General features: G+C 33.4%; 1 protein-coding gene and 8 non-coding genes across 9 annotated transcripts; 4 read left to right on the top strand and 5 right to left on the bottom strand.

Moving 5' to 3' along the window:
• The first annotated feature begins 36,557 nt into the window (after positions 1-36,557).
• LOC128678404 (uncharacterized) lies at positions 36,558-40,538 on the top strand. Its single transcript, XM_053759919.1, has 2 exons — positions 36,558-37,436; positions 38,534-40,538. The coding sequence occupies exons 1-2, from the start codon at positions 36,645-36,647 to the stop codon at positions 38,993-38,995; spliced, it is 1,254 nt and encodes a 417-aa protein (XP_053615894.1). The 5' UTR covers positions 36,558-36,644; the 3' UTR covers positions 38,996-40,538.
• Positions 40,539-44,704: 4,166 nt separating this feature from the next.
• Positions 44,705-44,823, bottom strand: LOC128678511 (5S ribosomal RNA). The gene has a single exon (XR_008405650.1). It is a non-coding gene; the product is annotated as a 5S ribosomal RNA (ribosomal RNA).
• Positions 44,824-48,273: 3,450 nt separating this feature from the next.
• Positions 48,274-48,345, bottom strand: TRNAH-GUG (transfer RNA histidin (anticodon GUG)). The gene has a single exon. It is a non-coding gene; the product is annotated as a tRNA-His (tRNA).
• A 1,990-nt stretch (positions 48,346-50,335) lies between these two features.
• Positions 50,336-50,454, top strand: LOC128678509 (5S ribosomal RNA). The gene has a single exon (XR_008405648.1). It is a non-coding gene; the product is annotated as a 5S ribosomal RNA (ribosomal RNA).
• A 4,757-nt stretch (positions 50,455-55,211) lies between these two features.
• On the top strand, positions 55,212-55,330 carry LOC128678512 (5S ribosomal RNA). Its single transcript, XR_008405651.1, has one exon. It is a non-coding gene; the product is annotated as a 5S ribosomal RNA (ribosomal RNA).
• Positions 55,331-56,105: 775 nt separating this feature from the next.
• Positions 56,106-56,224, bottom strand: LOC128678503 (5S ribosomal RNA). Its single transcript, XR_008405642.1, has one exon. It is a non-coding gene; the product is annotated as a 5S ribosomal RNA (ribosomal RNA).
• Positions 56,225-59,299: 3,075 nt separating this feature from the next.
• LOC128678510 (5S ribosomal RNA) lies at positions 59,300-59,418 on the bottom strand. Its single transcript, XR_008405649.1, has one exon. It is a non-coding gene; the product is annotated as a 5S ribosomal RNA (ribosomal RNA).
• A 2,309-nt stretch (positions 59,419-61,727) lies between these two features.
• On the bottom strand, positions 61,728-61,816 carry TRNAY-GUA (transfer RNA tyrosine (anticodon GUA)). Its single transcript is given in 2 exon segments — positions 61,728-61,763; positions 61,780-61,816. It is a non-coding gene; the product is annotated as a tRNA-Tyr (tRNA).
• A 2,612-nt stretch (positions 61,817-64,428) lies between these two features.
• On the top strand, positions 64,429-64,501 carry TRNAR-CCG (transfer RNA arginine (anticodon CCG)). The gene has a single exon. It is a non-coding gene; the product is annotated as a tRNA-Arg (tRNA).
• Positions 64,502-72,089: the final 7,588 nt, after the last annotated feature.

Here is a 72,089-nt window from a genome sequence, read left to right as displayed (position 1 = left end):
AGTAAATCGAAAAGTGAACCATAAATTTTAAACAGTTACAATCTTCAACTAAGCTCGCGTTATTCATTTCTTTCTTCATCCTAATCCTCTTACACGAAGCCGCGAAGCGTAACAATAACAAAATTCAAATCGTACGGGAATCGAATCCCGTCCCGCTCGGTCGGTCGCTTGACAAATTGCCTGTCACCAGGCAACCCTTCGTTCCAGGTATAATGATTTATGTGGTTTCCCATTGTCAAGACGAATCACGAATATTTTTGAAGATACGAGTATGTATATGTCATTATTAGCTTTTGTATAAAAAAAAACATATATACTATACATGTATATATTTTTTTTCAGGATAAAGGGTCAAGAGAAACTTAATAAAAATACACACCGCTAACTTTGACGATAAAGTTAATTAGTAAATTAGCTTTGTTGACTTTAAGCCATTGAAAATTGAGGTATCATTTTTATATTGTACTAGATGTAGCCCGGGGCTTCGCTCCCGTGGGAATTCTGAGATAAAAAGATAAAATATATAGTCTATAGCAAATGCGGATAATGTACCTTTCTATTGGTGAAAGAATTTTTGAAATCGGTTCGGTAGTTTCGGATATTACCCGCTTCAAACATACAATGTCATAAACGTTACCTCTTTATAATAATAGTATAGATGTATTTGTATGTACAACAAATCAGATTGTACATGCAAATATATACAATATAATAAATATATTATTCATTATTATATAATACTAATATAATAATGTATTTATTTCCAAAATTTAACTAACGTCTATGACGTCATATATGAAACATGAAATTCGATACGCATTGTACAAAAAATAGATATTCCGCACATCATTTAGCGCGTATTACCGCAAAAAACTGAAGTGAATCCTAATATTGGATTATCTCCATCCTTGTACATCTTGATTCGATTAAACCCCCTTTCTATTTAGCAAGAATAGTTGCATTTACCCGCTTTTAGGGGAAACTATGGATTTCAGTAATTTTGGGGTGAATATTTTTCCCGCAAATTTCATTATGGTAACACTGTGAGAGCTATATCATCTAATTTTGATCGAGATTTAAGACTGTTAGAGATTATGGATGTAGTTCGTTTCGAGAAATTGTTTTATGGTTAAGTTATTTGTCCCATAGTAGTGTCCCGTATTTAGATAGATAAATATTTTGTTTATTTAACTGTAGACTCAAAATAACAGTATTTCGGCTTCATCCGTTGTGACAACTCGTTTAAACTTCGCTGTTACAACTGACAGCCTAACTGCCTTACTGTTGATCTCAAAAATCTCGATACAGTTGAAATTAAATCAAAAACTCATTTCGCCCAACTTTACAAAACAAAGAATCAATGAAGCTAAACAAAACTCGGGAGCTGCAAGATTGAAAACAAATGTAATCTGCGCGAAACGAACCGTGACACGTGTCGTATGGAAATGAGACGGGGATATATCTAAAATGTCTGAGGATATTTTCTAAAGTTAAGCACTATAGTGTGTTTCATTTCATTTAATATATAATAACGATAAGGCCGCCTATTGTACGCTTATTTATTAATCTTGTTCAAATTTGTACTTTGTATCTTGTTTTCGGTGCGATGAAGTGTTTTTATTTACTTACTAATAGTTAAAAAAATATTATTGGATTGTGTATAAAATTTCTTTATTTTTTGATTTTGGTAACTTTATATTATTTTTCGTAACCTAGTATGATATTTATATAATTTAAATTAAGGACACTGTTAATAAGTTGAAAAGAAGATACATAATATATAATCTATTTTAGAGCACATTAAAAATAATAATTTGAACTATTATTATATCAACTTTCAAAACCGCACCATACGCTCAAATTTTTACAAAATCCAATCATCAATCAGTCCAAAGGACAGGCTATTACAAAATTTGTGATATACCCTCAAAAATCCCCAAAATTTGTAACAGATCAGTGACCCATTGTTGTTGCCCCTGGTTTATAAATATTCAATGATTGGTCAGCTCGGGAACGCTTGAGAACAAGTGGCTCGATTGAGACAGATGGCGTTTACATCTTGGGGGATCATATTTTGGGGATTATTTTCCTGTTTTTGCTAAGGTAGTCTAGAATTTATGGCATTATGTTTTATTTGAAGAATCAACTTCTACAATTTTTAGATTTCTTCTCAGTAGTGGTCGTCCGAAATGCCAGTAGTTTGTAGCTTTTTGAGATGGTATTATAGATATAATAATCTGAAAGGGTTTAGCAACATTTATTTTAATACTAACCTATGTAACTTTTGAGCTCTCCAACTCTTTAGAAAACAAAAAATACCAAAATCCAATATTCTGTTTTGATGTGAAAAATTTATGATCTGAAAATTTTATTGTACTCCTCTTTGAATTTATAAAAAATATTAGTTGTTTTCCCACTGCTGGACAAGAGTGTTTTTAATCACCTTGCAAACTAGCTCCCAAGTTTCCTTGGATAGAACATACAACGCTAAATCCAACCATTTCCATACCATCGTTCAAAAATCATCATTAAAGAATTTAATCTTCAAAAATTCTATTGATAGTCCCAAGTTTTATTCATAAATTTCTTAAATATTTACAAAATTCGTTGGCAATTCAGTGCGCGGAATTATTTTCTTTTTTTTTTTTGTAAACAAAACAAATAAATCATTATTATCACTTTGTAAATAATAAAATCATCAACAAAAAAGTATGATTGATAATGTGTTACAATGAAACAGGATTGAAATTAAATGTGATCCCCGTGAAGAGGCAGCCGGCACGTGCTATGCAAATAGTACGTGGGATCAATCTGGTAGACTTACAAAATGCTTTCACACTGATTATAGTATTCATTGGCCGATAAGGTAGGAATTTAAATAAAAATTAGATAACACAACTAAATTTCTTTTTGAATATGTTAAAATAATATTAAAAGGTAATGTGTGTTAACTTTTTCTCATCAATATTCTTCTCATAAGTTATTTTTTATTGTCAACGCCCCAACCTTTTTGGTTGGTTAGATAAATGTTATCGCATATTAAACTTTGTAAAAAAAATTTGCTAAATTTTATTACCATACCAACAACAACGTTGACGACCTCGGTGTCGCAGTGGTAAAGTGCTAGTGCTAGTTTGCCTCTGAACCGAGAGGTCCCGGGTTCGATCCCCGGTCGGGTCATGATGGAAAATGATATTTTTCTGATTGGCTCGGGTCTTGGATGTTTATCTATATATGTATATATTATAAAATATAGTAACGTTGAATTAGAATCCCATAACACAAGTCTAGAGCTTACTTCGGGGCTAGCTCAATCTGTGTTGTAATATATTTATTTATTAACAACTAAACAAATGCTCAAAAATTACGTGAACATTTGTTTTTTGCAAACAAATAAGTGTTGTGTTACAACCTACAATAAAATACAGATACTTATAAAAAATACGTCCAAAAAACACAACAACGCGTCTCAGATTTCAAAATATAAAAGGGAAGCCGACACCCAAAATAGCATTGAATTTTTTATAATTGCTAATTTGGTGTCTCCATTTCAGCGCTCCACCGAAACCAGCCATTGTTGAAATTTCGAGATTATCCACTTTTACCTGATGAATTATTATTGTTTTTTCCTTCCTCCCGTACTCGAATCTGCTCTAATTATTTCCCCTTGGGTAAACAAAGGACTTGAATTCGTTTGTGTCATTTTATAAAATGTTTTTGGATGTTTTTTGTCTTGTTTTGTTAAAAGCATAATGTTTTGATTACGGATAATTTTATTTAATGTACTAATTTAGCGGAGTCTGGGTTCCGACGCTTTACAGCTGAGGAAGTGAGGAAATAAAGTAAATAGTAAGTAGTTATATTCTACCAGTGTAACCAGTTTTATAACAATCTGTCCAGTAAATTTTGCGTGAAATATAAACATCAATTTATCAATGCAAGTGTCCAACTAATATTATAAATGCGAAAGTTTGTGAGGATGTATGTGTACATGTATGTTTGTTGCTCTTTCACGCAAAATCTACTGGACGGATTGTTATGAAATTTGGTACACGGTTAGAATATAACCTGGAATAACATACCAGGGTACCTTTTATCTCGAATTTCCCACGGGAGCGAAGCCCCGGGGCGAAGCTAGTAAAGTAAGTTTTTGCATTTATAACTTAATATTAGTATGGATAATATTATATCATTCTAGTTTTTAAATTAAACCTTATCAGCCCTACTTCATACATCAAAATTATCAAAAAAGCTCGCCCAGAATCCGGAGACACTGATGTATCACTTAGCTCGACCCTCGTGCGCCGACCCTGTCTCCACAATCACTTGCCCCAACATTCACACTCAATATTGCTTTGAACACAATAGATTTTGTTTCAATGGATTATGGTTACTGGATGGGGTACGTATTATTTATTATAATTTTTTTTTTTTTGTTTGAGCAATAAGTATTTAGATTTTTTTTTACTTCTTATTATTATAAGATTGTCATTATTTTCCAGCTAGTTGAAGGCGTTTATGTATTGTAATATAATGTATTAGGATTGAACTTAATATGCATAGAATTTCAAGAAGCTCTAAGAGTGATGATACGCAAATTCGAAAGTATTTGTAGTGCTAATAGTCATTAGGTTATTAGGTGCTTTTATAATATCGGTGATTTATTAAAAATATTATGATGTGAGATACTGAATTTTATATGTAAACAAAAACGATAATTTTGCTACCTGACGTTTCAATCCTACTAGTAATACAAAAGCGAATGTTTGTGAGGATGTATTGTATGTGTGTATCATTTTCACGTAAAATCTACTGGACGGATTATTATGAAATTTGATACACGGGTAGAGTATAACCTGGAATAACATAAAGGGTACTTTTATCCCGAAATTTCCACAGGAGCGAAGCTCCGGGGCGCAGCTAGTTATATTGTGTGTTTATTACGCTTTTTTAGTTTGAGAGCAAATTTTATTCCTAATTCAGGTATAATTATGATCAATGTATTTCAAATTTTAAACTGAAAAACCAGACGTTATTGCTAAAAATCAAAAGAAATAAAATTAATCAACTGTTCATATCTAGTATTACCTAATCCGTGTTTTGTGCTCTCTGCGGCCGATAGAATAGCCCCTCCAGTTCGACATATCGCGTGTTGATTCAATCATAGATTCCTTTTTAAACTCTCCGTGTTTGGATACCAATTTGGGATTATGACGAGTGACGCAATTTATTTAGTTTTTATTACCGAAAGAGCAGATAAAAATTTAATTTTAAAAAAAATCAAGATTTTGGTTTGTGACGTTTATTATTTCCTCTGGCGATTGGTTTTAGGATTGGGAATGAAAATTGATAACAGAAAATGGCCAATGCTATGTTCTTCATTCAAAACGAAAAAAATATTGATTGTGAATTTATTTAAAAGGAAATATTTGATACAAATATGTCATTGCTGGGCTAAAGTTGCTGCTCTCGCAATAGCTGTCCACGTCTCCATATTGCTTACATTCCTAGTTAACTGGATCATATAGAAGAATAGGTCACTGTTTTTATAGTGTCTGACCAGCGGTTCGGAGATTCGCCTTGAGATCGTTTGCCCTCAACTCGACCCTGTACTACTAGTAGCTCCATCGACGATCTTGTGTATTCGTAGCTCCACAATATTTTTTTAAAATAAATAAATATATTAGGACAAATCACACAGATTGAGCTAGCCCCAAAGTAAGTTCGAGACTTGTGTTATGGGATACTAACTCAACGATACTATATTTTATAACATATACATATATAGATAAACATCCAAGACCCAGGGCCAATCAGAAAAAGATCACTTTCCATCATGACGCGACCGGGGATCGAACTCGGGACCTCTCGGTTCAGAGGCAAGAACTTTATGACTGCGCCACCGAGGTCGTCAAAATTTGAATCACATTAGTGAAGAGAAAAAAGACACAACCGATATCTGAGACGTCATACAGATCCTTCAGGTGTTAGGACACGCAGGGCAAGACAACATGTATGCTATAGTTTAATAAACTAAACACTCATTTTGAGTCACTGACTCCGGATAGTAAGTAGGTAAGTACCTCCCTGATTGAGATTGTAATGTGAATATCTCTTAAGCGGAGCCCATCAACTCGAATAGTAAACTTACGCAAACCACTTAATAATGTATTGTTACATAACAATACTACTCAAAATAATTGATAGGAGACCCGGAGCTAAATTATCAAGGACTTTTGAAGCGATTACTGTGTCATCTTACCTTTAAACTTACATACCCTAAGGCCGGAGCCTGGTATATAACGTTTACTTCACAACTGCAGGCCTAGCCATCTTTCAAACGGTCAGAAGCGATTCAAATTTATGCTACGCTTTGTCGATAACGATAATATACTCTGAACTTATAATATACTATGACGACCTCGGTGGCGCAGTGGTAACGTTCTTGCCACTGAACCGAGAGGTCCCGAGTTCGATCCCCGGTCGGGTCATGATGGAAAATGATCTTTTTCTGATTGGCCGGGTCTTGGATGTTTATTTATATATGTATCTATTTATAAAATATAGTATCGTTGAGTTAGTATCCCATAACACAAGTCTCGAACTTACTTTGGGGCTAGCTCAATCTGTGTGATTTGTCCTTATATATTTATTTATTTATTTAACTTCAGTTTACAGAAGATTGTATTGTATCAACTCTTACCTTTTTTCAGTCCAATTGTTTTTTTTACAAATCGAGTCGTCTAATGAAACTGACGTATAAATAATTTATGACATTATTAAAGCCACTACTGGCGCCATCTTTGTCGTGCTTTGTTCATCTCAGTCGTGGGTAAAGAAATTACCTTTTTGAATTTCTGTGGCGCACACCTGCTTAGTATTAGTTTTAAGTTTTATTTTATTTTTGTTATTTATGCGTTAATAATGCTTGTGTGCGTTGAGTTGTTTAAATAAATCATTCATTCATTCATCTTGTCGAGCCATATTACACACTGGTTCAATCCAGTTGTTACTAGATTATAGTGACTATCCGAGACAGTACAAAAATCACATGATTATAAAAACCAGCTGAAGAAATAAGAAATATTAATTAAATCAATGTGTAACTTTATAATAAAACTTTCTATTGTGAAAAAAGACTATTTTCATAAATATGAATGTAGTATGATTTTAAAAATTTTTCTTTAGACATTATACGACCTCGGTGGCGCAGTGGTAAAGTGCTTGCCTCTGAACCGAGAGGTCCCAGGTTCGATCCCCGGTCGGGTCATGATGGAAAATGATTTTTTTCTGATTGATCTGGGTCTGACTGGTCTGGTTCTATCTATATATGTATATGTTATAGAATATAGTATCGTTGAGTTAGTTATCCCATAACACAAGTCTCGAACTTACTTTGGGGCTAGCTCGAGCTGTGTGATTTGTCCTAATATATTTATTTATATATTTATTACTATTTCAAGTTGTAAGTGGAACCTCAGCTTTAGCGCTATCCACAACTCGCCTATTAGAGAAATGAGAACTACGCTGGTCAAAGCGACAAATGTCTGATGGTAAATAATTAATTTGACTAATGGAACAGTTTGCCTGTAACGTACCGGCATTTGTCAGGTCGACGTCAATTGTTTTAGTCCTGGCTTTGAGAGCTTCTCGATTATTGAGAATTTCTATTACCATTTGTATTAATGTATCCAGCACTTTGAATATATATTTTGATTCCATTTGTGTTTCTACATCTGCATTAACTTCGGCTGTACTCACGACGAGTTTCTGGTTTATAAAGGAATAGGGTTTTATTAAAGATGCAATATCGTGAATTTTGATTTTCCTTGCTATACTTTATCTTACTGTAAGTTACCTATTGTGATGCGTACACAAAGTGCCTTAAGTCTTTCTCTTAGTTGAGCGTGTACCCGGTTCTTTCCTTAGCTGTTGAGCGTCGGAGCCCAGGGTCCACTTTCCTACTTTTTCGTCTCCACTTCGCACGTTCGTCGGTATCTCTAGTTGTCAGAACATCAGACACAAAAAAATCATAAGACTTATTAAAATTAACTGACCAATTTTCAAATATTATGTGTAAAAAGGCATATTACAAGTCTGACGATTATTTGAACGACAATAATGTCTGGCCCAAGCATGGTGCAGTATCCTCATAACGTATGTAATTGATTTATGACATTATTACGTACGTTTTGTACATTTAGCTTTTTATTTATATATATATATATGTATATTTTTTTGTGACAATTTTCAATAATTTTATAGGAAATACAATTTTTATTTTATTTATTCATTCAAATTTTGACATTTTTAAAAATGATGTAAATTCGTCCTCCTTATTTTTAATATATGTTTAAGACCTATATTTTGTTAATTGACGTCCTTGGAGAAAAGGCTGCGGTGAAGTTTGTTGCGCCGCTTCTTCTTCACCTGCGCTTTGGAAGCCGGCAGTAGACTTTTTTTGACGTTAATAAGTGATGTATATCATCTTAAATTGAATAAAGAAATTTGAATTTGAATTCGTCATGCCTTTCAAGGGTTGAAGGTTATTAGTGAAATTTTAGTCACTTAAAAAAAATTACCTTGTTTATCGTTTCGTTTTGCTTATGGTACTTATGATACTTAATTTACTTTAATCATTAAAATTAAACTGGAGCACTGTTGTGAAATGTGCCAATATTTTTGCCAATTTTCGCTATATTACAAGCGGAACATTGGATCTTAAATAACAGTGATGTCGTAAAAGCCTCAATAAAACCGTGAATTTACAGGAATTCGCTTTGAAGCCGGTCCGATAAATCGCGCCCTACTTGCTGACAAACAGACTGTTTTGAATTTCTGTTACATTTGCCTCCGATCCTCTGCACTTAGATACGGTTCGATGATTTGGGACACACTGTGTTGAAGAATGTCCAACAATTAGTGGCAGGCATAAACGTGAAAAAAGCAGATACAATACTGTTTATATTTTGTTCGTAAACAGTACAATAAAATTTATATGCTTCTATAAGCGTATCCTGTGAAAAGGTACTCGTTATGTTTCGTTTGTTATGTTTTTGCAACAATTGTGTTTTTTTCTGTTTTATATTCTTATATTTTTGTTACGTTTTATTAATTATGTTTAACTTCTTGTATAGACTCTTAATGATCACAATTTCTTTATATATAGGCAACCTTTCGAAATGAGTAGAAACTCATGTACATATTCACCCTCTTGTATTCTTGGTTATGATGTTCCGAAACCCGTGAAATATTTGGCTGTGTTGCCAAACGTCTCCTCTCATTAGGAATACTGTTGTTGTCCATCGATCGTCAATGCTTTTTATAATCACCTCCTATAATACTTTAGTGTCATTACTTATTTGCTTTAGTGTCATACTGTTATAATGTTATAAAGTTTTAATAAATAATAATAATAATAACCTAAACCTACACAACATCAAAATTCTCCAAAGGGCCTCTACGTGTTTGATCCATATCCCCACGCAAGCCTCTTAAAGGACCGGACTATGCGCCGTGAATCCCAAAAGGAGATACGTATAATAATATCATCCACCGGAGTCATACCTAAAACACTACATACCAGTCTAAAAATGCTAGAAAGACATCCACTTACCTTCACACTTATGCAAAAAGCTGTAATATTAAACACTTGTCGTATTCGTTCGTAAATTTCTCTCCTCTGTATCATAACTTTCTTCTTCTTCTTCACTTCCTTTTATGCTGATTACATTTGGCCACAAGCCCGCGTATACGGTAAAATTCCCCAAGATCGTGCTTGGGAGACTTAGAAACAAGATAAATATATAATAATAATAATAATATGCACGAAAGAATATGGAACACGGAACAACATGCCTCAAAAAACTTTATTCATATACTTCCATAATTTAAATACTACCGAGCGAAATGCTACCAGTTTTTCACAGCCGTGTGTCTCAAACGTCTTTTACTTTGTGTTCGGAGCGTCTTGCCATAACAATAATCCGAAGGGCCCCGTACATTAACATACGTTTTAAATGTTTGACAGTTTAGGAGAAACGCTCTATATTCTCTATTGTTGGGAGATGAATTGCGGATTGAAGTTGGGTTGTTAATTTAGCTGTAAGTAGTTTTGATAGGTGTATTAGGTGTGTTCATACGTAACAACGGTTACACAGGATTACACACGCCATAGATATAACACTATTATAATAGGTACCTACTATATAGATATTGCTTTTTGCCGTGGCTTTGGTCGTATTCAATTCTACGAAAATTATATCCATACTAATATTATAAAGAAAAAATATTTGTAATTTTATTTGTAATAAATTGAAAACTACTGGACCGATTTTGATGAAATTTGCCACAGAGACAGGCGAAACCCTCAGGAGTAACATAGGCCACTTTTTTATTACGGTTTTACCAGAGCGAAGCCGGTAGCATCTAGTATCGTATAACTTGACAAGACAGACATATAACTTCTAAATAAAATCTTAATCCTAGATACCTAATTATATAAACTAATTAATTATAATTATTGGTTGTGTCGATGCCACACTAATCCTATCTTAATCCTTACTAATATTTTAAATACAAAAGTAAGTTAGTTTGTATATTTCTCCTTTATCTCTTGACTGAACATTGTTCTTGAAATTTTACATACGTGGAGAAGAACTTATGCTACTTTCAAGAACGCACGGCACAACAAATAGTTGACGACCTCCGTGGCCTAACGGTCATCACGCCGGACTGCTGCACTGGAGGTCCCGGGTTCGATCCCCGGTCAGGTCAACATGGAAAATGATATTTTTCAGATTGATCTGGGTCTTAAATTATCTATATATGTATACGTTATCGAAAATAGTATCGTTGAGTTAGCATCCCATAACATAAGTTTCGAACTTACTTTGGGGCTAATTCAATCTGTGTGTATTGTCGCTATATGTATATTTATTTATAATTATCGATGGCAAAAAGTAGTAGAACTGCAACTGATCATTACATACGAGTACCATCCTATTTTCTTTCTTTTTAACCTACCATTGTCTAAAAATGACCTTCTTGTCGAAACAATATTTATGGCAAATAAATTATTTGTAATATTATCTATTGTGCAATGTGCTGTATCAAATTGAAGATCATATCATTCAACGAAGTAAACGCTGATCACGGGATCACTCACAGTTTCGGAAGTGAGACGGCGCGTGTCGGCGATCCATCAACAATTTCGTATTTGTGAATTGTCATTGCGTTTGTGAAATTAAATTATGTTATAGATACATTTTGGAAACGTCATAATGAAAGATAGTGTGTATTCCGCTCAACAGTAGCAACAAAAAAAAAAGGTCTGGAAAGATTATATATTTTAAAAAGTAAGGAAATGTAAAGAAATAAATCTATACTATTATTATAAGGAGGTAAGCGTTTACGAGATTGATTGTTTGAGGCGGCTAATCTCCGAAACTACCGAACCGATTTCAAAAATTCTTTCACCATTAGATAGGTACATTATCCAAGATTGGCTATAGGCTATGATAACTGCCACGGGAGCGAAGCCCCGGGCAACATCTAGTTGACAAATTGAGTGACAATTTGAGTTGAGCTAAGTCGATCGTCCACTACAACCTTAACTAAGTTCGTTTAGTTTAGATCGCATTGTTGAGCTAGTTTTTTATACATGTATGTCCACCACAGCTGAGCTACGTAAAATAAACTCGAATTAACTTAGGGTGACATGCGCAGTTAAATTTGACATTGATTTCAACCGGTTCATATAAGTTTCGTTACATGTACTTTGCGTTTTCCTGCGCACGTTAAAGTTAACGTCAAAGTTTACGGTGCAACCCACCCTTAGATATGTAGACCAAGCTATATGACCGTCATTAATATAGTTTTAGCTTATTTTTCGGTAGACGTATTTTACTTGTTTGCCAGTTTAGCTTAGTTTAGTGTACTGAGCTTAGTTCTTAATTGATTTAGCTAAGAGAGGACGTTCTGCTTAAGATTCCTCGCTAAAATTGTGTATTTTTTACTTCTTTATAAAATATAAATTGCTTGCATTCGTTGCAAACACATCTGTTTTGTTTTGAGGAACAACATAACAAATTTAAACAAACTGCTTTGAATGCAATAAGAAACAGATACAAGAATACATTGCTTGTATCTGCTATTGCTACAGTAATCCATTTCAAACTTGTACGGACAAGTTAAACCATTAAAAACATATTAGGGATATTCGTCCATGTCACAAGTGCACAAAGCTCATAATCCTTTGAAATCTCAATTTGATAAAGCAAATCTTGGATGTCACGGGCGAATGGAAGTGACATCTCAATTTGGCAAATTGCATAGGTCTTTAATCTTGTCGTGATTGCAAGTTTGTTGTAATTGTTATGACCATATAATTGCTTCTTGACTTGACATAATGGTTTTGTTTCATGGGAACCATGAAGCTATAGATAAAATTTTGCAAATAAAAGACGACCTCCGGCCTAATGTTCATCGTGCCGGACTGCTGCAATGGTGGTCGCGGGTTCAAAAAATATGTTATGTTATTCTTGATCATCGTCATTAACTCGGGTGCTAAGCATACAGGACTCAAGTGTAGTTGTATGTTTGCCGAATGCCGCCAGAGAGATGGACACAGATCACCACAACTTGGGTTCCAGAAGGGCACAGGCGTTAGGTCGAAACTGGTTTCGAACAAGCATAATTTTTTCCTCCTCAACTAACGAATCTTGTAATGACAGAATGCGTTTTAATAGTATTCACGGGTAAGTATACAAAAGTATATAGAGATATAGAACATGACATTGTCAGAACAAAATCATATCTAACCATCCTTAATTGTTTAAATATTAAAGTAAATTGAGCAAAATCTTGAAGACTTATAGAACGGCTTGAAAGAAGTTGGGCGAGATCCAGCAGTGGGACGGGATAAGATATTTTAAAAAATGAAAAATCTTGACATGCCCTTTTTATTGAAATCACACTATTAAATCATAAATATTTGAACGTTATACAATAGTTGGTCCCTAAAGGGTAAGTTATTTTATCAATCGTTACCATTTCATGTATATCTGGTGATAAATTTAGCAAAAACACATCCAGTGTAGCTAAAGTAATCCGTCGGCTTTGTCCGTCGCGGATAACACGGCTTAATGCGAATGTCACTGTATTGCACTAATTGCGATACGATTTGTTGCCATTTAAATGCGTTGGATAACGTGCTTGGTGCTGGATTTGGTGTGGAACAAATATATTTGAGAAAAGGATAAAACAAAAATACCTATTATGCCAGCACGACACTGTCGCTAACTCATTCACATGTCGACGCGAATGCGTAAACATTGCGTAATTTGTATGAGAGCTTTTTTAGTTAGCATAAGATTTTCGAGTAAGCCGACTTTGTCAATTATTTAATTTAATGTTTTTTTTTTATTAATCAGTCCAGTCCTATGAATACGTAGATTTTTAGAAATATTAGACCCTTTATTAACGTCATGATAATGGCTGTTTCTCACGAGATACACAAACAATTCAGATTTACAATCGTAATACAACTAAAGCGATGACAAATGACTAAAATCCACTCTAGTGTGAAGACACGCGTGCGAAAAATTAAAAAAAAAACTAGAATACCACCACACAGTACTCGTCCTTATTTAGAGAACTTTAGGGTGATATTGGTTTGTATTTTAACTTTAAATTTAAATAAACGAAGGGGCGTAGTGTCAAATATTTAGTAATGTTTAATGGTTTCTATAACACTCAATTGATTTCGCTTGAGAACACAACTATAGTGGATATTATAAAACACTGAAATATGAGAAGTGTCGTGCTTCATATAGTGATTTAAGGCGCGTTAGAGTGTTGTTTAGTATACTTAATTTGGCGTAAGCGTGGGATTATTTGTATTAAATTGATTCGTGGACTCTGTTCGTATAACTTTGTTTTTTAAATATTATATATATCAATATATTTAGGTAATAATTGAAAAATGTAACGAAAAAAATGTAATGAAACCAGTTTGGTTTATTAACAACGATAATCTGATTTAATTGTTATATAATATTAGTAGATACATAATACAAAAAAAAAAACAAAGATTTGCATAGCAATCCTACTAATATTATTTATGCGAAATTCCCAGGGAAGCGAAGCCTCGTTATAATAAAGCTTATAGTCTTATCAGCCAAAAAGAAAGTGAAAATTATGTTTTTTAAATTAATTTATAATTAAATTAAACAAAATATTTTATAAATTTCATTAAATCGGTTGAAGATCATATCTTCTTGCTAAATATTAGAATCACCTTCAAACATTAGTTGAAAAAATATATCTCAACCCTTTTTAATCTCACTTTTATGTAAAGACTTGAGAAATCATTGATTTACTGGTCATTTATACCCCCAATCCAACCTATACTAACATCTGACTTCTATTAGCTGGGAGTGAATCGTCTATCAATGTCAGTTCTTATTTCTGGAGGAAGCGGTTAATCGCTATTGTTTTTCCTACGAGTGGACAGACACTTTAGGGAGACTTATTCAATGACTTTCTAAAAGTACGACATGAATGATGGATTTTAGTCATACCAAAAAGATAATAGGTATATGGAATACCTACCTATTTTTTCCCTTCTATATATACAAAAATGGAGGATATTCTTTGTAATATTCTTTGTATACACAAATATGGAGTTATGTACAGTCAACAGCATATCAACATATCCAGATTTATTGCACATTTGTAACTATTACGATCACATAAGTCATTATTGACATGTTATTCAATCAACGCTTAGTACAGACAACTGTGTTGACTACGTTTTATTAGAAACAGCTAGTAGTTTGTAGCTTTGGTAAATATTATTTGATTTTGATTATTTGATAAAATAAATAATAATAAAATGCGTTTATTTCAGGCATAGCCCATAATGAGACTAATACAAAAAATTAAATTCTATGTTAGTAAAAGTAAATAAAACATGCAGCATTGGATACTCTCACTATTTTAATAGCTATATATACAGATTGTTTTGTATACTTATGATGTTGTTACAACGATTTTGTCACAATAAATCCTATAGCTTCCTAGTGCTTATATTAAAAATAGATTTGTGTACATTTGAAAAGGTTTAAAAAACATGAAATTTATCGAAAGAAAGTCGTGAATATACTTATATTTCTAAGTGATGATAGTAGCTCCTCTCGTAGTCTGCGCAGCACGGTTTCACTGAGACTTAGATTTCCTATCCACAATTCAAAAAATTTTCTCTAAATCTTTCTTTGTTCAAGCTGTTGGACTTTGGAATGCTCTACCCCTTGATATCCGTAATGCAAGAACTCTGTCCAAATTTAAACTACTTGTCAAGTCAAATTATCTTTCCACTATCTCCTAACTTGTACCTACTTTTTCTTATTTATTTGTATGTTTAGGTATTTTTTTTTACAAATTTGTATATATATTTATATATTATATGTATATGTGTGTATATTATGTGTTAGTTTATTTTATTTACTGCGCCAACGCCTCTCTCCATTATCGTTTCCTCCCACCCCAAGGTTGACTGGAAGAGATCGCTTTAGCGATAACTCCGCCTTTGTGCTTTTTTATTTTATTTTTATATTGTTCTTTTTTTCGCTTTTGGTGCAATAAAAAGTATTGTATTGTAAGAAAGAAGTATGCTTAATAACTGTAAATAAACTTGATCTCTTGACACTATATCTTGTGTACATAATATTCAACTATAACTGACGCGAACCATGACACCGTTCAAAGACTTACCATTTAGACGGACATCGGATATACCGCAGTCTTTGATGTGTCCGTCTGCATAGCTGGTCCACCCTTAATTGGATTATCTGGCAACGAATTAGTTCAATATACGATTGACAGGCTCCAGTCAAGGTGCATTGACCCTCGCCTTTGAGTCCATCTCGCTTAAGGCGCATTGTCTTTATGGGGGGTGAAATATATGGGCTGGGTTGCAAGGGAATTTGAAGTCTATTTCTAGATGGTTTCGGTATAAAATTGCTGTTATTATTGTTGAATGATGAGTGAATACTGGGTTGATATCGATATAATCCGTTTGATATGTTTGGATTATAGATTTTTATATCTGTCTTACAAATGTATGTTAATATTACATCTAAAACTGTATTCCTATTGAAGTATTTATGTTTACTAGTATTTAGTATTCTATGTATAGTTTTCATTTGGTATATTTGTCATTGTAGCTTAGTTAAATATGATATAGCTTTTTAGTTTCTTTCTATACGCTGGTCGATATGTAACGTCAATAAAGCTTCAAATTTTATGAAAATACTAAATCTATAAAAATATATTTATCATGAATAAATCAATATTCCATATAAAATATTTATAGACATTAATAAGACTTATAACCTCTTTCTCAATCGCAATAAAGAATACAAAATACAAAAGTCGATTAATCAAAATCAGTCATCGTAAGGTCGCAATAAAAATAACATTATGATTGATCCCCACGCCCTGAAACTTCGTCCATTACAACCCCTTGGCTACTGCGTGCTGGTCCATTAATCTCCGTGGATGTAGTAGCTATGCAAATTTGCTGATGAATTGCTGGTCAAGACATACCATTCGGACGGACATACTTGCTAAGAGTGGGTTGCATCAGTCAACTTTGACGTTAACCAGCACGCCGTTAATGTTTAGGCAAAATGGCGTACTATGCGTTGTTCTGCGTAGGTTAATGTTAACGTCAAATTTGACTGGTGTAATCCATCAACAGAGGGTTAGTATTTGCGTTTGGTTTTTTTTTTAGTTTTTCTTGTTCTTGCTCTCTTTGGTCTCTCTCTCTCTCTTACTCTCTCAGCTTAACGACAGCGACTCGGAGACAGATTAAAAAGTAAAACTTATTTTTTTTAAAAGACGTGATGGTATCAACCTGGGATTATTGTTTTATCGTGTAAAAAGTGTCATCTTTCTATTTAATATAACATCTGCAAAAATGGATAATATATATATTTAGTTACGATTGTTGCACTAGTTTGTTAATTGTATTTTACTGTTAAAAACTTAAATATAATAATAAAATACAGTCCTTGTATAAATCATCAGTCACAGCACTGAACATTCTTAAATTCACTGTTAAATTACCAATATATTTTTTAACAATAATAGTAATAAATTTTTATTCAGACTTTTGTCAATTTTTGTTAGTAGTACATTAACTTAATGTTAGTAACATATTTTAAAACAAATACAATACAAAATAATATTTAATCACTGCTGTACCATCCCATGTGAGATAGCACAACAGTGGTTAACATATATGCAGTCTAGTCTGCTGGCCACCATTCTCAGGATGCTGTCGGGGCTGCCCCGCACCCTTCGCACCGGGGACGCACACTTTTTACACATATTTTCATTTCAAAATTTATCGCATGGGTGTCGTATTTCAAAAAACAAAATATCATAACAAGCGCCACGGAAATATCTTTCGTACTCCAATTATGTAGAAATTACTTCCCTTTTTATTACGCTAATTACGCAGTCCATATATACAGAATTTTCAGCATTTTAATGAGAGTTTCCATCGGTTTTGTATTACATTCTAATTGGGAGATTAGGCTGTCTGTCACTTGGATCTTTTTAGCACGGTTTTAACACGACGCTGTTTTAAGACTGACGTTTGAAGATCTGCGATAAAGCGTAGCGTAATTGCTGTCGTTTTTTACATGCTTTATCTGATTTTTCAGAATCTGAACATGTTGAAACTTACAATGAATTTTGCGCTTTAAATTCGATAGTATAAGGTTTGAATTGTAATAAAGAACCAGACTCAATAGCATTCTACAACGTCAGTGGACATCTATCAGAGCTGGCGAGCATTTTGCAGAATGGAGAATTGGATGGTGGTCGGACTTTTAAAATCGAACGATTTATGAGAATGTAATGGCTATTGGTGATGGTGAGACGTTGTGTCCAATTTGAAATCGTTTGTCACTAGATGAATTGAAAAGCTTTATAGGTTTTGCAGCATTGAAATTTCAAGTCGTAGCAAACAAAAATATTTTGTGATGTTCGGTAAGGATTTTGCAGGGAAGCATAAAAAATATGTTGTTCAACAATTACCTAACGAATAGGTTTGTATTGTAACTTGTGAAATATAGTTATCTATATTTTTATCTTATAAGTACACAACATCGTTTGTCTGTTTGTAAAATCTTTATTGCACAAAGAAAACATATACAAAAAAGCAGTTTAAAAATAGACGTGTTGTATTAAACTTGAAATTTCATATAGCAAACAATAAATTACATAATTTAAATTTGTAATTTCAACAAAAATATTCCGATTCTGAAATATACACTTAAAAAAAACGAAATAAATTTCATTAATATTGTCTCATTTACAATTAAAATACCAAACATAAGAACAATTGCTTTCATAAAAAACCATTTCTCACAAGACAATAATTTCGAATTTACACGAAATCAAATCATAAATCAGATCCAACCATTCTCCCTAAATCTCAAAACTACAATTAAAAGTTTGTCCGAATGGACTTCACGCCTGGAATAAGTCAGATGAAGTCATTTACATCTCCAAACACTTATCCAAGCCATTATTGAAATTTTATGTGAGTTTGATTATTATTCAGTAGACCGCTATCAGGCTAGTGGACAAGGGATTGCTGCGGATAGGTTAGTGTGGAAATTAATTCTCGTTCTTCTTGTGACTCCAGTATCCTTTTTTTTTTTGTAAAACAAGATTTTATATTGCTTTAGCGTTTTAAGTTTCATGTGAACTTAAAAAAAAATCGAAATATGTTAATTTGTAGATTCCGGCACAGTTGTAAGTTGTATATTTGAGTCTTTTGGCTTTAGCAATCTCAACATCAAGAAAGTTTTGAACGTATTTTGTTAGATTTTTTGATTGGATAATTTTTAGTTGTTCAAATATGTTTGTCTATTAAATAGTGTAATTTTAAATTGTAATCTAACAAGAAAGTAAAGAAAACGGATTTTTTTAAGCTTCATAACAGATGCATTATAAGAAGCGAAAGTAATTTTGTTTGTTAGCTCTTCACGCTTTACCTGCATATGCAATCTCCTTGAAATTTTGCGTACATGTAGTTTGATGACATTTTATCTAGGAAAAACAATTGTTCCCGTAGGAAACTCACACGGGCGGATGCTGGTAACAAATAACAGCAAAGTCTCCCTCCATATCGGCCATCCCTGTTGAGTGAATAGACATCGATGAGTTATGTAATGGAAACCTGTTAATTGCTCCAGAAGCACATGAATAATTTACTCTGAGTTATGTAGCGAACTGATTGTGGGGATAGTGTATTGTATCATCAGTTTAAGTTGAGATAGCATTGGAATTTGATAGACATACCTTGTTAAACGTAAATAATCTATACTATTATTATAAAGAGGTAAGCGTTTGTGAGTTTATATGTTTGAAGCAGGTAATCTCCGAAACTGCTTAACCAATTTCAAAAATTATTTGACCATTATAATGGTACATTATCCAAGATTTCTGTAGGCTATATTTTATCTCAAAATTCCAACGGGAGCGAAGCCCCGGGCAACATCTAGTTTAGTATAAGTTAAGTAACGAGCTGATTGTAAGGATACTAATAATATACGATATATCATTTTAAAAAATTCTTTAATGTATAATTAAATTGTACTTCAACAGACTGTAATCACTCAAGTTTTCAGTCTGTTTACAGTTCAGATTACAGTCTGTTGAAGTACAATTTAAAAAATCTGAATTACTAAGATAAAACCATGTAACACTATTTAATAGACAGACGATATTTGGACGACAAAAAAAATCTAACAAAATACCAGATTGCCAGAGCCAAAAGCAAGACTCAAATATATTTCCTCCCTCTGTATATCAAAATCTACAAATTCCAATGGTATTAATATAAATAGAACCCGATAGAATAAAACTATTTCCTCCGAATAAAGTACATAAATACATAAACAACATAATTTTAGCCATAGACAAAACGATGTTTGACGTAATATTTGCTTAAGCAAGCAATTTAATCTTAAGATTAAATCGCAAATATTCGGACACTAGATTCAGCTATGCCGCAATACATATCACCGTAATTTATTAAATTTCCATGTGGTATACCACATTCATATTGCAGAGGACTGAAACAAAGGAGTATTTGGACTTTCCCAAAGCTATTGTTCAGCGCCCTAGGCATCTGTGCCGGCCAGAGGGACATTAATCCAGTCATTCCGGTTCAATCTAGTTTAATAGGCAGGACTAAGGTCAGATTAAACTGGTTTATACTGGTTCGAGATTGAGGTTAGGTATAGGGTGTTGAATTAAAATTGTTTATGCTTGTTGTTGAAAATTGAAATGTGTTTAGAATTATACGTTTACGAAATGATTGCCCTAGAATTTAACTATTTTTCCGCGATGAAAGGTATCCTATGTCCTTCTACATACTTTATGTGTACAAAATTTCAAGAAAATTGTTTAAGTAGATAGAGCGTAAAGAGGTAACAAACAAAAAATCTTACTTTCGAATTTATAATATTAGTTCGTGTGTCGTGCAGCGTTCTTCTTATTTTTGAAGTTTTGAAACAAATACAACTAAATTAATAATCGACTCGGTTCAATTGTCGGTGTCTCTGTCCACATTGAAATCATATTGTCGCGTATGGAACCACTGATGGGTGTCCATTCTGCTAACTTTAAGGCCAAACTGCTTTTCAATTGTAGCTCTTATTCACATGTAATAAGAACTACAATTGAGACACGACAACAGCTTATTGTTAGAATCGACATCCAGATATGATGCTTTGTCCATTGTAATCAGAATTTGAATTTCAACTGCTTTCAGCACTATTTCGGTTCAGATTAGAGTGAGACAAATACAGTTTGGGTGAAATCTGTAGCTTTTGGCTTTGTCAATGCAATCGCATTGTACTGACCAAGATAATTATTACTACCACCTTTTTAAAAGTATATAACATTTATAATATTTTATCGATATTACTTAGTGTTCGATAAAAATTCGTAAATCATTTAAAATAAAATTTAAACTTTTTAGTATACACTATGCATAACATTATATTCAATTAAAAATTGGCATGCAATAATCTTTCACGTGGAAAAAAAAAGTAGAGATTTTTTCCTGTGAAGCGCAAATTACTCAGGACATAAAAAAAATTGTTCAATATGAATATTAACTAGCTAACTATCAAAATAACTATCAACATATAGATAATAATTTGCGTTTCTAACAAGATTACCTAAACTGCAAACCACATCACTAAACATGTAGATCATGTAATGTTCGAGTACAAGGCAATCCAAGCAAATCTAGAATTATTTATTGTATGTGTTCAACACTGAATGCCTGATTAGATTTTAGTGTTTCTCAGTATACCTACACTAAGTAAGGAGCTGATATGGCCACGTCTTGCGTCCACAAGAAAAATGCGAAAAGAAAAGAAAAGATTTATCTGTTTCTTATCGACAACAAATATCTCGCTATGCCGTTTCCACGTGGTCCTAGCAGAAGGGGCAAACCTAAGAAAGGCTTAATGTCGTTAATGATGATATGCGTGTCTATGGTCTGACATCTAGGGATTCCAAAAACTAAAAATAGCGGGATCTGGGCTTCAATTCTCTATGGCCGCGGGGCAAACCGGAAAAACTCTCAGAGAAGAGAGTAATGTCTAATACTAAGTATTTGGGGTAATTAGAAAATTGTTGATCAGCTTTCGATTGGCATTCTTTCTTTCGAATAAATCTTCTGAATCAATAATAAGAAATTCTGATTTTCATGGATAATTTAAGACTCAAAATCAAATCAAAATCAAATCATTTATTCAGAAAAGGCCTTCACAGGCAGGCATGTCAAAGCTACAAACTACTAGCATTTCGGAACGACCACTGCTCGTTTTCAGGAGAGAGATTTAATATCAACGTCTTAAAATCTAATTAGAAATGAATTATATTGGTGGTCATCCGACAGATAAATAGGTAAAGAAAATTCCTGCCAAAAAGTGTATCAGGATGACCAAGGACAGAGAAGGTGGATGTGGGCGGAAGGAGCCCTATAACCAGCAGAAATATCAAAATAGTTTCGAATTTTACTAAATAAAAGCTAATAATATTAGGCAACACAAAATACTGCACAAATTTTGACCCATAACTCAGTTCCATATAATTAATCCCTCTATAAAAGTGGATTAACAGACACTCGGACAAATTGTGTATTAATATTTTATGTGGCTGTTCACACCGAGGTCCGAAACGGCTATAAAACTGTCATAGGAGCTATAGCTCTTCTTATGGGTGATTTAGGAAGATTAGGTGGACATGTGTTGGGGTAAGTTGGGAATCTTGGGGTTTTGGAGGGAAATCTTGTCAATTCATCTGTACACGTGGAAGCTAAAATGGTTTGATTACTTAACATAGTTCTACAGTAAATTATAACGATCATTAATAAGGCAGGTGAAAATTGGGGAGATCAATTTAAATCCTACCTTCAAAACATGAAATATTTTTTTTATTATGTCAAGACTTATCTAATAAATTTTATTCTCAAATTGTAAATTATAAAAAATAACCACCTATTTTATTAAACTGAAATTACAAATTCAAGAAAGTTTCAAGTTTTGCAATTTAAAAGAATGTACTAACAAAAGTGCTGCCATGTACAAATAAATAACAAATACCAAAAATAAAATTAGGTACCTACTTTAAAATGACATCAAAAAAATCGAGCGAGATTTAAACCAGTTTAATAGGCAAATTTTAATTAGACAAAACAATTACCACAAATTCCCCAAATGCTATACCCAATGCGTCGACACGTAAATCCACAATTAATGAGACGCGTGTCACTCAGTACATCGATTGATGGGTTTTAGCTAGATTCGTCTAATTTAACACATGTCTTGACACAATTTAACCGTTATTATAACGTTTCCATAATCTGGTGATTGTTGTATTGTACTAATATCATATATGCGAAAGTTTGTGAGGATGTACGTATTGTACGTGTGTATGTATGTTTTCTAGTCTTTCACGCAAAATCTACTGCACAAATTGTTACGAAATTTGGTGAGCGGTTAGAATATAGGCTCGTGTAACACATAATTTATATCCCGAAATAACGTAATGTGAACTATACATTTATTTGAATTCAAAATCCATTCCATTGATAGAAATAAGACACTCGATAAGAAAATCCTTAGTTTTTATCAAATGATTGCATTGAAGATCATTTAGACGTATGTACCTTGTTATTCTGAAATATTCATTGTAACGATATCTCGAGGACAAACACCAAACAAACTATAAAGACTAACCAAATAAGATTGAAGACTACCATACAACTTCCTGGAATAGCACCACTCCATATGTTGTTGTACAAGGCGACTAAGGGACACAATAACTTCACAGCTGATAGGCATCAATAGCATTCTCAAAGAGGGTTGACTTCGGGCGGGCGGTTGTAAAATCACAGCCGAATTTTCCAAATGTAATGGCAATTTTTTCACGCTAACCCTGGGCTTTGGTGCGTCGCAACTCTGAATGCAACCGAAAAAAAGCGCAGATGAAACTTAGCACTGTGTAACGTTCGGCGGGATCTATAGCTTGCTCTGTCTTCGCCCAGTGCGGAGATAGTATAATATATAATATATATGTGATAAGCACGGCTGACCAGCATTCAGAATTATCGCGCCATCTATTGACAATCCATCAGTCACCGTGTTGAGTGCATTCCAGTAGCCGCCGGCAATGAATCCAATCAAACGCTGTTACCTACCGTGTGAAGCTAATACTGACGATTATAATTGTGAACATGACAATATACAGAGCTTACCAACCTGTGAAGCTATGTTATTAACAATTATTCTTGTTAATATGATAATAGGTATACATCAGATATTCGTCACGTCAGACGACGTTAACCCTCCTTGGGAATGCTCTTGTTGTCCATTAGTTGATAACATGAGACTCTGTAAATAATATATCTCAGGGTAGGAGGTAATAGTTATATATATTTATGACATAAGAATAAGACCTAAAAAGAAAATACAAACAATTGCATTAGAAAATATTACACTATAACTATTCATTTTTAAATTACTTTCCAAAAGAAATCTTACCCAATAGGGTCTTTAATATTATTGATATTAGTTTTTTAAAGTATTTATACATGATAATTTAAATACATAGTTTATTGTGACTCTGAAACTTGCGCAGGACTGCGTCAAAATGTAGATATTGTAAAAGGTAAAAATAATTTGAATTGTAATGTTTTGACGACCTCGGTGGCTTAGTGGTAAAGTGCTTGCCTCTAAACCGAGAGGTCCCGGGTTCTATCCCCGGTCGGGTCATGATGGAAAATGATCTTTTTCTGATTGGCCCGGGTCTTGGATGTTTATCTATACTTATATGTATTTGTTATAAAATATAGTACCGTTGAGTTAGTATCCCATAACACAAATCTCGAACTTACTTTGGGGCTAGCTCAATCTGTGTGATTTGTCCTGATATATTTATTTATTTATTCAATAATGTGTTGTGTGCCAGCACAAATAGGGTTAATGACATCAACGTGACCACGTCACAAGTTGTTAGGCTATGCGTCCCTTAGTTGTCTCGTATGATATCCATAAGATCAACCCTCACTCCACTATTACATAACAGTCGCCTACTTAACATATGGACTTGCGTGTTCATAATTCTTATTTATAAATCCTATAATAACATTTCAAATTGCTCATGTGGTATAAGCAGTTAGAAATGTTATTATAAGTGTCTTACATTAAACGATGCACTAATAAATGGATTCAAATTCAAATTTCAAATTCAAAATTCTTTATTCAATTTAGGATGATATACATCACTTATTGACGTCAAAAATTACTTAAACTAAGTCTACTGCCGGCTTCCAAAGCGCAGGTGAAGAAGAAGCGGCGCAACAAACTTCACCGCAGCCTTTTCTCCAAGGACGTCAATTAACAAATATAAGTCTTATACATATATTAAAAATTAGGAGGACGAATTTACAAGAAGATGTATATAATTATTGATTGTGTGTCTATGTAATCATATTACAATAACATTCGTAATACACATTATATAATTAATGAGATTACAATAATCATAAACATTATTATATAATTATATAATTGATTTGATTGATGTTTAAATAAATAATTAAAGTGTACTTTAGAAATTATTCCGAGAAAATATCTCAGAACAGTAACAAGGTCCCAAACGTCTGGGAAATGAAATAAAGGTATATGCGTCTTTAATACCTGTCGTTTTATATAAAGTTATACAACGCGAAAGTTTAAAACTAGTAATTTTTCAGAATACAAAACTGATTTAGAAATTACTATAATATTATCAACATTGTTAATTCCTCTATTTTACTCCTATAAATATATATATAAATACAAATATGTTGGAACAACACACACTATAATATTCCTGTTATATTACATACTGAGAGTATAGGAGTAATGCATCGTGTACAGGAATACATAGCGCAACAGAATTTAATTAAACCGATTAGCGATTGGACATTTGACGCGCCATCTGGCGGCCGAAGGTGTGTAATGAATGTGCACCGTGTGACGTAATGAGATGAGAGGTTATATACAAAGTTGTTATGTGCAATATCTGCCCTGAAATGGTTTATCACACGATTATATTTCTACTTTGTAATGGTTCTAATTTTAATAATCCAAGAAAGTTTGTAAGGATTATGTATGCGTGTTTGTTACTCTTTCACGCAAAATCTACTGAACCGATTGTTATGGTATATTAGTAGAATAGAACCTGAAATAAGACATAGGGTACTTTTTATCCCGAAATTCCCACGGGAGCGAAGCCCGGGGGCGCAGCTAGTTCTAAAGACAGATGTATCGTATAATATAAAGGACATATTTTAAAATCAAAGCACAAATACGTACCCTACGTTGCACTGGTCAATACAATCTTGGCCAGTGATTAAAATGCCCACACCAGCCCTCGAAGAGTCATTAAAATTTCGAATAAACAGACTTAACTAAATTGCCAATAAAACTTGATCACGCGTTAATCGGTAACTCAACTAATCATTATTAACCCAATACTCATTTCACACGTATCGAAATTAGAATTATGTTCAAAATTTCATCAAATTTGCATGCCACTAGTATTACTGTTGGACTGTCGACTATCGATAGTGTACCGATAAACTATCGATAGAGTTCAAGGAAAAATAATATCGGTAGCCGTTTTGGTGCAATACTATTGGTGAAGAACAATGAATGTAGATGACAAATTCAGAAAAATATGCTCTAGGCAAAATAGATATATTTAATACTAATAAAAAATCTAATGATATACTAAATGATAATTAAAAATAGTAAATCATAAAATTGATCAATTAAAGTGACTTTAAATTATTGTATGTGAATATTTAAGATACTACAAACATTTTATTTTTTACCCGGTAAAAAGCCTATTGGAAAATTCTCAGTTAATGTTTATCTTGTCTATGATTTTGTAAACCAACATTTCTTAGTTAATATTTATCTATATATCATTATCACATATTTCTTAATTGTTCGCATTTTTCTTATATGGTCTTTGTATGTACACTGTTTTTGAATTGTAGTGTAGATCGTAACCTTATAATTTTACTACTATGTATAGTTTTACTACAATTTGTTATGTGTATTTAAATAAATAAATAAATAAAATACTATATAAATCATATTATTGTGATAATTCATAGACTATAACAATGCTGCTGGATCATTATACGAACATTTAAAGTTGGTTATAAAGTTCACGAAAAAAATAAACTCAACCATCGTAATAAACTAAAATTTTGAAACAATTTTTATTTGGAAGTAATCTGCGTAAACGCAATATGACCACAATTTTTTTTTTCACTGCACTAATAATTTTCAGACTGGAATTGAAGGATGAAAATGAGTCGTTATCCAAAGAATTTGATGTCAATAAATGATAAAAACATTTTGGTTTCCCATACAATTGGAAGAACAGCTGATCTAATTATTGCTCTTAAAATAATACTTACAACATTTTCGATCGGTTTATCGCGCATGACCGTTTTCAATTAAAACTATCGATACTTCGCCAACACTATATGCCACGTGATAAATACATTACGGTCAATCTATGCATATTTATTGCAATATAGATGTTAATACCGCCGCATAGAGGTCATGCAGGATAACACGACTTGTAGGTGACTGTACTCGTGTATGGCACTTAGCTGATTAAAACGAAGCAGTTAGCTTTTATTGCACAGCGGATTTGTGGTGTTTATTTATTGGCACAAATAAATATGCGTTTTTAATCTTTTTTAACTTATCCTAACTAATATTATAAATGCGAAAGTAAGTTTATTTGTTTGTTATCTCTCCACGCTCTATCTACTCAACCAATCTTCATGAAATTTTGCATACATGTAGTTTGAAGTATGGAGAAGGACATGGGGTACCTTTCATCCCGGAAAGTTAACGCGGGCGAAGCCGCGGGCGAAAGCTAGTGTGATTATAGGGAAAGACGTTCATTAACAATAAGTAACAAACGTGTGGAAAAATTAAAAATAAAGGATATTCTTTCTCATTATTTAACGACCTTGCTTCTGTGGGAATTTAAATATATTACTTTGTTTTGTCATGCGTGTTGCCATTATCATTCTGGGCTGTGACGTCCTGGAACCTCTTATATACCTTTAGATTTTAAATTGACAATACAATACACTTTACTGCACCACATTCTACTCAGTTACAATGTATAAACACTGAGGTTACTGACATGGTATTCTTTTATTAAAATTTGTATTTTTTCCGGCAAAATAAATGGAATCCCAAATGGGTAACAAATAAAACTTTTAAACTTAATGGTTTAATTGCAAACAAAGTTATAAAAAACGGTTAACGGCGAGTAGCGGAAAGTCTAACTGCCAATCAAAAGTTAACACTGATGGAACGCGATTAAAACCCGTGGTTAAACCAAGGTTTATAAGAAACAGAATACGTAAGAGATTTTAACGTAGACTTAGTTGAGTTTGTCAAAATATAATTATGTATACACAAGTCCTAAATATGTAGAATAACCAATATTATATAGAAAAAGATTTGTATTTTTGTTTTTTGTCACTCAAAAAAAATTACTAGGCCGGATTTGATAAAATTAGGTACAGAGACAGACGAAACCTTCAGGAGTAAAACCGTCAGACGTATACTTTTTTTTTACTATTATAAAAAAGTAGCCTATGAGCTACTTTTTAAGGTCGCCAGGTAGTTAAATTATTACTTTTTATTTATTTACACAATATAACAGTGTAAATATAAGTCTTGGCTACTTTAATAAATTTTTCATTCATTTAAATACTTGAAAATGGTGTTGTAGGGACTTGAATACGCTGTGGTGACACTTTTTCATTTATTAATTGGACAAAACGTGTGCCGTTTTGTTTACAGATTTACATTTAACCTGTGAATCCATAAGTTGGGCCACATGTGTGTCTGCTTGATCAATGGTATAAAAAAAGAAAAATCGATAAAAAAAAGAATATACAGGACAAATCACACAGATTGAGCTAGCCCCAAAGTAAGTTCGAGACTTGTGTTAAGGGATACTAACTCAACGAAGTATCGTTGAGTTAGTAACCCAATAAAATATTATATTATATATATTATTATATTATAAAATATTACTATATTTTATAACAAATACATATATAGAGATAAATAAAGGTAAATCTCCAAAAGCTTATTTTTTATACTGTCCCGGTTTTCGTGGCACCAAGGCGTGGCGCCTTGCAGCCAAGAAATCAAAAATTTAAAAAAATATCTTTATTTACTTTTACAGCAATAATTTTATAACTAGATGTTAGAGTCTCCTTTTATGCTATCAAAGATGCCTGTGCCAGGAGTCTCCGCTCTTCTTTAACAATATTTGAGTTGAGATCTTAACATCAGTGGGTAGAATTTAATTTACAAAATATTATAATTTTAAGTTTAAATATACTTAATATATTACATTAAAGTGTGAAAGAGTGAGAGTGTACAAAGAAGTGACCTTAAGATAAAGTACTAAGGATTAATTCCGTTTCAGAATAGTTTAGGTTCAATTAGCCATTCATTATGGGTGGATTTATCGTAAAAAAGTTTTGAGTAAATATCTAAATATTTGTTAATCTTGTTGTAAACACCGGTTATTATATTGCATACTGGCAAAACTAGTTTTAGTGATTGAAATAGCGATAATGAAAGATATAGGTAAATATTTTTAAATTTTATGCATAAAACATTTAAAGGAATAATATAACTGAATATTGTTTAAACTTCACTTACTTTAAAGCAGAAAATGGCACTACATCTTAGGATTTCGACTCGGTAGCCCCGTTGTAGAAATTTACAATGCTTTTAGACACACACCAGTGGTTAGACACGTTTGCTGCCGATCTGTTTGCGAGACATGGAGTTATAGACATACGGATATGGCAAATAAAGAAATATATTACTAAGATAGCTGAAAGGATAGGAAATTTTTGACAAAACAAAATTTTGGTAAAAACACATTCACTTAGTTTTCACATATTTCAGTTTTTTTATGTTACTACTTAAAAATCCGTTTCCCGTAGGAATTTTAGGAAATCCCTTCTTAATGCTCCCCTACACTGTCCTAGGAACCTACACAGCAAATTTCATCTTTCTACGACCAGTAGTTTCGGCTGTGCGTTGTCTGTCAGTCAGTCACTCAGTAATAAATGCAATTAAAGTAAATTATATGTACCATCGTTTTGGGTATGGTAGGATACACACAGTTGTGAGTGTGCAGAGACTTAGCGTTTACTTTATATATATTCAAATTAATACGTGGAAGAGCTCATAACCCGAAATGTCTGAGTTTGATAATATTGTTGGCTCCTGACGGTTACGTGGGGCGCCGGCGCCGGCCACCGCTGCTAGAGGTGCCGCTGGCCCGCACCGAGCTATTACGCAAGGCCTCTGACGCGACCGCTGGGCGTGCTTAATTTAGTGACCGAGAAAATTGATATTTTTTCCTATTCTCTGAATGAATTCACAATAACGACTTTAAATATCATATGTTATACATAAATAATGTAAAAAGTTAACCTGTTGTATTAGAATATGTTTTCTGTAATGGTAGGTTAAGTTTGGTGAAATAAATAAATAAAATAAAATTTATCTGTATATCTTAATGCAATTAAAGTAAATTATATGTAATTAATTTAATATTTAAATACCATATCCAAGTCAAGTGATTGCACACCTCCCATTCCTCAAGTCAGCGCGACCAAAGGGCGGGGTGATGTAGATTTTCCTGTACCATTACCATTGTATACAGCCCTCAATTTATAGACCAAATCTTTGATAGCGAAAAAGAGGGCCTACCACGAGACATACAAACACGAAGCGCGTGACTAACGTCCACATGCTGTCAATTTTCCCATATCGTGTACGCATCGTGTAAAAAAAGAACACGTGGACGCAATGACGTTCTAGTAGTTTAATGTTTCATGGTAGCCCCCCAGATTTCCCCAATTGTTTCAGATGTTTCCCGATTCTCGCCGTACAATATCGTGTGATTTTAATAATAGTCGCTTGAGTGTGTCGTAAAATGTTATGGGGCACAGTTGAAGTGTGAATTAACTATCGTTTTCTCGCGTTTCATGCGCATTTATACAGTGGAATTGTTTCTACTCTTTCGTGTTAAAACATTTATTATATGTAAATAAGATTATATCTCATGGGAAATCCAACCATTTCGGAGAACTTCACACCAACGCGTCTTTAGTCTGTCGCCATTCCTCTTTCTATATCTAGTTGTAAAATGCGTAGTTAAATGGCTTAACCAATTAGAATTGGTTTTAAAGCTTCTAATATGTTTTTCTGTTAAAATACAGTTTTTAAAATCAAATCAAATCATTTATTCAGAAATTAGGCCTTCTTTTTCACGTCATATTCTAAATTAAATGATGTTTACCAAAGCTACAAACTACTAGCATTTCGGAACGACCACTGCTGAGAAGAAATGCCGAAAGAAACTCATTCAAACAGTGTTGGTCCCTATTATGCCAGAAGGGCTTACCATTTTTTAAATGTAAATTTATGTATAATTTTTTATCAGTAATATAACATGTAAGTACACAATAAAGTACATGGTCAAAAGGTATACTGAAACATGTTATGATTGTGATCAAGTGCTGATGAAAGGAAAATATATATACTTATATATATATGTATAATTAACCAACAAAAAAAATTTTTATAAATAACATCGAAGTTATAAAATAGATTTAAAAGACCCTATAAAATTAATTATTGCCATTATCTTAATCCCATCCGAACAAATATTATAAATGCGAATGTGAGTATGTTTGTTAACTCTTCACGCTCTATCTACTCAACCCATCGCCTTAAAATTTTACATACGTATGGTTTGAAGTGTGGAGAAAGACGTACCTTTCATCCTGGAAAAATAACTGTTCCCGTGGAAAAATTTAGCGGGCGAAGCCGCGGGCAATAGCTATTTAGTAAATCAGCTTACCCGCTTTACGTAATCTTCAAAACAAATAATGCTAAGTACATTACCCCGTAAATAACAGTACGGACAGCAGAATAATTTGTCACCTCCGAAATCCTCATTAAACAATCCAATTTCAATGCACTCTCGACGCAATCACTGAAAATACGGAATAAACTACCATTGTAGGGAAATTCTACGAATCCAACGTAACAAGACCCACTACCACTTCCCCAACTGTACAATTTAGCTAGAAATCAAACGAGGCGTATACAAATTGAGAGGTCAAAATAAACTGGCGATACTTGGGGAAAATGTTGAAGCATATTTTCGGTGAACGAATATCACTTAGCAAGAGAGAGGTTATAACAATAAATTCACGATAACATTTACATACATAGGCTTGAGTGTTAGAGGGGCTTTTCAAATGGGTCGCTTAACACAGTAATGTAGGCTGTAAAGATTGTTTTCCTTAGATTTGGCTGGTCAAGTGTTACTCGAGAATAAGGGCCGAAAAAAAAAAATGTTATTTCGCGCCATTAAATATGTATTCAAGGATATTTTTCTTCACATTTCGAATGAGACTGGCCTAACAAATGTATCACAACAAATGTGTCTTTTTCCCTTACGGGGTAGACTGGTCTTAATAGTACAAAATATGTTTTAGAAACTACTTTACACTAGCTTCTCCCCGCGGCTTCGCCCACGTGAATTTCCCAAGGGAACATTCATTTTACCGGGATGAGATATGTCTTACTCCGTACTTTAAACTACATGTATGCAAATTTTCAAAAAGATTGGATAAGCAGATAAAGCGTGAAAATGAACAAAGAAACAAACTTACTTTCGCATTTATAATACTAGTTAAGATGTTCCTGGATTATTTATAGCTTAAATTTTGAAAATACAGCTGTTACTTTACGACAGCTAATATCATAATTTACTTACATATATTTAGATATTTATACATTTATTTTGCAGAAAAAAAATATACGATATAATTTCTACAACAGTTGGTAGAAAATTTCTTGAATGCTCTTACAGACCCAGACTACAATCAGAACATTGGTGAAACAAAACATCGTTAAAAACTTGCACATTACTTTGATAACGCGTTATAAATACATATTTAAGCCTATTTAATTGCCTAGCCTACTCGTACCTCATTATATTGAAGACAAAAAAACATCTGACTTCATGTTTATTTAACAAGATAAACAAAATTATCAATTTTCAATGACTTTTCTCTAACCATAACACTAAAATGACTTGAAATAATGTAGCCAACCAAACAATACATTAGTCTATTTATCACAAGTCGCAACCATTTGCAAAACATCTAGACAAAGTCGTGCAGCTTCGTTTTTCCACATCCGTTCTGGGTATTCAAATTTGACAGTGATAAATATGCGGTCATTTCCGAAAGAACGCAACTGCGGATCGTTCTCTGTCGAATGAGGAGGCAAATGGTAGGGGTGATGAGTAGATTTATTATGTTTTATTGTAATTTGAACAATAGTTTGATTAGCACTCGGTATTTTAAACGTCTCTATAATTTTTTTTTTAATCACTTCTCGGATCACAATCATAACCTGTTTTGATATACTTTTTGACTATGAATTTGAGTATATTATGTACTTTTATATATTATTAGAAAAAATAATTGTAAGAAACAATAATGGTAAGCCCTTCTGGCATGATAGGGACCAACACTGTTCAAATGAGTTTCTTTCGGCATTTCTTCTCAGCAGTGGTCGTTCCGGAATGCCAGTAGTTTGTAGCTTGTGAGAAATAACTATTTAATATAAAAATTGACGTGAAAAAGTGCCTGTGAAGTCTAATTCGAAATAAATGATTTGAATTTGAATTTATTTAGTTCCGTCTGGTTTTTGCAGCCGAAGCGAAATTTAACTTTTTTTTTTCATTAATCAGACAATCATCCACAAAAAATATTGGATCACAGTATCACAAAGCAAACATTGACTGCTTGCAATCTGTTGATCGACCATACCAAAGAAATTGAAATACATAATTGAACTATATAACTGGGATATGTGGACTAATAGAAAACCAACACATTTTTTTTCAATTTTTGTCTGCCTGTAGGGAATTGTTCTGAATGGGATTTGATGGGGTTTTCATAGTTGTGTAGCGGATGGTCTAACTCAAAATCTTTTATAAGTTTCTTCGTGATAAGTAATGAGCAGCAGACATAAACGCGTGCAAAGCCGCAGGCAATAGCTAGCCTGCAATAAATGCATCATTTATTCTCAATAACTTTTCATGATAACAAAAGCACCTATGATGGATATGAAACCAATACAAATAACAAATATGGGTTTAAAAATCATAATTAATAAAAAAAATTAAAAAAATATATATTAGGACAAATCACACAGATTGAGCTAGCCCCAAAGTAAGTTCGAGACTTGTGTTATGGGATACTAACTCAACGATACTATATTTTTATAACATATACATATATAGATAAACATTCAAGACCCGGGCCAATCAGAAAAAGATCATTTTTCCATCATGACCCGACCGGGGATCGAACCCGGGACCTCTCGGTTCAATGGCAAGAACTTTACCACTGCGCCACCGAGGTCGTCATAATTCCCTATACCAATATCAAAATCTTTATTTTTCATCTGGGTTCTAATGACTAATGGCTCGTCTCGATAATACTGGTGGGTTTACACGGCTCGTCTATTATTTAAAGCAGGCTTACCGTGTATGTTCCGGCTTCGTTATAGATCAGAGAAATAGTGAATGCCATCAAAAACGTGCTATAAAAAAGTCTTGCAGCTCAGTTTTTCTACCATAAAAAGTTGTGAGATCCATGTAATACCAAGTCGATTAATTTATTTAATCCCTACTTAAGGGACCTTCTGTCTTAAGTTATTACGCAAGTTATTATCATGTAAATATTAAAAATCTTTTAGGTTTAAAATAAATAGATCGATTTGGCCATCGTATGAAAACACAATGTATCTATCGGCTGGCATTTTTAATGGACAAAAAGAAGACAACTTGAAGAACGAAGACGTAACAACCGTTCCAATAACAGTAAATTCATTGGTACTTATATAATACTTTGGTCAATTATATAATAATTTGGTTAATTAATACTTTGGTCTACACAATCTAAACCCCAGATCCAATTGAATATGTTAAAGATGAGAAATAAAATTAACTAACTTTTGCCCACGGCTTTGGCCGCGCGGGGTCATTTTTCATTCGTACGGGGACATTTAATTTTCCGTAATAAAAGACACTCTATGTCCTTCTCCGTACTTTAAACTATATGTATGCAAAATTTCAAGAAGATTACTTGAGCAGATAAAGCATGGAATTGTAACAAACTTACTATTATCATTTATAATTGATCGAGCGAGCGAACCGAGAGAGGTCCACAAGTCAACTTGGGGCAAAAATACATTTTTTGTATGTATGTTTGTAACGCAATAACCTTCGAACCATTGGTCTAATTTTGATGAAATTTAAAAGGTATGTCTGCCAATAGAATTTTCAAGTTTGTGGTATAAGAAAATATGTTAAGTCGTTTTTGAAATATTCACAATTTTGTACAATTTTATTGTGTTCGCGAGATTTAAGGTCCTTTCTTTAAAGTATCCTTTCTTTGATTTGTAATTACCTAAACTTATATTATCATCTTCTTCTCTCTGTGATCTAAAATTCCAATGCAGACCTCGTATTTGTCATGGTTTGTTTGTTTGTTCACTCGTTTTTTGCATCTATATCATGTGTTTTGACATATCGAGTGCATTAAACAGTGATTAGCTGTTTTGGCTTACATGCTTTAATCTTATTTGGTTTGTATTTCATTCTTTGTGTATTTTTGGATATAGTATACTCGAGGCATAAATAGGTACTACTTTGGTTTCGTTTTTTGACGTTTGAAAAAACAAACCAATATCATGAACAGATGCTATAAATACGCCTTTAAACTAATATTACACAATATCTCATACTTACATAATAGTGCTATTTAACAATTGTAACATATATATAATATCATCAATATATATATAAAACTCTTCCATTACTGAGTGAGTGACTGACTGACAGACCACGTACAGCCGAAACTACTAGGCGTAGGAAACTGAAATTTGGCATGTAGATAGATGCCCTGGGGAGTTTAGGGGAGCACTAAGAAGGGATTAAATAATGAATAATGAAGGAAACGGATTTTTACTCACATACGAAGATGTGGGCAAAAGCTAGTATCCTATACATTATGAGCAGATATACATAATTTTAAATGTACATATGAGTAGGGAAAATGGAACGAGCTCATGAGAAATAACGCGAGAAATGAGAATAATAACATGAGAATTCTGCCTTATGAGAAAGGTATGACAACACAGACGCATCAGGTGTGTGGCACCTTAAAGGCTACCACACACCTGATGCAGTTGGTCCACACCGATGGTGTCACAGACTCAGTTGGCTTGCGACCGTTTACACCCTGCCGCCTGCCTGACGTCAACACTCCTTGGGAATACTATTGTTGCCTATCAGCTGTCTAGTCTGTGCGTCTCTTACTCGTACGACATCCACGGGAGGATATGGTGTGGTCCTATTCTAGGGCGGAACCACACGCCACAACAATCACACACTTATCTATCACATACACAAAATAATCTTTATATAGATGCGCACAGAATTTTAGATAACTTTCTGTATCCTGGTCGGTGACCTTCATAATGATAATACAAAATATCTTCAAAAACAAATAAATACTATACTACTCAAGATATAAATAAATAGTTGCTGTCCTTTTCGCTACCACAGTTACAGAAGAGATAGTGAATTATGAATGATAGTGACGTAGAATCAGGCCATACTTATCAAAAAAAAAAACTCTTTGATTGATAATCAAAGAAGTTCAATGTGTTGTTTCTCACGCAAATCCGGGTGAAAACATATATATTGCAGATTGTGAAGATGGCACGCCATTTGGGGATAGCAGTCGGTGTTTGTTACTTGTCATTTGTTTAAATTCGAACTGAATATTATATTTTAAACATCTTAAATTACTCAATCAATATAAAATGTCTGGATTCAAGTTTGAAGGCGAAACAGATAGTATAAGCACAAAGCAAAAAGAATACATTCTACAAGTGCTTGAGAAAAAAGGTTATAAAGATTGTAAAATTAATATTAAAGCAGTTGGCAAGGCAGGAGATAATTTTGTGGCTAACGTCAAACGTATGACCATCGAAGAAAATGGTAAAGATATTTTCAAAATGATCGCAAAAATTGCACCAGTCAATGAATTAACTAGAGCCTTTGGCGCTTCTATGTGGTTCAATAATGAAAGCGTCATGTTCGGTGAAATATTTCGTAAATTTTATGAACTACAACATAAAAGTGATATATCTAATGAGAATTATGCATTTAGAGCACCAGAGTGCTATGGCATAATAATCGAACAACCAAATGAATTAATCCTTTTGGAAGATTTAGATAACTACGCAATGAAGGATAAAATGAAACCACTTACAAATGAAAGCGTGAAAATAATTTTGAAAAAATTTGCTATAATGCATTCACTCTCCTTTGTCTGGAGATCAAAAAATTCTGAAGCATTTGAGTTTACAACAAAAAAACTTCACAATGTTTTTAGCGGCATGATCAAAATGCCTGGATTTTACCAGCAATTGATAATGATGGTGAATAATTCTAAAGCTATAGTGAACGACAATGATTATGAGAAAGTTTTTGAAGTTCTTACAAGCCAATTGCCAGATATGCTGGAAAATCTGGATAAAATCGAGGCGACGACGAAATCCACCGTAGTTATACATGGCGATGCTTGGATTAACAATATGATGTTCAAGGAAGTAAGTAATACTATTTAACGTTCTTCTTTTTCTTTTCGAGTGTGTTAATTGCTAACACTGGTGTCAGATTTCGGTCATGTCGCTATAAGGCGTCTGATATGAGACTTAATTATAACGTTTATTAAAATAACTTTAGTAGAATAAGTTTTTGTTCGTAATAATAATATCATCTGTATTAAAATAGATAACTCATTAGTCGTCAAATTCAAATTCAAAATTGTTTATTCAATTTAGTATGATATACTTATGACGTCAAAAAAATTACTTAAACTAAGTCTACTGCCGGCTTCCAAAGCGCAGGTGAAGAAACTTCACCGCAGCCTTTTCTCCAAGGACGTCAATTAACAAATATAGGTCTTATACATATATTAAAAATTAGGAGGACGAATTTACATCATTATTAAAAATGTCAAAATTTGAATGAATAAATAAAATAAAAGTTGTATTTCCAATAAAATTATTGAAAATTGTCACACAATATATATATAAAGTTAAATGTACAAAACGTACGTAATAATGTCATAAATCAATTACATATGTTTTGAGGATACTGCACCATGCTTGGGCCATGCGTGGGCCAATCGTCATATCATGATGCTCTCATTAGTAATAGATATTTTTGATGACTTGTGATAATAAAATCTGTAGAGTCATTTAATTAGTATAGATAACTAGCTGCAATCGAAAATTTCGGGATAAAAAGTACTCTGTGTTATTCCTGTTTATATTCTATCCGAGTACCAAATTTCATAACTATCCGTGCAGTAGATTTCACAAATTTTAGCGTTATAATTTTAGTAGGATTAGGCATTTTGTTAATATTTCTGTATTTCTCAACCTCATATTCACGTTTATATTCGGGGCTGTGAAGCTGCAAAGCCCGATGTCAGCGTAAATTTCTAGATTCGGTTGTGATTTCAACCAGCCAACGCCTGACATCAGTCATCTTTTGGAATGTTATTGTTTCTTATTAATAGCCAAGGCTTCGTTTACCTTATGAAGGATATTTAGTAGTTCTATTCTATATGATATACTATTAACCGAGACCGCACGTCTTGTTCGTGATTAATAATTTCATTGTAACATTTTGCTTTTAGCAAGACGGAAAATTGGACTGCATTCCAATTGATTTTCAACAATCTAAAGTTGGCAGTCCGGCCTGTGACGTTCTCCACTTGATCTTCACAAGTACAGACCACGAAACTAGACTTCAACACTTTAAAACATGGATAGACTACTACTATACCCAACTGGACCAATGCTTGACCAATCATGGCTTGGACACCAACCTTGTCTATCCAAAGAAAGAATTTGACGCTGATGTGAAAAGATATTCAAAACTATATTTCGTAATAGGATTCTTTATGTTTTCAATGATGTTTATCAAGACAGAAGATGCGGCTGCTCTTAAAGAGATGCAGGAAAAATCTACAGGAGACACAAATGAAATGTTTGCAAATGCTGCAGAATTATTCGCGAGAATCGACTGCGAATCTTTGAGAGGTAGATTGGTCGGCCTCGTTGATAGCTTCAGAGAATTTGATTTTATTGATATTTAAATTAGTAGTTTCATTAAAACAAAAAATACTGCTACTGGAATATTTTTTGAAGATGTGTTAACTAAATGTTTTGTATTTATGATATACTATTTGCCACCCCTGCTTCGCTCAATACGAAGTCTAAAAATCTTCGGAAATGAAGTAGATTAATTGTAATTTTGTAAAACTGTACCTCAAGAGTTAGAATAAATGAATAAATTGATCAAAAAGTGCATGTTTGTACAGTTCATCGGCCAGGACCTGGTATGCTGGATTACCCTTGAGTTATTATAGTTCAGTATACAGATGCAATACCTAATCTGATAGATTTAATATTAGATTTAATAAATAAACAATGACATGATAATGATTACCACATAGATAAATGTCCTATAATCAGATAACTATTTGCGCCGTTGTCATTTATCAGTATTAATTCACAAAATACATATATTGCCTCGGAACTTCCATTTACAACCCCTGTCCCACCAAACAAACACACATTGAGTACATGTCGGAATCATTAATCACGCTCGTATGCAAATTCAGTAAGTGCCGCTGATAAATGGACGATGGTCAAGATTTGAGAGGCTACTGTATGTGGTAGCTTGATATGTTCTTTTTAACCCCGCACGAAAAAGAGGGGTGTTTTAAGTTTAACGTGTCAGTCTGTTTATCTGTGTATCGGTCTGTGTCATCGTAGCTTCCATACGGAGGAAATGATTTTTGTTTCGTTTTTTTTTTGTATAATAGATAATTTATCCCGAGTGTTCTTGGCCATGTTTCATGAAAATCTGTTTAGCCATTCGAAAGTTGTGGCGATATGAATATTGAAAGTCGCGAGTTTTTTAATTTGTCTGTCTTTTTTAATTTGTCTGTTTGTTGTCGTTTTCCGATATAAATCATTGAGGCCAGGGTCAATTTTCGCAATTTATCTCCCTCACTTGGGTCTTCGATATCATTGGCACACGTATATTCTTTGACGACGACAAGCCAGCACATGAACACTGTATAAAATTGATTAACTACGTCTCACATAAAAAATAAATAAATAATATTAAGTATTTAAATAATACGTATTTTTCGAACGATACCTCTTACAAATTTTAGATTTATCTTTGCTGGGGATAGAAGTTTTGGTTGCTATTAATTGTAATCAGATTCCAGTTTTCTACAACTATTTTTTAATTCAATCTGAAAACATAACTCAGTATAAGGCATGGTCAAAACACATTAAATCCTAACCTATACACAGATGTGTGTAACTAATAAACTTTAATAGAAATTAAAATTTATATTTTTTTAATGTCCGAAGTCCATAGTTACAGCATCCGAACTAACACTGATATCCACTTGATTTCATTTTTCATTCTTAAACCGTTTTGTCCAGACAAGGGTCCGAAACCAGTACCTTCCCATTCAAAGTTGGTTTTTGTTCGCTACATCATCAGTTTTATGGGCCCGAGGTTATCATTAACATGGGTTTTCTGTACCCTTTCAGTAGTTCATAAATTAATGTCAAACTTGTTTTAACAAAAGATTTAGTTTTATTTTGTTTTGATCATTTTGTATAGGTACTGTTATTTTTTACGTTTTAGACACTAAGTCGAACATGATGAATTTTTATTTAATTATAGATTAATTCGTTTAATATTAGATTTTTTAAAATTTCCATACCATAAAAGATATCCTAACTATAGGGTCACTTCATTGACAGAAGCCAAAGATCGACATAAAAAAGTCTTTGACAAAAATATATTTTAATGTCATCAGAGAGATTTTATTACTTTCAGCGGGCGACAAAAGTAAACTGGCTAACACGATTCAACAACTGTTAACCTAACAAATTCATAACAAATTGGCTTCTATCACCACCGCATAGAGACCCATGCAGACTTGACAAGTTACTGCCAGTACACACAAGCAATTTAATTACTACAATCTTACACATCAACTCCCCACAGTCAAGCCCAGTAACCGAAACTCCATCAAAGTAATTCACCACTACATCATTGGTACAATACAAACGACTCACTCCACGGGTCGAATCGTAGACATTTGTCTCGGCTACGTCTCTCAATCATAACTGCATATATTGACCGTCATTTATTAACGTAGACCGTGTAGTGAATAGGGAGGAGATAAGATAAATATTAATCAGGGGACAGCAGTCACGTAATAAAATCTAAAAATCTGTTCTGTATATGTTTTTTCACTACCGCACTTCACAATGTTTGACATGGACAGAACGAGACAAAACATACTTTAATTCAATTCAATTCAATTCAATTCGTTTATTTCGTGAACACAGGTTACATAATAGGTATAATACATTGGAATGAGCTTCTCTATGTCCCGTCATAAGGCATACGAAATTTTTGTCATAGGTTTTACAAACTGAATTTACATAATATTTATACAATAATTTATTCTATAAAGTGACTACATAATTTATCTAATTGTCAGGTAGGTACACATTAAAAGATCAAATACTTAATTAAATTAATTGAAATTGTCATTTAGATATTCAGTAACAGAATAATAAGCTTTTTTGATAAGTAGCTTTGATAGTTCTCTCTTAAAGGTATGTAAGTTATTAGTTTAGTTTAAACTATTTTTATGAATAACTGCCATTCAAAATATTTATTTCGATACTCATTCACATTGGTCATTTGTTATTTCTCAGTTTGACATTTGTGTATAAATATTCGATAAAAAGATATATCTAATACAGACAACGAAAGTTCGGATACAGATAATGAATTTTCTACGCACGTTTGATGAACGAATTGTTTGATGACAATATTTTTCATAGATTATAATTATGATTATTTATAATTTTATAGACACCGTTTGCGAACTACATCAGGTGCCATTATGGTTTAAAGTGGCATACGTCATGTAATTTATCTATATATTTTGTTATCTATGTACACAACAATTCATAAAAATTATGATCCGAGACTATCGTAATGTAGTGCAATAAGACTGAGATTCCATACAATGTTAGATGTCGGTCGTAAGGGGTTTACTGAATTTGATACAAATAATTAATCAATAATTTCTAAATTCTAACTAACTGATTGTTTGCCATTCTATGGCATAAAGACTAAATAAATGGCTTTATATAAGCGGCAATTTTGATTGGTGGGCCATTTTGAAAATGTCCCATAATTTTGACCCAAAATAATTATGTATATTAATTCTAAATATGGCTTCAAAATTAAATATCATTGCGCTAAAATTTAACTTCGCGTATGTATAATTCATAATTCCCGTTTCATCCCCTTAAATATTGTGACACATTTTAATTATCGGGCGCCATTTTAAATTTGAACAGTAATCCGCTTACCGCAGTGTTAATACTTGGTTTAAATTAAGGTTTTAGTGAGGTGACAATGAACTACATATTTTATTTATTCACTGCAATATTTCAACGAACCAAAAGCATTCGAAAGAGGTTTCGATTTTTTTTTTTTTTAGTTTCATTTATATTAATTTCGTGATATAAAGTACCCTATGTATATTATGTGTATTTCAGGTTATATTCTACCCGTCTACCAAATTTCATTACAATCGGTAGGTATAGTAGATTTTAACAAACATACACACATATCCTCACAAACGCACATATCCTCGCATTTATAATATTAGTTGGACAATGGGATGGCAAATAAAAACTTTAGCAAAAGGCTGTAGTTTCACTGATAACGAAAAAAACGCCTACATGTATTATTTGCTTGCAAAAGCGCTTGACAAACATATTTTTTATCTACTGTTAGTGTGTCTCGATTCTCTGCGATCGACGGGTTATGAAGCTTGATTGACTTGAATAAAATCTCACCGCTGAATACTAGATAACTAAAAATCACTTTATTGCATGAAAAATAATATTTTGAATATGTTATGTTCATTAACACACTCAATAAGAAAGGAAAAAATGCCTGAATTAATTTTATAGACTATTCTTTAGCAAGCTTTCTTTGTTTCTTTCAATATTTTGTTCCAATATTTCAATTCCAAAATACATATATTATTTTATATTCATTCTACAATTCGAGCAAAAAATTTCGACTATACAAAATTAATTATATTATCGATACAAATCACGTCCCATCCCTAGCTGGTGATTTTAGTCGTACAATTAACATTTGTTAATCCCACCACGACACGTTTCTTATTAGCACCATTTGTCAGCTTCATTAAGGCAGATATTAACAACATCTTATCAGAGACACTGATTTGGGGGATTAAACGTGAGGATGAAATATGCGATGAAAAGTGTGCTGGATTTTGGGGGCAAAAAATTAAATTGGTAAAAAGAATATTTTGTTTGATTTTTTCTTGTTAGAAATGAGTATTCGATTTTTTAAATTAATTTATATGAAACGTAGATACTTATGTATTATAAATTAGACACGAGTTCAAACAAATATTTTTGAACTAAAACGGTTATGAAAATTTGTATGAAAATCATAGCAGATAATTGCATGCAGGGATACATTTTAATGAGTATTATTTATTTATTAATTATTTAAAATTACAGATGATTTATGACATTATTACGTACCTTTTTTACATTTAACTTTATATATATATTGTGTGACAATTTTCAATAATTTTATTGGAAATACAACTTTTATTTTATTCATTCATTCAAATTTTGACATTTTTAATAATGATGTAAATTCGTCCTAATTTTTAATATATGTATAAGACCTATATTTGTTAATTGACGTCCTTGGAGAAAAGGCTGCGGTGAAGTTTGTTGCGCCGCTTCTTCTTCACCTGCGCTTTGGAAGCCGACAGTACACTTAGTTTAAGTAATTTTTTTGACGTCAATAAGTGATGTATATCATCCTAAATTGAATAAAGAAATTTGAATTTGAACAGACATGGCTAGGAGCAATCTGAATTAAATCTTCATCACTATAAAACAAAGTCGCCCGCCCCGTTTGTTTGTAAGCTTTCTCCTTTTAAACCCCACAACGGATTTTGATGCAGTTTTCACTGTTAGTTATATAAAATATTTTTTTTATTTCTTCTCACAAAACGTTCACAGAATAACAGATACAATTTAATTTGATGAATTTGGTACCCGTATATTACACCAATAAGCTAATATTAAAACATGGCCTCCATTTCGTTACTCCAGGCTTAGTCTTCTCCGCAAGGAATAAAGACGTGTATCTATCCATTTGTATACCTAGGTATATAAACTATGGTCACTAAAAGTTGGCTATAGACTAATCGGCTAACTGCTCGCCGAATTTGGAGGTTTCGACGTACATTGCATGTTTTTCTTTGCGGTAAGAAAAAGTTCACATACAAACTGCGCAATGTACGCATTCGTATCGATATCTGTAACCGATAGTGTGTAGGAGCCTTAACAGATTGCAAGGCAAGGGTGACAGGGGTTGCTAATAACCAAATAGTCAGCTTCGCGTGGATTATACTGTGTTGTAATTAATATTTTGCAGTTTTCATTATACCGGGTCCCGCGGGAGTCAGGTTTAATTGGTGTTCGTAATCAGGCTTCTGATGATGTGGAAGGATTAATCCCCGGACTCGAGATTTAGGGTTGTTAATAAATCAAATTGGACACTGTATTTAAATAAGTCGAAAAAATAAAAAAGTGCTTACAAAACCCAAAATATTTGGAGGCTAACGTTACAAATTCGAGACTCGATAACTTTAAAAGTTATTACTTTCGTCCAGTGAAAAGCAAAAAGCCAACATCACGTGGTGTTCCCAGGCGGTCACCCATCCAAGTACTGACCACGCTCGACGTTGCTTAACTTCGGTGATCGGACGAGAACCGGTGTTTTCAACGTGGTATGGACGTTGGCGCTCAAATCGTTGAAATATGCTAATATAATTCCATTCACATAAATTAGTATATGAAATTTAAAAAATATATGTCTTTGCACGTACATATTTGATAAAAAATGTAACTGACCAAAAAATTATAAAAACTCCAATCAATCACAGTTGCCAAATCGAATATCAAGGTAGGTGCCTAGTACCACTTTCAAAAAGCAATACCTATCAACTTTATTAACTAAAAATATCATAACGTTACTTGATGACAACATTCTATATAACAAAGCGTTATAAATAGCTGCTATTAATAACAATACCTACCTGCCCTTTCTGCTGTGTAGAAACTTGTCGGTGTTAAAGATTTTAAACAAGATAAAATTGCTGCCGTGAATTCTATGGATGCATATTTTTGTTTATGACTTAATATTAGAATATCAAAAAAGCTTTTGCATTATATATTATAAGTTATTTAGTTTTACAAATCGTCTTAAAAATAAGACAAAATTGAACATTGTTGGTACCCGCCTGTTAAAAATAAATAGCAACGTGTTGTACTATGGTACAATTGAGTAATAAGTTTTATGACCTACAATAAGGTGATCAAAATTCCACAACTAAAAAAACTAAATTAAAACAGTCTCCCACAGTCCGCCCGCGGCATCGTCCGCGTATATTTCTTTTCCAAGAAAAGTATCGGAATAAGATCTCAGTCATTGATTTAACGCGTATATTGTTGGACTGGTAAAATTTCTTGATATTCATATTGTTTCCCGTCTCCAGTTCTTTTCTCCTAAGATAAATCTTCCAAACCAATATGTAATCAATGTCATAAAAAAATATATTTTGTTGTTAACAGATCTTAACCACTCTTTATTGCAAGTCTAAATTTATACTATTACGTAGTTGTGACGGGAATTTCCATAAAATCCCAACGGCCACAATCACGACGATATCCACTCAACCGTAGCTACTAACTTGCCAATCCTGACCCTTGTTAATGCTCCCAGATATTAAGATAGGGCTAATCCTACCATAACTTAGGATAGACGCAGTTAAACGCGGTTTAGACGCCGCTGACCATTGTCCTGCGTTTAATTTAAACGGGATACAGCCCTGAGCATTTCTCGCAGCGTCGACGCCATTTTGATCCGTCAACTCTTAATAAACGTTTGTATAAAGTCCAAATTCGACATACGAGCTACAACTTCAGAATATTAGGCTAAGTAGTAAGATTTTATGCGCTCCCTCTTTATGCAAACAGGTCCTATGGGTCGAATTTCTGGTTTTTGGACTATTGAAAACGGAGTTAATATATGTTTGGTTATGATGTCGTTGTGAGGATTACAATTTTGGCTCATGTCCGTTCTGAAGAGGTTATGTGATGGGTCGCAGTTAATTATTGTTTATTGTTTTGGGGTTCGAGGGAAATTATTGTAATAATAATATTGATGCTGGAGTTGATGGACGTATCCTTTCTGTTAAATTTAACGTCCGTCTGTAGGCTGTGTAGTTACAGCAAATAGTAATTACAGTGAGAGTATATTAACTCATTGTTAGAAAACCACTATCACAAAAAATACTATTTGCTGTGTTCAATAATTGATATCATATCTTTGAATGAATGTGAAATGTGTGTGTGAATGTGTCTTGCGGCAAATTCTCTTCTTAAAAAATAGGTACCAAAGTTATAAAATCCAATAAAAGTACAATGATCTCGAATATTTACTTGGTCCGTCGAGTCGGATTGTACATAAACTAGTATAAGTTCAATAACTTTTAACTTATGAAATCAGTTGTTTTTATTGATTGTTTACAAAAGAAATATGCTCTCTTTCATATCGCCACCAAAATGACACCCATTAAGACCCTAGTTTCCGCTCCGCTGCGCACACGTCTCATTAATATATTTAATTACTGCGATTTTTCTGAGTGCCGCCGCCATAACGAACATTATTCATCAGCTGAATTGATATTGATGGCAGTTTGAAGCTTAGACAGGTCTTGAATGCTGGTAGTCATTACGGAAATCTGAAAAATTGTCATTTTGATCTTCTCTGTCTCTCATTTCCGTGCGAATGAAAAAATTCATGATACTTGAATAAATAAATTCAGATTAATTCATATAAATAAATAAATTCGTGCCATGTTTATTGAACATTAACCAACTTTCAAGATGTATGTCACCATTGTTTTGATAAAATATCTATAATAATAAAATATATCTAATAATAAAATCTTAGAAATCATTTATCGGTCGCCAAGGTTGGTTGTCCAAGCCGACACGATGCGGTTAGGTACATATCATTGTAAGGACGCCACATTACGGACGGTTTTTATTCACAATTAAGTAAATAATTATATATCTCATGTAAATCAAACTACACGTTAACTGGCTTATCCCAAAACACAAGTCATATCATTTAGACAGGACAAACCATAAACCGTTTTAATAATGGTGTCGTTTTCAAACAATAGAGGGAGCGCGACATACAATTGATTGTCACTCATTGTTGCTGTGACACGTAATTTTAGATATGAATGTGCACAATTTGGATATTTGGGGACGCTTTATCGTATTTCTCTTGATTTTTCTATGGAATTATGCGTTTCAATGATCCGACTATCTACCTATTAACATGTAGGTACGTAAGTAAAACTACATCGTATAAAACAAAGTTGCTTCCCGCTGTCTGTCGGATTTTGTTGCGGGCTTTTTAAATAGATACGAGTAATTCCAAAGGAATGTAACATGCATAGTATTGCACACATGCCAAGCCAGAGGGGCTACGTAAGCTACGTCGCTAGTAAGATATAATTTAGGACAAGACTAGAGTAATGTATACCGTGCGAAGTGTACAAGTAAAAGTAGGGAAGCGGACCCTGTGCTCCGATGCTTTGCGGTGATGAAGAAACCGGAAATACGCTCAGATGAGAGAGAGAGAGAGAGAGAGACATCAAGCGGTTGACCAGATGGTAAGTGATCACCGGTGCCCCGGAATAACTGCAATACCAAGGACATCACAGGAACGTTGACAACGTTTGGAAAAGTGCCAAATTGTAGAATCTATTTTTATTTAGTATTTTGTTATTTTCTATGAACCACTGTAAGTAACGGAATTAAAATAATAGGAAATTAAAATATTTGTTAAGTTTTATTTTATACTTGATTTTTTTCTCAATTAATTGTTAATCCAAAATTAATGCACATTCGCAGCCAATATTGCAGAAAACTTAGCGTTCGACTGACTGTGACATTGACCTGCAAAAGTACCAAAACTTGAATAATTTTTCAGTTAGATAAAAACATTTTTTTAGCCAGTTCCGTCCAACTGCTGGGCAATGATCTACCCCAAGTTTTCCAAACCGCTCTATTCGATGCCAAATCCAACGCAGATCATCAATCCAACGCTAAAAAACAAATAGATATTTCTATAAAATCAAAACAAAAAAGCTCCGCCGTAACAGTGATTTAACACTGCCGTGACCAGGATTCGAACCTGGGTTACTACGGCCACAACGTAGGGTCCTAACCACTAGACGATCACGGCTATCGGAGCGTTGAGACAGATGACGAAAGTATTGTTCTCAAGCTAAAGGCGTGACATCACTGCGTGAATGAAATAGCGATTATGCTTATCTCTGTCGTCAGCATCGAAATTCAACATAATTCAAACCTTAAAGCAATAACGTCAAGATTTATTTTACAAAATTCATATGATTAACAGATTGTATGTAAAAATATACTGGGAAGTTTTTAATTTTATGTTCTTTTTATAATATCAAATAACATTCGTAAAGTCGTAAAATATTTTCGATCATCAAAAATAGGTATTACTAAATTCTCACCTTCTGTTGAACCAACTGCGGAAAAGTAAAAGAAAATTCCTTAATGCAGGTCAGTTGACTTGTGCACCTAGGTTATAAATTAAGTACCCGAAAGGAATTAATACCTATTAGTTTATGAGATATAGAATAAACGCTTAATTTAACCCTGATTCCAGAGGGCTAATTATTATTATTAACCCTTATAGATAAATACAAAAAAAATATTATTATTTGTATTTATTTAACAGATTGTATTAATATCTAGATCTTATTAGGTAATAGTTACTATGGTGTTATATAATATAAATAAATATAAATTTAAGAAAATACGGCTCGATCACGTGTGATTATAACGAAGAAAAAATCGATTATTAGGTTCAGGGGCGTCATGTTTTGAAATGTAACTCGCTATAAATATAATTTCCAAAAATCATGGAAACCACATTCATTTGTTTGTTTACCATCCTCCCTCTGTCCATAAAATAACAGCTAACAGCCTATGACAATCATAGACAAACAATCGGACGAACAATTACTCAGTCCAATGACCAAATTGCTGCCGTCATTGACAAAATTGCTATGATTTGGTCGCGTGTCTGCCCCTGGCAGTAAGTATGGAGAAAATAGAAAATTGGAACAAACATATGGAGGGCTTTTGTTTATTGTTAATGCTATTTTGTTTACATAATCGTATAAACTGGTACAAAAAATAAAGTTACCTACCTATTTTGTACTAATGTTATAAATGCGAAAGTTTGTGAGGATGAATATGTGTACATGTATGTTATTTTTTACATAAAACTACTGGACGGGTTGTTGTGAAATTTGGTACACGGGTAGAATATAGCCTGGAATAAAACATAGGGTATTTATCTCTAAATTCCCACGGGAGCGAAGCCCCGGGGCGCAGCTATTGCTATAGGTATTATGTATACAGAAACATATTTTTTGTGATTGTTGTAATATTGTACCTGAGTTTTTGTAATCTGAGCATTACTTACTAAGAAATTATTTACATCACTGTCCTCAAATTATTCTCTCTTCATAGTCGTATTCCTCTTGGCTGAGGGTCGTGATCATTGCGTGGAATGAAACACACACACTACAACTTGGCACTACTAACAGAGTGGTTTGCCATTGCCTTCTCCATTTCACACTGAACTTATTAATCAACCAGGTTTCCTCATGATGTTTTCCTTCACCGTAAGCAATTAATGGTCTTTAAAAACTACTATACATGAGTCAGATTGGTATAGGTATAGACTCATGCGGCACTAGTAGGATTCGAACCTAGGCCCTTTCGATCCACAGGCGGGCGTCTTAACTATTGCACCACCACCGCTCCTCGAATTATTAATTCATTAATAATCAAATCAAAAGCATGTATTAACTAACAGTAAATATTAACAACAAATTATTAGAACACAATCGTCCAAAAAGCATTCCCTTGTTAGAGACACAAATTGGGCATTTGATTTGTAAGTGGTTTGTGTGGGGGCACGGGACGTTAATTTTTATGTGTCCCTGGTACTTGGGACCAACCAATTAACTATTTTTTTATTTATTAGGATAGTCCAATTGTCAAAGATTGATGTCAAAGCTATCAGCAATAGAGGGTAACTAAAGAAGAGGTGGAAGAAAGTTTATTGGAAGGGAATCTTAAGCTAAATGGAGTGTTGACCCAACAAGAGTGAGAATTTCAAAACCATTCTTGCCAACGTCCATACCACGTTGAAAACACCGGTTCTCGTCCGATCACCGAAGTTAAGCAACGTCGGGCGTGGTCAGTACTTGGATGGGTGACCGCCTGGGAACACCACGTGATGTTGGCTTTTTGTTTTTAATTAGGTACATATTAATTATTTTCAGTAAGTATTTCACTTTATTTGTTCAACATTTTTTTTATTTATTAAAATAACTTTGTTTTATGGAGTCTTTTTAGTACTACCGATTGTACTACTATAAATGCATATTTTTGCTGTAAATAAATAATGATAAGTCCCTACTGTATGATTTGATAGCTGTCAATTCGTCACAGTCATCAAGACACAAACAAGACGTATAAATAAAACGCAAAATTTATCGCATGCCATTGCTTCTCTTTACCTATCGCAGCGGGAAGGTTATGGGCCAAGTTGAGAAGCTAGGACTTGATAATAACAAATTTAAACATACAATTTTTAAACTCGATCAAGATACTTATCCTGCAGACGATAGAGACGACAATCCAATTGAAACATATCTTGGGGACGGTAAATTTCAAGTTGGTAATACAGTAATGCGAGTCATTCATAACGTATTGTGTTTTGATTGCTGTCAGTTCGCAATAGTTTCAGAGGCTATGGCACTAGGAAATGGTTATGTCTCCCAGTTTGATCCCAAATGGCAGGATTCGCTTCACCGGATTCCCTGAATGCTCAGTTTTGCGTGAGAATTAAGAGGGATTTGGAATGACTTCGATTGTTTATGGAATGTCTTCAAGGATCAAAATTGGCGGTTGAATTATGCAAAAATATGTCTGTTTTGAATTGAAAGTTTCTTGGATATCTACGTGATTTCAATTTTAAATCTTTTATAGCACTATGTATATTCTAGCTGTATCCTAGGTACGAATTTTCTGGTTGTTGTTTAACTTATGTAGTTAAAACGCAACTGGAAATTTCGGATATATGCGACAAGTCTCCACAAGATTTGGTACCGTACCATTTTGTTAACTAAATCTGACCACAGCAGTAAAAAACGTAAAATATATGCAAAATGGAATTACAATGTTTGTATTTGTACATTGTATACATTGTACATATTATCGTCATTATTATATAGAAAAATACATTTTAAGCTTACCTAATAACTGTTTTCGAAACGCATTATCATAAGTAACAAGACAAACAAAACGTCAACATTTTTCCGTACATACCAGAGACTGACAAAGACAACCCTCAGCCGAGGCAAGTATCATTTTAGATGAAACACGTGATAATAGCTGTAAGGGCGCCCCTATTATTCGATACAATAAAAGTGAAGTGCCAACATACTCCGAATTCTACGTCAAATGACTGCCGATGCACTGACCAAATTGGTTGATGAAACTGAAAATGAAAACAAACCTAATGATGAAACAGACAAAGTTGAAGTTGCAATAGCAGGTGAAGAGATTAGCGAAAGATTTTGGGGTGACAGAAGCAGGACGCATGGTATCGCAACAATGAAAAGGCTCACCAGATACGAACTAATGGTGATTGAGAAAAATATTGTTCGTGTACTAGCATCAATTCGCGGTTATGTCTCTCGACTGTTGGATCACCAGATAAATCCTAATTACAATACAAATAAAGATCATTTTCCGGTGCAGTGAAAGTGTTAGGTATGTGGGTAATGTCTTCATGAATATTGAAGATATTGTGATATTTTACTGATACAGTTGATGAGGATCGTAAATTATTGATAGGTGTGCGAAAGTCTGTTTTATTTGCGCAAATAAAATTGGTGATGATTGCCTGATGCATTATTTCGAATCAAGAAAGGTCTGGATCCTATCAAGGGACAAAGTTATTGTTTGAGAGATGAGTAGAATTGATATGCAAACCATGAAACATAAAAGACGCAGCACGTCATTGTGACGTAAGTAACGTGCTACGTGTTTACTTGTATGTTTCGTGGTAGGCCTTCTGGTTTCAAATCGATCTTTTATCTAAAAGTTCAGTTGCACTAAATTTTTTTCCATCATTATTTACATAATTTGGTTAGGTACACATATTCACTTGTTTAGACACTAAACCCATAGCTCACTCGCACTGCGTCATCTGCCGTCATGTTGACGTCCGTCGACGGATCAACGTAGAAGAAGGTAGAAATTGCATGGATTTAATAAGTACTTCGTACAACGGAGTATCTACTAATTCCATGAGGAATTGTATGAAATTTCAACGCACAGTAACGCACGTCAATGTCAAAACCTATACAAATCAACGGAGTGCCACGAAGCGACAACACACAGGACAGAACACGAACTATATAATACTTTAGTGACAAATGACATAGAGCAAATATAAACCATAATTGATTTATTTTCCGAAATGTCTAACTAACACAGATTTATATAGTAAGTAAATCTGTGGTCTAACAGATAATTGAATTCAGAATTTTTTAATTCTAACTAGTATTATGGTAAGGTTCTTGCCACTGATCTTTTTCTGATTGGCCCGGGTCTTGGATGTTTATCTATATATGTATTTGTTATAAAATATAGTATCGTTGAGTCAGCACCCCATAACACAAGTCTCGAACTTACTTTGGGGCTAGCTCAATCTGTGTGATTTGTCCTAATATATTTATTTATTTATTATAAATGCGAAAGTAAATTGTTACCTCATAACGCTCTATCTATTCAACCAATCTTCTTGCAATTTTGTATGCATGTAGTTTTAAGTACGTAAAATCATCCCGGAAAAAAAACTGCTCTCGTGGGAAAAGCTAGTTCACTATCATTATACTTGCTTGATATTTTTGCAAAATCTTGACCTCTCTTGCATGATAATCCTAGCCAACAGCAAATTCGTTGTGGAACGTTAATCACAGAGATTGTTCCACTGAAATTCCTTATTACCAAGTCGTCCAATAGGAAAGGGGTGAATATTAACGATTGCCAGCAACGCGTTAACTATTCGATATTAATAACCCTTGTTGTTTGAAATGAATTGGCCACTTTCAAAAGGACTCTAATTGGAATTCGGAAGGTACCTATTTTGTCTTTATGAGTCATGCAAAATATAGTTATTTAACATTTAAGTCGGTGTAATTAAATGTGTAGGTGAAAATTTATGACTAAAAACAATGGAGTGAACAAGATGAGCTGTTTCGCGTGTCCACGTGAGCAGTCTAGTCACTGTTCAGTTGTGTCTCCGTCCAGAGATGAGTTTGCGAAGACTATGGCCAAACTCCAGTGATGTAGTAAGTATAAAAAAAAACTATAAAGACATTTTTGAAGTGAAAACTTATTTATCGGCGTTGTGCACTTTTTGTGATTGATAGAAAAATGTTTAACTCGCGTCAGGACACGTGACCCTCATCGAAAATCCAGAAGACGTCAAAAACGCCCAATGTTAATGTTCAAGTTTTCATTTCTTCTGGCACTACCGGAGTGCAACCCGTTTTTTTTTTTTTTTATATAAAAACTTACGAATTTTGTAATAAGCACACATTTTATGATTAACATGCATCAAAATTCCTTGGTAAGAATGGGAATGTATTAGCACACATTCAGTTTGCAAATATTATGCGCAAATACAAGCTAACCTAGCTTCGATAACATGGAACAATGTGCCTATATGATTTACGTAGGTACTAACTGTTGTTATTCTAGGACATTAGAAATATAATCATCAAAATCTTATTTAAATATTGTGTGTAGTTCTTCGTTTAAAAACAATCCAATTTGCCTGCATACGTAATTGCGTGCACACGTTATCTCTCTTTTTATACGATGCGTACACACGATATGGGAAAAAGAGACAGTATGTGGACGTTACTGACGTGAAATACTACGTGTTTGTATGATTCGTGGTATGCCTATATACCGGTAGACTACAAAAAAATATGTATGAGTACACACTATATTGAAATACCAACAATTAAATATTATCCTTTTAATTGAATCGCCACAATTGGTATCTTTTTTCTAATCCCCATTTGAAATTTGAGGTATCGGTTTTATCTTAAATCTGTCGCGGCCAAACACTGCCATATGTACAGACAGACTGACAAGCTGATGCGACTGATGTAATATTAGATTTTCGGATACAGAGGACACAAATATATGCTTGAAGTCATTTTATAGGTAAAGAGTGATTTTGGAGGTCCAGTGGTTACCATGGCTATGATAGGAGGTCCAATGGGTCCTTTTATGTAGGTTTTTTTTTTTTTGGGGTTCCATCGGGTACTTTGATTTTGAAGGGAGGACGAATGGGCGCTATTATTGAATGAGGTCCAATTTTAGAGGTCCAATGGGTACTTTCCTATCAATAGCATGACAAAACAATTGCTCAACAGTTCAAAAAGAATAGTGTTGTGTTAGTAGTAGTTGTAATCTATAGTAGTGAAATAACAGTGTTTACACAATTTACTTCCAGCATAAAAATGTTTATACATATTTAGAAGTATATAATAAGCATTTAGATGGAGTTTTAGACGCGATATGAAGACCAACCTCATACGGAATCCTACATCACTGACACCCGACACCCTGATATCAGGGGTGAATATATTACGGATTCCAATTCGAAAATTGTCAGTCCTAATATCGTATAAGCTTTGGACAATCGAATCCCGAGTAATGGAATTACTATGCGATTATTTCCTATTAGTTATATGGTAAACATTGCATTCAATTTTTGGTAGGAGTTTCAATTTGTGTTTATTGTTTTGGTTGAAATTTAAATTGATGTATCTAAGTGGTATGGATTTTGTAAATAGTTGTGATGTAATTTTAGTAGGTAGTAAGTAGGTACCTATTTTTATTATTATCAGTAGGTTTACAAGCAAAAATTAAATTAAAAAGATTATTGTCAAGTTAAAATTCAAATAGTTTGTCACCAACGTCCATACCACGTTGAAAACACCGGTTCTCGTCCGATCACCGCAGTTAAGCAACGTCGGGCGTGGTCAGTACTTGGATGGGTTTCCGCCTGGGAACACCACGTGATGTTGGTTTTTTTGAAATTTGCATCATAAACTTTTGCTTAATTGCACTATTTTTGGGTGGGAATATATTAATAGATTACTTAACCCTGTCAATGCGATATCTTGTTTTTGTGACTTGACAAGCGGCCCATCCCGGCTTCGGTGGGACAAAAACATAACACTGCAAAACAAATAACATACGACGCTCCGACCACACCTTCGTTTTTTTTTCTAATACATGAATATATCCTATCTGTCCCACAACATTAAACTATCCTAATTAATTCAATGATGCTTCCCATCCATTAAACGGTAATGTTCACAAATTACTGTTAAACATAGCATCAATCTTAAAGCCAATTATAAAGACAGCCAGCTTTTATATTATCTATTAAAAAGTTCTGATAACAGACACGCCATTTTGTCAAATAGATTAATTAAAATTTTGTTTGAGTAATATACAAACAACAGCATTATGATTTTAAACTAGTAATATATGCTTGAAGTCATTTTCTAGGTATTACGACCCGACTTTAATCGGGTAACTCAATCTCCCTTAAGAATCACACTATAGGTGAAAACCGCACGAAAATCTGTGCAGTAGTTTTTGAGTACATCACGAACAGACAGTATTCCCCGTTTCTTTCGGGCCTGTGACGTCGCCAAGCCCGGGGTCAATGTAAAAAATAAATAATTTTGAAGATTGAATTTGAATTTGAGTTTCAACGCTTCGAAGATTAACATTTTGAAAACATTAAAATAAAACTTAACACTGCGCATGCAAAATAAAAGTGTGTAAGCAAAAAGCCAACATCACGTGGTGTTCCCAGGCGGTCACCCATCCAAGTACTGACCACGCCCGACGTTGCTTAACTTCGGTGATCGGACGAGAACCGGTGTTTTCAACGTGGTATGGACGTTGGCGACAGTCATATTAAATTTTTTGTTTTTATTGTGTACCTACTTAGTTATTTACAATTGGCAAATTAGTAACACGCTTTTCGATTCTTGTGTATTTGTTACTAAGTATTTAATATACCTAAGCACTGAGTGTCTACATAAATTAACACCAAGTCGACATTTCCCGTATTAATTATGTACGTCTGTATACTAATTTGGTATTACAGCGTAATGACATTTAGCTGATAGCCTGCCGATGTGATTAGTCGTACATTCTGATAATTATGCGATAATGAGTGATATTATCATTAGAGATAGGAAATGCAATTCTATGTAGCACAATGTATTATATAACCCTATAAGTCTATTTATTTATTTAAATAACTTTATTTTCTATTGAAGAAACGCTGATATTTTTATACTAAAATCAAAGTCAAATCATTTATTCTGATGCTAGATCTTCACAGGCACTTTTTCACGTCATATTCTAAATTAAATATCATTTCCCAAAGCTAAAAGCTACTAACATTTCGTACTACAATAAATGTCAATCATATTATATATGTATATATTCCATATATATGTATATATAAGCAGTCCATTGAAAAACAAATCGCTAGAATATTTATTTCAGATCAATCAAGCGAAGAATAAAAATTAAGGTTATAGTTTAACAACGATGACATTAATTTTAAAAAATACATATTTATTTACAACATTACCAATAAAAATTATTGCCAAAATTTAAAATTGCTAATTAATTCCCGTATTAACGGCGCACTTTTTTTTTATAGCCTGTATTTTGTGTCCCACTGCTGGGCAAAGGCCTCCCCTTCTGTCTTCTAAAGGTCTCTATCCTGAGCCATTTATTGCCAAATAAATGGAGACCTTTGGAATTATACACTAAAATCAATAAATACAGAAAAGCATACATTGATACTCTTTCAAACAGCAAATTCACATATTACATATGTTTTATTTATCAACACCTTAGGGTTGTAATTGCAATGCCGATGCTCGTTTGAAAAATACTACATTGTACCTAATGTCCAATAAATTTGAAAACCGATAAATAGAAAAGCAGCCGCAACGGATGTCGTACAAATACTCTATCAATCGATCAATCGCAATTTGCTATGGGATCGTGATTGATTGAGCGAGGATCAACATAACAATAAATCTACCAAAAATTGGCGTATTACTTTTAATTTATTTAAATCATGCGGAATAATAAAATTTATTTAAACATCGAATGTAAAAATATTCAAATCTTTTTTTTTTTGCTTTATTTTGATGTAATGAAAGGTTGTTTAATTACTAAAATTTAAAAAGTCAGTTATTTAATTTATCAAACAAATCTCTATTTTTTTTTAATCCGCACTTTATTTTCTATGAATTTATGATAGCTGTACTTTTAGCAAATTACCTAATTTATAATCTAATTGTAACAAATACGTCTACGTTGTGTATTTTTTAAAGAAAAGTTTTTTTTTTACTCAATAAACTACAACCTAAGTAAGTACCTTACCGTACCAGGAAAACATCGTGATGAAACCTGCACACTAGTTGATTATTAACTCGTGTGTAAAACAGAGAAGGCAATGGCAAACCACCATTAATCATGCCAAGAAAGTTGTTGTATGTGTTTAATTCCACGTAATGACCACGACCCTCAGCCATGAGGAATACGACTATGACGAAAAAGTACCTTGAAACGAATCCCACGTCATTTGAATTTACTTAATAAAATATTAAAGGGTTATTTCACATTGCAATTTTCTTCTTTTGAAGTGGGACACCTAGCAAGCACATGATGCGGGTGCACTGTACCGACATCTTACGTGATCGATCAACATCGCTCTAATTCCGCTCATCTGCATATTAATTCGGTGGTAATGCCAAGGGGCATTTTAATATAGAACGATGTGTACAGTCTAAGCTTTAAAAAGATGCTTCGCTCCTTTTTTATTCATGAAAAAATTAATGATAATAAGTGATGGATACAACATGACTTTTTCACATGATAGAATATTGATAGACGATAAAAACAACACACAGTTTTTTATAGCGTTTACCTTTAGTTTTATTATTTCACTTTTTTCATGAAAATGTATACCTAAGTTCAAAATAAATATGTTTCAGTTTAATTGACCAAAACTAAGTTATAGTTTTGCATAATTTGATGATAATTAATTTGATGATAATGATTGTACCTACTTATTTATTATATCAATGCGATAAGAAATACAAAGTACTGCATTGTAATTATAATACCTAGTTAAAAACTTTTGTGATGATGTATTTATGACAACAACTGTACACAGGAGTTAAATAGCTCAATTTAGCCATGCGGGCAATGTATTCGCTAGTAAAGCTTGTATTAATAGGTTTTATTAATCATATATAACTTGCAAATGTGACCCGTACCACGCATAGATTGACCAATAAAACAATAAGTAAAAATATAACAAGTTTCAAGAATGTTGATGAAATGAAATATTGCTATTTCAAAAGCATAAGGCGGTAATTTATATATTGATAAAAATATTGTAATGCTTGTGTAGTTTCGTGATTGTATTGCCATACATACCTTTTTTTAAATTAAGCAAGTGTATTATTTTTTCAATTGTCAAATAAGTAGAACTACCAACACTAGGTACTTAGGGCGTAATTTCATCTCGGAATTGTAACTTCAAAAAATGCAAAGGTATTTTTACACACGCCCTAAGTCGCAATTTATCTTTCACAATAACAATTATCCATTCAATCCCAACGTCATCAGCAAGTAATCAGTCGTATAGAATCACGCCCATCCGTCAAGAAGACCCGTCGAAATTAAATATGCATAGAAAGGGTTAACGTTTGGTTAGATTCGCCACGCTTTTGGTATTAATATCTTGATCCATCAGCGGTGACGGGTTAAGATGAATCAACGCCAGGCATGGAAGGGTTAGATAGTGGCACCAAAACTTATGACATTTTATTGATAGTTTTTATTATAGCTACAATTTACTTAATGTCGTAAATATGATAAAGCATTAAAAATGAACTATTTTATTTTGGCATGCACAATTTATGTTAAAATGCAAAAGTGGCAAAAGCCAACATCACGTGGTGTTCCCAGGCGGTCACCCATCCAAGTACTGACCACGCCCGATGTTGCTTAACTTCGGTGATCGGACGAGAACCGGTGTTTTCAACATGGTATGGATGTTGACAAACGTTTGAGTAAAGGTATTGTACAGTTGTACGAGTATAGAAAAATTAATATAAATGTAATACATATTTTAGTACCTATGATTCATAAAATATTAACTTCACTGTGTTTTGTCGTTTTGTTAATAACACTAAATGACAACTTTTTTACTTACAGTATTAAAACAGTATCAACTGAACTAAGTATAAAATTAAATCTTAAACTACTTTTTAAACTTAAAATACTATATTTTCTGTATGACGTAAAGGTTGACTGTTTTAATAACAATACAATTTGTAAAAGTATAATAGGCAGACTGAAATGTACAATAAAGTTTAAATAAATAAACAAAATCATCAAAATAAATAAGAATAATTAAAACTTATACCTACCTAACAAATTAAATTAGGTAATTACATTTTTTGTTCGTATCTTAATAAATATATCTCGTGAAAAATATCTGATAATGATCTCAGAAATAAACTACAGAATACAGTTTGAGAACAATAGAATTTTTGTGATTTATTCGCAGTCACAAAAGAAGGGTTAAGTTGCCATTAATTAACAGGATTCGCGAACACTCGCCGCGGAGGGTTGACAATGAAAATTATTTTGATATAATAGTGGCTTGAAAATATTTAACACTATTTTATTTTTTAAATAATAAAATAAATAATAATACAGTTGTTTCCTTTGCAAATGCTAATGAGAAATTAATTAAATAGAAATTAAGGTGTAACGCCATATTTTGATTTAGCTACATACATAATACAGGTATTTAGATTAATAAATATGTATCAACTTTAGGCTAAGGTTATGTTAATACTTAAATAGTAAATTAAAGCTTGTTAATTGAGAACACATTTAAAGACCGAATATAGGGGCATAGTTTATGTGTGTAAGTTATCTCAATAAACATAATATGAGTTTGTGATGCTGCTGAACATTTCTTATTTTTCGTTGTCTACAAGACGAACCAGCAAAAAATTCTAAAACACAATTCAGTGCCCAACAAAGCAGTACATTTGATTAAGTGTTAAAAATTGTCATCAATCTCCCCGAGATCAAAATAAAACTCGACAAAATCAAGACGGCATGAAATTGTACCCACCCACATAGATTAATGATAGCCTCACGAAATAGCCGTCTAACAATAGGCTTAGCGTTTTTGTGATCCCATTCCGATTTAACAGCAATTAAAAAGTTCTACAAAGGGTTAACTTCATTTGCGTATAATTGGTACGATTCTATGGGAATGGGATGAGATTCCTGTGGAAATTCGATTAGGGATGACTCTTGAAATGGATACATTTCAAAAAGTGGAAAACGTATATTTTTTAGTGTAATTTAAGCAATTTTATTATTTTTCTATAATACCTACTTACATTGTGTCAATACTCATTATCTATACTTACCTACCATCACAGAGTTTAATAATTATTGGTAATTAATAAAATGCAAGTAAAATTACAGTAACAAAATAATCATGTAATTTTTACAATACTTGAACTTGAAACGCGACGATTTGTATATTAAATTTATTTATTTATCATTAATAAACTTACACATTTTTCATTATTAAAAGTCTACTCTCTTTCATTGTTGTACAAACAGTTTCAGTCCCGTGCATAGGATATTCATTGGTTGTATATTTATTAAGGTGGTTGCATATACATTTGAGTTCTACATCCATACATTTTATCCATACATTTTGTTACAAGAAAGAAAGACAAAAAGAAAAATGTGTAAAGTCCTGAACAATATGCATTTCTATTAAAAATACAATATCAATAGTTCTACATCCCTACTATATAAAACTCAAGCAAAATCACCAAATACACAGAACATCTTCATTACAACCAGACCGATTGTCGAACAAGACTTTTTATGGAAACTTTTTAAATTAATTCTTATTTGGTACAAAAGCGCCCTCTGTAATTGATTCAGTACGGTTCGCAATGCGACTGCGGTTTAGGGTTAAGATGCGTTAACATTCTTTCAAGTGGAACTGAATTGAATTTCGAACTCTTAATTTGAAATAATCTTTTTTTTATTTTGTACTGCCAGTTCTTAATTTAATTTGTTTATTACTGTTTCGTATCTGCGTATATTGAATTTAAATACTGGCAGGCGTTTGTTGAGTCACTTTTTACTCGACTGGAGCTGGTGTAGTAGAACTTTTTCTTTGTATTTTATTTCTAAATCAAGGTTATCTGACTTTTTTATTTGTTGGTAATACTAGTATAAATTAAAAGTGCAACATTTATTGATTTTAAAAATCTTATATAATTTCGTTGCCAAAACCAACTATCATAATTTAAAAAAAGGTATTCCTTCGAGCCGGATTTGAACCAGCGACCTATGGATTACAACTTCATACCAACTACAGTCCACCGCTCTACCAACTGAGCTATCGAAGGGATAAGACAGATGTCGAAATTATATAAGAGTTTCGGCAAAATATCACGTGACCTTGTAATGCTCAGCCAGCGGTAAAGAAAAGTGGAGTTTTATTTTGCGCAATAAATAATGAATTAGCACAGGAATTAAAATTTATAACTAATTAATTAAGAATTATTACTTTAGAAATTCATATTACTTTAGAAAAGTCTCTTTGTGATTACTTAAAAGTGCAATCTATTTTATTTACGTAGTGTGTGCATGTATTTTTGTACGTCTTTAATAAATATAATTATCTTGTTAATATAATAAAATTCGAAAAAAAAAAGATCAGTAACCGTAAACATTATTTAATTAATTCGTTTTTTTTAATACTTACAATTTACAAACATTTGTACGTATTTTATTTATTGTATATTACAGTTCAGTACTTAGAACTTGGTTACAAATGGATGACAAGATGGCGGACCCTGCGATAATGCTGTTTGCAATCAGCGTCTACCGGCGAAAAGCTTAGGATATTTCATCGTGACGAACCACTAAATTATCTAAATAGAGATCGCTCCCAAATCAGACTACACAGACGTATGAAATACACTGGAAGAGGAACAAAGTAAAAAATAATATCTTTTTTATTTAAAGATTTACCCGTTTAATTTTCCTTCCCCGTCACCTGCCTGACGTCAACCCTCTATGGAAATGCTATTGTTGCATTACAGCTGCCAAGACCCTTAATCGCCTTGTATGATATCTATGGAAGGATATGATGTGGTCCTATTCTAAATTGGAACCACACGCTCAAGGACGGTAACTGGTTCTTTCGATTTATGAAAAAAAATATTGGAAATCTTAAATTTTTTGGAAATAAAATCGGGGTATTGGGGTATTTAAGTATAAGTATCTACAGGATTTTAATAAAATCTTTAAATTCGTTAGCGAATTGTAATTATTATTACACGATTTATATTAGACAAAAGGCATATCTAGTAAACCCGAATCAAATTCCAAAAACCGGATGTCGCGCGTTCAAAGATGGCGCCGTATCGCTGTCATGGCGGCCGGAAGTGCCGCCATTTGATAAATAGTTCTTCAAGTTTTTCTCATGCAAATCAGGGGTGGGATGACGAATAGGATTGTCACAATTTTCTGGGATGAATTTAATTTTGGAGGGGTGACTAATCTAGGACCTGATGGGGGTTGCAATGTCGCTGATTGCGCGAAAATGTTCAACTGTTCATTTTATTTTTTTGTAAAATTGTTAAAGTTTTGTGCAGAAGGTACTGTTTGGGGTGATTTTAGTTGATTGCATGGGAAGTTATCTCTTACCTTATTATTGTCTCTGTTTTTTTATATATTTCATTTTTGACATATGTCACGCACTTCTTGTAGCCGTGTCTGTGGGCTGCGGTGTTAGCTTACCATAAGGCAACCAACAAGCTCGTTTGGCCACCAAGCTATAAAAATAATAGCTAAATAATTAGGTCATTAAAACTTTGCAATTGTTTATTTTTTTTGTTGAGGCAAGTAGAAATAATAAGTATCTAACTTATAACAGCTACTGTATTATATTTACATGTATGAGTCATGCAAAGGTGCAAAGAAAGGATTATTTCCGGTAAGTAACTGGCCACCTTTTTTAATTTTTTTTTCTAACACGTGCACGACTAGACATTCCTACGTTAAATGCCGTTAGCACAAGGTGCGGTTAATTCTATAAAGGTCAAGCAGATGGTCGACGTTTTTTGTCAAGTCTAGGCGTAATGTTCGTCTAGGTCTGGGGGAAGCTTCTGGGGTCATTGACTCGTGCGTTGTAGAAATATAGTCGTATTAATGTCAAGTGTGAATATTTGTAAATAATCTTAAGTACCTACGTTTGAAAAAAATAAGTGTTGCAGATTTAATGTAACTTACAATATATTCAATTATTATTTTATATTTTTTATATGCTATTTATATTTTAAATAAGTATAATATAATGTATGTATGTTATTATTATTATTGTATGTTATTTTTAATATGTATTTATATCTATTTTATGTATTTTTTGTTATTGTTATATATTTTTATGTATTTATTTATTTAGATTTTACTTTTCCTAAGTATATTTGTTTATTTTCTTACAATTTATAGTGTTCTCTGTTCATGTTGTGCGTTATTACTTCTGACTAGCCTGCTACTGTATACACGTCCTCTCAACCTATCGCCGGTTGACTGTAAGAGATCCCTACATGGGATAAGTCCGCCGTTGTACAATGTATCTTTCGTGTATTAATTTTGATTAATGTACTTATTTTCGTGCAATAAAGTTTTCACAAACAAACAATATATTTGGTGGGCCCTAGATGGTAGTGATTTGTATTGTTTCTAACAAGTCAAGGGACTATAATTATATCATAATGTTATATTTATTTTTATTTTACTTACCAAATCCCATCTTAGCCCTTAATAAGTGTATTTTCCTTCGAAATATATGTAGGTAGGTACTTTACTTAATATCTTTATTCAAATTTAAACTTACATAAATTCCCAATATATACTCAAAATTTCTAAAATTGCAATCAAAGGTCGCATATAACGGTCGCTTAAAAAAATAGTTAAAAACAAATTATCTACCACAATGTTTGGACTAAACGACCTCGGTGGCGGAGTGGTAAAGTGCTTGCCTCCGAACCGAGAGGTCCCGGGTTCGATCCCCGGTCGGGTCATGATGGAAAATGATCTTTTTCTGATTGGCCCGGGTCTTGGATGTTTATCTATATATGTATTTGTTATAAAATATAGAATCGTTTAGTTAATATCCCATAGCACAAGTCTCGAACTTACTTTAGGGCTAGTTCAATCTGTGTGATTATGTCCTTATAATTATAGGTATTTATTTATTATTTATTTAATGTTTACATAATTTCTTACAATTTACATCTTAGACTATATCACAAAAAATATCACTGTACATAATATGAATGGGAAGACTGGGAACCCGCGCGCCCTAAAGGTTAAACAACAGACTGACCACGTGCCCTGGACCTTTAATGGCACGGGCCACCGTAATATATGCACCCAGGTACCTTACCGACCGTAAATGTACACCTGGCCGAGAATAAAAAAAAAAGTTGAAGTAGGTAACTACTTTTTCTTGCAATGAAAGCTTTTGGCTAAATCATGATAAAATATTACTTTTTTAAAGTGTTTTCAAAATAATTATATATTTTTAAAAATACTAATATGCAATTTAATTATGTAAATGAAATGTTATATAAATAAATCATTGATAAATAAAAGAGATGGTAACGTCAAATTTTGCACACAATTATTATTATTTTGTGCAAAATTATTATAAATACATATTACATATTTTATCTTCCTCAATACTAAAATATATTCAAACTGTAATTCCCTTTACTTCTATCTAAAATTAACTTTTTAACTAAAGTCAGACTCCCAGTTCGTTCTTCCCATCCTCTAAATATATTAGTGCCGCCTTCTCTTCACAAGAATATACCAGAAATATTTTTCCATAGATGAAATGAAAATGAAATATGTTATAGGACAAATCACACGGATTGAGCTAGCCCCAAAGTAAGTTCGAGACTTGTGTTACGGGATGCTAACTCAACGATACTATATTCTATAACAAATACATATATAGATAAACATCCAAGACCCGGGCCAATCAGAAAAAGATCATTTTCCATCATGACCCGACCGGGGATCGAACCCGAGACCTCTCGGTTCGGAGGCAAGCACTTTACCACTGCGCCACCGAGGTCGTCGAAGTTTAGTAAAATACAATAGTGATTTCTCCGACTCAGACCTATTTTCGCAATTTTTTTTAGCAACCACTAAATACTTTCTCCATAAAAACATGTTAGTGATACGATAGTTATACTCTTTGATTGTCCGTATCTCTCGTATTTTATTCTTAGTTTATATAAATTGGTAATGTTTGTCAACACTAAGTACTCTGTGTTAACGTAATTATACTATGTATAACTTGAATAAGATTCGGCACTGTTTTTGTCCTAGTACTTGAAATTTGTTTGTTAAATGTAAATATCCCGTATAATGACTGTTATGTGCCAAAATAAATGAAAAAAAGAAAAAAAATTCATTTATCTATTTCAAAAAAACTAGTTTGGTGTGAATGACGACGTGTTCGTCGACGTTTCGAGTATCAAAACATTACAATCAAAGTTAAACCACTAAAATTAAAGTCACCCGATAATATTTCGTGCGTTTTTGCGCCTTCATATTATGTCCGTCATAATAGATAATATTTTCACACACTTTTTGATTTGGTCATTCAACAATCAACCCCCATGAGGTCCACTCATTAAACTCAAAAACGCCTCAACAATGCAAAACAATATTATCGGCCATCTCTTTCCCCCCACTGAGGAGAGGAAGCCATCAATAATTTTAACACAAAACATCTATTTAAGTCGACAATCAGATTTAATATATACTACCTAGAAATTACGATTCAAATTTCTATAAACAACTATTGTTAAAAACTTAAGCAAAGTATTGAAGTATACGAAAAACCAAAATAGAAGTGCTTACAATAAGAACTTTATGCTCATAAAAATAAGTTTCAAAATAGCGTGATTGTGTTTAAATACAATGCTGGTAATTTCAGAAGTCCGGTCAAAATAAGGCAGGGCAGGACTAGAGTCAAAAGGGTAATTTGCATCATAATAGAAGTGTTTTAAATATTGGACGTACGCAGGCTTAATTGTCGGATGCTGGTATCAATCGCAAAAAACTGTCCACTCGATCGGGCGAATTTTAGGAATGTTGAACACAAATACGTGGAGACGCCTTTGTTTTTTTTTAAAATTTCTTTATTTTAGTTTTCTTAATAGTTAACTCTGGATAGTTTTATTTTTCATGTATTTGATTGTTAAAATTTCTGCAGTTCTATAAATAAACTATGAGTACTACGATCACACGAAAGATATTTGAAGTGAATTAAAATGATAGGTATGTAATTAAAGAAATTATTTAATTTATACAATTTTTTATAAAATAATCACGTTTCAATTTCAGAAGAATATTTTCAACTTTATTATTTGGAAGAAGTGGAAATTTAAAAACAAAATTACAAAGCTACTCCACTGCATTCACTAACTTACCATAAAGGGGTATACACATCTTTTATCCCGGTCAAAATGACCCCTTATATTGACCGGTCCATTTTCCCATACAGAATACGGGCCTGATTTGTGACTTCAATGAATGTACACCCAATTAATGTTCATTGAAGTCTGTAATTATTTGAATTTCGAATTTATGTGTTTTCGGAATCTCGCCGTAGGTGGCCTGTTATTAAAATATGCTATGAATTTGTATGATTGAATTAGTTTATTGGATCCCTTCCTTAGTATTGCGGTGAACTTTGTGTTGACACGTTCATACAAATAACATTGGACATAAGATCTGAAATTGATTTGAAGGCTCTTTAATTAATTTTCATCTGAAAGGAATGGAATTCAAACTATTATTCAGTCTGAAATACAGATACAAAATCAAAAATAACAAAAGTTTTTAACATTGTCACACAAATTAATAAATAAATAAATTAGGACAAATCACACAGATTGAGCTAGCCCCAATGTAAGTTCGAGACTTATGTTATGGGATACTTTATAACAAATACATATATGGATAAACATCCAAGACCCGGGTCAACCAGAAAAATATCATTTTCCATCATGACCCGACCGGGGATCGAACCCGGGACCTCTCGGTTCAGAGGCAAATTACATTATCGGTCGGATGGAAGTTTCATTTGAATACAAATTTTAACTCATTAAGTATATGTTTTTTTTTACTTAGTCTGTAGTTGATGTATCCCACTGCTGGGCAAAGTCTTAACATTAGCCTTTTTCTTACACTTGTCTCTTTCTATTGCAAATTTTGTCGGGAATTTGTCGATATCGTTCCGCCATCTCCTTGTCAGGCCACCACATCGTCTTCGCGGCCGTCTGCTATTTTATTACATCACTAGATGTTGCCCGGGACTTCGCTCCCGTGGGAGTTTTGAGATAAAATACAGCCTATAGCAATCTTGGATCTTTACCTTTCTAAAGGTGAAAGAAATTTTGAAATCGGTTCGGTAGTTTCGGAGATTACTCGCCTAAAAAAAACAAACTTACAAACGCTTACCTCTGCAATAATAGTATTGATTTAAATTAAAACTAAGGGTGGGTTGCACCGTCAACTATAACGTGCGCAGAAAAACGCACAATACGCTATTTTGTCTAAAAGTCAGCGGCGCGCTGGTTAAAATCAACGTCAAATTTGACAGTGTAACTTAACAAAAGTTATGGAAAGGACTGTAAAACCATCGGCAAAATACAGCTTTTAATTTAAACCGCGAATAAACACATTCTTTTACTTGATATATTTTTTAATTCTAAACAAAACATTTATTATCACCAGCCAGTGACATGTAAAGCCGTCAATACTATAACCCCACAGATAATCCTAGCCGATTAATAAAGCTGCGTGCATCGTAAACTGTTTACGATCTGCGCACGGTGCATTCGTAAAATTTCGGAAGCGCGTCCGTTAAGTTTCGGTTGTGTAGGGTTGGCAAACTGTCTTAGTTGTGTTCTCACTGCGAATAAAAAATAATTATTATATATATTAGGACAAAATACACAGATTGAGCTAGCCCCAAAGTAAGTTCGAGACTTGTGTTATGGGATACTAACTCAACGATACTATATTTTATAACATCGCGCCCCGGGGCTCGGGTAAAAAAAATAATAAATTATCATAAACACGACCTCGGTGGCGCAGTGGTAAAGTGCATGCCTCTGAACCGAGAGGTCGCGGGTTCGATCCGCGGTCGGGTCATGATGCAAAATGATCTTTTTCTGGTTGGCCCGGGCCTTGGATAAACATCCAAATATAAGACAAATACATATACATATGTAGATAAACATCTATACATGTATTTGTTATAAAATATAGTATCGTTGAGTTAGTATCCCATAACACAAGTCTCGAACTTAGTTTGGGGCCAGCTCAATCTGTGTTATTTGTTATAATATATTTATTTATTATTTATAGCCATAAACCTTCCTTAAAGGAACCAAAAATTGGTGAAAACTTACACTACAGACTACAAAAATTGTTCATACAGACGGACAGACGCGACATGGGGTATTCTTTTTATTGCATGTAAGGAAGTAAGATTTTTGTATTTTATTTATATTATCAAGTTTTATTTTCGACATCCCTAGCTGCTACACGCGTGTTGTTTCGGAAGTGAGCGACACAGCCGTGACGTCATAGTAATTTTACGTCCAATAGTAAACTTGTAATGTGTACAAATGGAGATATTGAATTGATACGTTATTTTGTGTAGATCTAATATGCAGTAGTTGCATACAAAGGTTTTATTTATTTGTATCTCTAGAAGTTTACCAAATTGGGTGGAAGTAGGTTACAATTTCTGTGTAAATGATAGATTTTACGTGTCTTTGAGTACCATTCATTATTGGCATACATTCGAGAAACAAAATCCTAAGCAAACTTATACTCATTTTTATCATATATCTATGATATATGGTATATATATATCACGTGTACATAAATCACCACATACGAGGGCTGCTATTTATGTATCCGGAACTGGCCAATAATTCTAGAATATTTAAAAAGTAATTACAACATTTGAAAATAGAACTCTTCGGCTAGAGAATAAATATTTTTCATGTCCCTGTCATTTGTTTTTTTCAATTGGCGCCAATTTTGAAAATAGCTTGTCTTCATTGCCATGGATTTAACTCGTGAACATTTTCGCGCGATGATTTATTATGATTTTCGGCGTGGATTAACTCAAAAACAGTGCATCGAACAACTGATTTTAACTTTTGGAGATGAAGCACCATCGAAAACCACTGTGTATTATTGGTTTAAGGAATTTCAACGTGGACGGTCTATGCTCACGGATGAAATTAAGGAGGGTCGTCCTAAATCGGTAGTGGTACAACAAAATATTGATGCTGTGCGACAATTAGTAATGCAAGATCGTCATGTTACATACCGCGAGATAGAGGCGTCTCTGGACATTAGTATGACGAGTATACACGCGATATTACACGAACATTTAATTGTTAAAAAAATTTGTTCGCGTTGGATTCCGCACAACTTGAGCGTAGATCAAAAACAGGCTCGTGTCGACTGGTGTAAGAAAATGATAAAAAAATACAACCGTGGCACGTCAAAAGCTGTTTATAATATCTACACAGGTGACGAAACCTGGATCTATGCTTATGACCCTGAAACTAAACAGCAGTCAACGGTGTGGGTATTTCAAGATGAACCGAATCCAACAAAAGTTGTTCGTGCGAGAAGCACTTTAAAGCAAATGGTCGCTTGTTTTTTTGGTATCAACGGACATGTAGCTACAGTGCCACTAGAGAATAGTAGGACGGTTAATTCTGAATGGTACACCACCATTTGTTTGCCAGAAGTCTTTGAAAAAATACGAAAGAACAACCCACAACGCAGAATCATACTTCATCACGACAATGCTAGCTGCCACAAGTCGGCTGAAACAAATAATTTTTTGGAGGGTCAAAAGATTGAATTGACGGGTCATCCGCCGTACAGCCCCGACCTGGCACCCAATGATTTTTATTTATTTCCAAACATTAAAAATAAATTACGTGGTCAACGTTTTTCGAGCCGCGATGCGTTCAAAACACACGTTTTGGACATACCTCAATCAGAATGGAAAAAGTGCTTTGAAAATTGGTTTCATCGTATGCAGAAGTGCATAGATCATCGCGGAGAATACTTCGAGAAACAATAAAACCATATGTAATAATATATGTTTGTTTAATTTTGTTATTCCGGATACATAAATAGCAGCCCTCGTATTATAAAACCAAAGTCACTCGTCGCGCCTCTCTGTTTGTTCGCGATAAAATTAAAAAAAATACTGGATTTTTGTACAGTTTTCATCTATACATAGTGTAATTCCTGAGGAATGTGCGTTTGTTTATTTTTTACCAGAGGGGTTAGTTCGGGTTTGCATTTCACTTCTCACCATCGAATCGATTCGAAGTGACGAATGTACCAATGAAGTGAACCAATCACATTGCCGTGTGGTTGTCGTCGCGTCACAATGGCGCAATGTGATTGGGTCGCTGCGTATCACTTGAAATGCAAGCCCACGCTTCGCCCACAATTAATTTTCTTTAATTATTCACACACGTAGTTGAAAGTCCGGAGAAGGGTACAGGTTACTTTTTCGGTTCGGGAAAAAGTATATTACCCGTGTGAAATATATGCGAGCAAGGCCGCGTGTAGCAACTAGTTTCCTAGTTATCTTGAAATATCCCAAATATAAATGCGAAAGTAAGTTTGTTTATTTGTTACATCTTCACTTCTCTTGTTCTCTTTTCATTACGAAATTCCCATGGGAGAGAAGCTCCGGGGTGCGACTAGTTAATTATAGATAGCTTTTAAAAATTGTCCCAATACGTAATGATACGTAGAGGTCCCGGGTTCGATCCCCGGTCGGGTCATGATGGAAAATGATCTTTTTCTGATTGGTCCGGGTCTTGGATGTTTATCTATATATGTATTTGTTATAAAATATAGTATCGTTGAGTTAGTATCCCATAACACAAGTCTCGAACTTACTTTGGGGCTAGCTCAATATGTGTGGTTTGTCCTAATACATTTATAATACATTTAATGATGGTTGTTATTCGTGTACCGTTTTGTGTCCGTCCATGTATGAATTGTTTCCCTATTCCTCTTTATGTTGCGGGACGAATATTTACTGCGGCGCGTGTGTCCGCGGTTTTACGATTATGTCCGATGTTGATTGAATGGGGCTCCGGCGAGCGTAGACATTTTTAGTCTTTGTTACTTTATGGGTGCTGCTGGATTGTCGTTTTGATCACACGGTTGCCAGTATTATATAGCTTTAGCTTTTGCCCGCGGCTTCGCCAGCTTTTATTTGCTGGGATGAATGATACCTTATGTCCTTCTTATATACTTCAAGTATATATGTATGCAAAATTTAAAGAAGAGTGAGTATATAGGGCGTGAGGAGTTAACAAATAAACTTACTTTCACATTTATATTATTAATAGGATATAACACACACAATAGTCAAAAATGGTTGAGTGCTTTTTCATTGCCACCGTTGTAAATATGAAATTGTGTTATTCAATTCTCATTATTATAACTATATACTATTATGACAGGAATTAAGGGTACCATTCATCCTGTCAAAACTACTGTTCCCGTGGGAAATTCACGCGG

Source organism: Plodia interpunctella, chromosome 19, assembly GCF_027563975.2.
Source record: "Plodia interpunctella isolate USDA-ARS_2022_Savannah chromosome 19, ilPloInte3.2, whole genome shotgun sequence".
NCBI classification, from domain to species: Eukaryota; Metazoa; Arthropoda; class Insecta; order Lepidoptera; family Pyralidae; genus Plodia; species Plodia interpunctella.
The sequence above is the reverse complement of the archived record's forward strand: the minus strand, read 5'-3'. Positions and strand labels throughout refer to the sequence as shown.

Excerpts from the sequence above, each read along its gene's own strand:
- LOC128678404 (XM_053759919.1), top strand. The coding sequence starts at position 36,645 with ATGTCTGGATTCAAGTTTGAAGGCGAAACAGATAGTATAAGCACAAAG. Across the intron at positions 37,437-38,533 it reads ACAATATGATGTTCAAGGAA|CAAGACGGAAAATTGGACTG; the intron begins GTAAGTAATACT and ends TTTTGCTTTTAG.